Raw genomic sequence first — 70,555 nt, 5'->3', positions numbered from 1 at the left:
AATGACCAGCAGACGTTTACTGTTATATGAAGCAATTCTCTATAGTGTAATTACCTTCTCAGGAAACACCTTAAATATTTAAATTTGTCTTCTGCTTTGCAGGCACTCCAAACAGTCTTAGGTGGCAGATATAATATGTGCAAGGCTCCACAGCCCTGAAGGCAGGGAGACTTGGGTTTGCTCAGGGGTGTTGTCATGGACACTGAGGGTTTCCAGCCAGACTCCACTCCATTTTTGTAAGCACTGTTTCTATTTTTACATTTGCTTTCATAGGAACAGTGAAATTCCCTTTTTGCTCACACTAGTATTTTCTGATGTGACTCTGCTGTAGTTAACATTTGCTCTTTGGGACTTAAAATAGCTATTGCATTATTTTATACCTATACATTCAAAGTATTGATTTATATTAGCGCTTCCAGGCTGATTTAACCAAGTTTTATCTGCAAATTCCAGTCTAGTTTAAATCCTGCAGCTGATTCTAAGGCATATTGCTGGTGATTTCAGAGTGAGTCTTGAGCAGTTTGAATGGGCAGGAATACGTCAAGACACAGCTTTTGTACTCAGTGGTTTTACAGTTCTGCTCTGTGTTAACCTGCCTGCACTTGCACCATGAGACTCTTTTTCCTGAGCCCTTTTCTTGCTCATAATGCTGATGGATCAATAGGGCCATTGTAACTTTCCACCTTATGCAGATGCTTTTATTTAATGCCAGTTAAAATGTCTAAGACAAAGCACAGAGACTGTGTACAAGCCCACTTTTACTGGTTGGGTAGGTACTATGAATTAGTTGGCAGGTTTTAATCCAGTAAAGCCTAGTTAACACTGTCCTTGTGCCCTAAGCTGATTATGATAAATAGGCATGCTGTGTCTTAGCAGATGCCTGAAATCAGATCAACTAAATGCAGTTAGACCAGCCAGGCGAGTTGTTTTCTTTGTTTGTTTTTTTTTTTTCTTCTCTTTCCTATTTCTTTTTTTCCCCGTTTTAACTCCCTCAGTGGTAACATTACCTTGGCTTTGCAGCCAAGGTCTGCTAAGGATGCAGTGATGGCAATTGGCTGCCATCCACCCACTGAGGTCACGGGGATTAGAAGAGCTTCTGGAGGAATGCTGTGAGCTCAAATGAACCCTTGGCAGCTGCTGGCTCCCCACCCTTCACCCTTCACAGCAGGGACTGTGCATCCCTGGCCAGGAGAAGGCCAAGAACAGGGTCATGAGGTGTGTGAAGCTCAGAGGAGGTGGCTGTGGTGAACATAGATTCATTCCTGCCCCTCCATCAACAATAAGCCCTCTGCGAGGCAGGGGACAGTGGGGTGCTTTGCCCTTCTTCTTCTTCCCTGTTTTCAGCTGGAGAGAAGCCTCTCATTTCCTAGAAAGCACCAAGGGTCACACTCTTGAGTTTCATCACCAGCTCTGGACATGTCCATTTGCCACTGCCCCCTGTGCAGGGGACACAGGACACAAATGTTGCCCCCATCAACAGTGAGAATCAGTAAGGTTTGAAAGTCCAGAGCTCAAGGGGGGCCTCTGAATCCAAGAAGGAGCTTTCTGGTTCGGGGCATCCCGTTTCCCCTGGCCTTTACAGCTCATCAGTGGGAGAATTCTCTGCAGCTCCCCAAGTATGACCCAGGACCTATTATCCATGATGCCTACAGGGAAGATTTCCTATCCCAAGGGGGCTCCTGAGTGAGTGTTCCAGCATTTCATGTCTACAGGCTCTGTTGAGCAGTTCAGGGGAATAACGCTCCCATTTAGGATATTGCTGCTGCCTAAGAGGCTTTAGGGATTGTTGAAACTCTTGTCTCTCGGGAAACAGTCTGGATTCATTTGTTGCCAATTAGAGCCATGGGTCTGTGTGGAAGCCTGGGGCGAGTGTTTGAAGCTCCCAGCCTTGCTGCCCACCTCCAGGGCTGTGTGAGGGTGATGCAGGGGCACAGGGAGGAGGGGACCCCTTCCACAAGGAGAAGCTGCCAAAGCCCACCAGCAGCTATGGAGCAATCTGGACAGGCATCAGTAAGCAATGGCATGAACTAGGGCTTTCCCTGCATGCATGGATGAGGGCTGAAACATCATCCCACTTTTTAGATGTTTGCCTTAGAGGTATTAAAACAACATTGAACTAGGAAGCAGGAAATCAACTGAATAGAGGGAGAAAATCTCTTCTGTGGTGCCCTGTCTAAGGGGATCTGCCCCCACGGGCTCTCTCCATCAACACTCCAAAAACAGGACCCTTGAGATGATTTGGGCTTAAATGGGACCAGCTCCTGTCTGAGCTGTGGGCTCCTGGCAGTGCTGCAGTGAGAGGGCAGCCATATCCTCTCTGCATGAAAGAGTGATGAGGACTCACCGAACAGGAGAGGTGGAACAAATTCAGCCTGCTGTGAGTCTCCAGGGAAAACCTCCTCGCTTCTGAAGGGGTTGTAGCCCTGCTCTGGGCTACTACTCAGTGCATTGCTGGCTCTCTTTTCACTGAGAGCAAGGAGGGAACCAGGTGTCTGTGTGCTGCACACTTGGACAGAGACTGCAGAATGCCTCTCAGAGCTAGAGTTCTGTGGAAAGCTGCTTATCTTCAGATGGTGAGTAGGGTTTGGTGGAGAACCACTTCTCCCTGACCCCCACACACCCTGCCCAGGCACTCTGCTATCACATGTGCATGGAGGGGGCAGTATGGGGTGCCCCTACAAAGCCCCAGATGTTGCAGACCAGGGCCATGGCTCTGGGTTTGCATTGTTCCAGTGCAAAGCAAAGGGTGGGGGTTGGTTTCTGGAGCTTTTCACTACCTGAGCCCTGCAGTGTTTGCACAGCACTGACCTCAGTCTGGGTTCAGCTCTCCCACAGTGCCTGAGTGCATTATGAGTTTGTAGACACAACTGCCTGGAAACCAGGTACTCTCAGGAGCTTGTTGACTTTGCTGTGTTGTTCATTCTGAATACCAGGTTTAAAAGGCAACCTGTGGCTTTGTGCTTATTTCCAGCTTCTGTTTACCTACCACATTCTTTCAGCTCTGAGAGCCTGTGTTTCATTCACCTTGATCTGCAAGTCTCCAGGTGACAGACTCGTCCGCTTCCAGAATGCTCCTCTCTCTGCCAAGGTAGCCCTTTCTCTGCAGCCACTCATTTTCCCTATCTCATTTGTTTTCAGAGTCCAGTCTCCAATTCACCTCCCCCACATCCTTTTTGGCTAGTAAGTACTGTTTCACTTGTGGTTTTACTCCCCTGGTTCAATTCTTTACACAATTGGAGCATGCAGAATGCTAGACCACCCAGGAGATGGTTATGCTGCCCTACTGATCTAAGTGCTGCCCCGGTGAGCTGTCAGTGCAATGCAAAGGGGCCCAAAACATCTCATTTTTTCAGGCTGTTTTGTGAAGGAGAGCTCCTTGGAGGAGAGGGATGTGTCTTTTATGGTGTGTTACTCTGCTCTCCCTACTGTGCTTCACTGAGGAGGGTCAACCAGGGAGAGATCTTATAGATCTGGGAAGGTACTGAGGTACCAAAGAGACATCAGATGTGTGCTGAACTTTACAATGCCTGGGTGCTGGTCAGGTGGCAGTGTAATTTTGGTGAGTTAGGAAAAGGCATTTGTCTGAGCTCAAATACTCTGGGCAGTCTGGTCATGGGCCAACAGAAGGTAGGTCCAGTGCTAGATACGTCATGCCAAATACCAGGCTTTGCCTCAGCCAAGGCCCCAGTGCCTGAGGAACAGCCTCTCACCAGGTGGGGCTTCACAGCATCTTGACTGGAACAGCACTTAGAAAGCCTTCACATACAACCTGGCCTAAAACAGTGTCACTTCTTGCCCTTGTGTTTAGATACATCCATTGAGGATCAGTGGGCAGGGGGTAAACCGGCAGAAGAGAGTTGTACATACAACAGAAAAACACAAATCTCAGCAAAGCCTGAAACAGGAAATACTGAAAGAGAATATAAAGTTTATTTGGGTTTTGGGTTCTTTAGTGGTATGTTTTCCCATCTAATTAATTGCCCAAATGAGGGTGAGGTTCTTATCAGACCCATGAAGGAGTCCACCTGGGAAGAGTGGGGGAGAAGATAGAGGGTTGATTAACATATAAAGAGTGATAGTGAGAGGTAAAGATTGCTGTTGACCACAAGCAAATTCAATCAGGCTGTGTCCTTTCCTCTTTGCTTTCATGTTGAGAGGTGTTTGCTTACTGCAGAGTCATTGGGAGCATTACTGAGAAGTGGGGAGGGTGGCATTCACTGGGAATGCTGCATCTGCACCTGTGGTGTGACTGCATCTCTCTTTATTGGAAAGAGGAGTGAAGTTCTGGGAGCTGAGGTGTTGTTAGTGCCTATTAATAAGCACGTATGAGGAATGTTTCTAGGCCCAGAACCACAACAACAAAACTGGTGTTGCATGAGTTTGTTCTCTGTGTGAGTGTCCAGCATATGTCCACAACCAGAGCCCAACCCCCCAGGTAGATTCTCAGCAAGAGCTGTGGTCCCCTAGGCAAGAAGGAGCAAGAATAATTTCTCCTCTGCCTTGAGAGATAGAAAGCCCAGGTATAAATGGTGAAAGATTATAAAAGCTCTTTCCTCTTTATTTTATACTTAGGGTTTTTTTTTTTTTAAAGGCAATCAGGCTGACTATGATCTGTGTAGTACCAAGAGTTACAGCTGTGGGCTAAATGCTCACAATGCTCCCAAACCTGCTGATGTTTGTCTGTGCTGCAGGTGTGCTGGACCTCAGTGGGTCAGGGGCAGAAAATGTAGGTGGTGTGTGGGTGTATAATGAAACCCCTGCACCCTTGTGCTGCTGTCAGGTTGCATCATATTTGCAATCAGACAAACAAATCAAGGGGCTGGGGAGCCCAGCCACTGTGCCTGCTGACTAATCTCCCCTCCCCACGCCTCTGGCTGCTGAGCCCTGCTGTGGGCTTTTGGCACACAGGAGCCATATGGCTTGGTTTGCTAGGAGCTCAAAGCGGTTTGGCTGGCAGGAGCAGCCCTCAAGTTGGGGACTCTCCACTGAACCTTTTTGCCTCTGGTGTTTTGAGCAAGGTGTATTAGCAGCAAGTGGTTCTCTAGAGAGTGTGATGTTACAGAATAAAAGTGTGGGTGGCAGGGGCTGTTATCATGCTGGCAGTAATTCCCAGCTCCGTGACAATGAGCCACTGATATCATCATACATGCTGGGCCAGATCCCACATTCCTCCTTTTGCCTGAGTACCTGATGAAAGCAGTAGGAATTGCTATCCAAGATAATTATTGCAGGATCAGGTGGATGATGACACCCTGCTTTTCTTACCACTTTATCTCTGGCACTGCCTCTCTCTCCGTGTCTCTTTCCACTAGTGATGTTTTCATTCTGTGCTCATAAGTTGTAAGGAGAGCCCACTGGAGAGCTCCAATATGCATATGTTCCCTGGAAATTCCAAGAACTTTTAGGGAAAATACTCTTCTGCTTTGTTTCCAGCAATTAAATTGCATCAGAAGATTCACAAAGCCATGTCGTGTCTTGTTGCTGTTGCCCTGGGCAAGCAATTGCTGGGTGATCTCTAGTGAGGGCAGCTGAGGAAGTGGCTGGGCAGCAGCAGATGGGGAGGGGGTGCAGTAAGATGTCCTGGAGATTCTTTGTCTGCAGACCCCCTTCATCAATGCCTTTGAGATCCCGCTCTTCATAGTTTACATGGCTGAAGAAATCTTATCAGGCAGGATAAACAGATTCAAATGTTTGTATGATTGCTGCTGTCTCTGCTCCTTTGCACTTGTAGAACTTTGCATAGTGCTCTGCATCTCTGCAGGCTGAGCTGCTCTGGCTCTTTCCCAGAGTAGGAAGGCAAAGTGAATTTGTGTCATCTGAGAATCTGAAAGAACCATGGGAAGTATGAGTTATACACACTGTTCAAACTCTAGCATTCCTGCAAGCTGAAGCCTTGGGGAAAATGAAATATTTCCCCTGACCAGGAGAGCATGTCAGCCCTGCTGACAGGCACCCTGAATTAAAGTGAGAAGGGTTGGTGTTTGCAAAAATCCCTACCAAAACAACATGGTCTGGGAGGCTGTAAGTGACACTGAGCTCTACATGAACAATGAAGCCCTCCTAAACTTGCCTGAGTGAAATCAAATGTAGCTGAGATGTCAGTCATGGCCTGCGTAAACTGAAATACGTGCCCTTACAGCTGCTGGCACTGGAGGACCCACAGGCTGCTCTGCTTGGGGATTGGTCATGGACAAGGGATGGAGGGAGGCTGAACTGCAGAGGGGTCTTGGTGCAAGTACAGGGGCACAGATGTGGCAGCCAGACTTTTGGGTGGGCATTCATCAAAGGCTGAGGCTTGGTTGGAAGTACTAGTATGGCAGTAGGAGATTTCTCCTACTTGACAGAGGAGAACTTGCTAAAGGATTTTACTCAGATTTTTAGATGTGGGAAATTAATATAGATTCAGTTAATAGTTTGTGCACTGGTGATCTTTCTGCCCATAGACAGGCAAGAGACTTGTGTGCTCTCACATTTGAGTGCTCTTCACACCAGATGCAAGAGAAAGGAAGAGAAGTTGAGACCATGACCTCCCTGTAAGGACAAGGTAGTCCCTGGTTTGGGTGGAAGCAGAGCTGTATTTCAGAGACTGTTCTGACAACCGTTGGTCTCAAGTGGGCGGTAATCACAAGAGATATAAATGTGCAACTTTCTCCCCATTTTTCTGTGTTGTCTGAGGATCTGAACTGCAATCCTTATGTTTGGACCCCAGGGCTACAGAGGGGCAGGTAGGGGACCATGGGTAATTGTGCTGATGGGGACCTGCAAAGGACCAATCCTCTATCATTCTGACGTGTTGAGGCTGAAGAATTGTTCAAGGATATTGTGTCAGCTGTGTACGAACCTCATCCTTTTAGTTGACAGTGGCCATAGTGAGGTGGAATCCAGATTTTGTGGTGTCTTTAGGGACCCCCATTCCCACTGCGAGGGCTAGGGAGGTCAGCTCCTTCTTAGAAGATTGCTAGGGGCACTGTCCTCCAGCACTGCTTGGTGTAGAGACCAGCATCAGGAGCTGGAGGGATCCCTGATTCCAGCCCCACGCATGATCACACTTGCTGGCTCTGATCCCTCCTCTCTCTGCAGGATGGTGCCCTTTTCCTTATCTATTTCCTTTCTGTAAGTGCTTTGATCTCCGGGTGGATCCAGTGCCAAAGCCAGGTGTTCCCAATGTTTTATTTTTTTTTTAATCGCTTGATGTTACAAGTTAGCAGTTACTTTGATGACATGTTGCAAGTTTGCCTTAAAAGCATTGATTTAGTTAAGGACTGGTGTTGCAAGCCAGCGGGAAGATGCCCTGGTCAGCTTTTAAACCCTCACAGCTGCAAACTAGCAGCTTTCCCGGCAGAGCACACCCACCCCAGGACTTGCTCTCCTGCCTCGGCACTGCGCAGTGATACGGGGGCCAGGCTGAGCTGTTACAAACACCTCATTTGTAGCTGCACTACAGCCAGCTGCTAATAGGTTCCAACCAGTGTGTCTGATCACGGGACAGCCGTGTGATTCCTGCACAGCACAAGCAGCTCATGGCTTTTAAGCTGTGATGAACTATCTAGCAACTCTTGGTCGGAAACCTATAACTCCTACTTGACAAGAGCATTTTTATTTGCTTTGAAGACACCAGAATGGGGAACTCCTCACTCCCTTTGGTAGTTTATTCCAGCGGTTAATAATTCTTGCTGCTAAAAAATGTGAGTCTCATTTCTCACATGAACTTGGTTGACTTTTGCTTTCCACTTCTGTCTTTTGTGCTGGTCTCATCCAGTGTGAGCAATGGAAGTAGGCCAGATGACTGAGAGCATCTCCAGTTCAAATTCTAGTAATCCTGCCAATTTTTCTGGAGGATTGCAATTTATTTTCTTCAGGGAAGTGATGGACAAGATATTCTGCAGTAGTTAGTGAGAAATAACCCTTCTCGCTTTAAAGAATTGACCCCCACACTTTCCTCTCTCTCTGCCTCCAACTCTGTTCTCCAATCTTTTTCTGCAGCTGATTAAGAGGGAATCCCCTGCTGGAAGAAGAAACTGAAATAGGAAAAATCCTTTTTCAGGACTGGGCACTTTGTGGCTAATCAAGCTGGGATTGCATTGTTCAGAGGAACCTTTCAAAAATCAGACCAATAGCAAGAAAATCTTTTTAATATCTGCAGAATAAGCTGGCTGGCAGCTTTATATAGAGATGCAATCCAGTTCTTGTGTTTGGAAGCAGAAGAAAAATTCTTCAATAGGAGTTCAATTACAGTTGTTTTTATAAATCCTTTGCAATGTACATTTCAGCTAAAATAACCTTGCAATTAATCTTGTAGACAAAAACCCGATGTAACCAAAATGTGATATAAAATCTATCTCTACTCCCATATCCCTTCTTGAACCCTAATCTAGAAACAGAAGAAAAAAAATTGGATGTTTTTGCAATGCAGTACTACAAGCCTGAGCTATTAGCATTCAACAGCAAGGAAATATCACCGCAATTGTCGCCTGTTGATGGGCTGCACCTCCCACTGAACTGTGCTCACTGGAGAATTGATGGGATGATACTTAATGTGGCAGCACCGCTCTCATAGTGTCTCCTAATCCCAAATGTCAGAGTCAAAATTCCTGCCAATAACTCTTCTGATTTTTCTTCTTATGTATCTAGCTGACATGGGTGCCTGGGAGGATGGGGAATATTTGCAGTCAAGTATTTAATGAGTGTCCACCACCAGACAGGGTTTATTTGTGGCTGTGTGGCCACTTCCTGCACTGAGCTCAGCATGTCACATCACCTCCAGCCTTCCCAGACAACATCTGCATGTCAGCCAATGTGAGAGGCTTCACTGTGCCTTCTCCTGGGAAGTCCAAAATGATCCAATTTAGGCTGACAGCTACAACACACAAGAATAAATATGTATTGAGATGATCCTGTCCATTGTGACTGGACTGGAGAAATATCTTCTGCTTAAGTGCCGAATTTGCAGACAAAGAATTGAAGCTGAACAAATGGATAGAATTGCCTGCTGTGAAAAATGGTAGGTGCTAAACGATCCTATAACCTGGCCCCAGTTAAATGCTTTGGGGCTGGGTTTGGGTTGGGAATTTTTTTTCTTTTTGGTTGTGGAAGGCTTTCTGCATGTCTGTGTGCCTCTGTCCAGGTACAGCCCTCTGGAGGATGTCAGGATCAACCTGTCCTAGCCATCACCTGGTGTGATACAAAAGTGCTTAATTTCTGGCTGGAGGAAGGCATTTCTCACAACAGTTTCAAGACTCCCTCCACACCAGATGCCTGTGTAGCTCCCTGAGGTCCTCCCTCTCCAGGATGGATTAAGTCATCTGTGGTTGCATGTTCTTGCCAAACTTTAGACAATGACACAATTTTCCCCTTATCTTCTTAATTTCAACCCTTTTTGTCTTTTTTAACCAGAGGTGGTGGCAAAAATGGTGCTTTTCACCTTCTAGGAAGGCAGTCAAAGAGTCTTTCTTCTGTCACTGACTGACATGTGTGACTTGCCCTGGAAGAAATGGTTCTGTGTTTGCCTTTGTACACGAGTTTCTTCCTCCTCCTCCTCTGTGCAGTTCTTCATTCAGAGGGGTGTTCAAATCTTTCCCTTAATTTCTGTCTTGGTTATCTTGGTGCATGACAGGAGGCAGGAGTTTCTGTATTTTTGGAGCGCTGCAACCATTTGTAAAGAACAACACACTGTACGTTGTCCTCTGAAACAGGCAGAGCACTGCCAGCAGCAAAGAGCTGGGAATCATAAGTGGTTTTTCCAAACATCAGGCCCCACTTTTCCTCTTGTGCACTAGGGTGGATATGCAACACAGGAGACTTTTACTTAAATGCCAAGTTCTACACAAAATGAGTATATTCATGTCTGAGGCATCTGAAGTGCTCCTCTTGTTGAATAAGGCTCCAACACCTCCCACTTCCACACTGTCCCAGAGCACTTCCTGCTGAAGGCAGGCAGCTCTAAGCCCTGAGCACTTGTGCCTGCAGCTGACCAGCCCACTGCACCAAAATCCAAAGTCTCTCAGATAGGGAGAATGGGCTTTGGCTGCCTCTGGCCCCTTCCTGGTTTCCAGCTCTTTCACAGGGTAAATTGAGCCTTTGTCCTGCTCAGCATCATGAGGCCAGGCTCCTGCTGGCAGGGACAATGCTCTCTTGTTAAGTAATCAGGCTGTAGGGAGGGGGCTGAGCCGTGCAGCACCTTTCAGCACCAGCCTCTGATGTAAATGGTGCCAAGGTGAGTGTTAATGGAGGGGGAGATGTCCACCTGCTGCTCCTTCTTGGGAGGGATTGCCCCCAGTACCCATCTGCACCATCTCCCTCTTGCAGGTTTCTGACCCCACAGCAAAAGCAGCAGAAGCAGATACATCTACCTCTCACCTGGTGTGGGCTTTTTTTTTTTTTTTTTTAACTTGGGAATTATCTTTAAATAGAGCCACCTACACCACAGTGAAGTGAATGGCCAGCATGAAGCAGGCAAGCAAATTCATCACTCTGGGCTTAAAGCTGAAGCACAGAAAGGGCGAAGAAGGGCCAAAGTGTGAGCTAGTCAAGCTGAGGCCTCTGGAAATGTCAGGAGAATCTGTGTCTATAAGAGAGAAATTCCACAGGCTTGTCTCAAACCGATTGTAGGTCTGTGCTTGACAGGGAGGACTCATCACATCTCTGCTCATGATCCCTGCAAGGAGCTCTGTACTGCTCCAGGACACCCTGAGGAGAGGGCTAGGGCCACAGTGGGAGAGGGGAGCAGATACTTAACCATGCCTTTAGGAATGACACTGGGGTATTGGCAAAATGTACAAATAGATCTTATGTGCTCTCCCTGCTGCAGTGAGGGTGATTTCTCCGCTCTTTAAAGACATCAGGAGAAGATGCACAGGTGGTCCCGTCATGCTAACTTTGTGACAAAGTAGAGTCACCATACAGGAAAACCATGCTGAGCTGAGATTTAGGCCTGTCTCAGCCTGTCAGTCCCCTTCTATGGACTCTTTGCTGCCACATCACCAGAAGAGACCAGGCAGAGGTTAACCCTAAGACGCTCCATTGTTTACACATCTCTCTGTTTCTGGAGCTTTGTGCTTGGAGGTGTCACATCATGTGTGTGCTTGTTGGTGGGACACCTGTATGGGATGATGGTATTTGAATGCACAGAGGGTGCTGCTCTGATCCATGTGGAAGAGTTGTGGAAAAGAGTCCCTGTCACCATAGATTCATAACTCTATGTGATGCCAGGCACGGCTCCAGGAGCAGACTTGCAATATCACAAATGTGCTTTATTTCTGGAAAAGCTTTAGTCGTTCCTTATGGGTAGGCACTTCCAGGGTTGTTAGGATTAAAAAAAAGGAGCAGCAGCTTGAGCAGCCTGTTTTCTGTAGTCTTGAGTAGTATGACAGGAATGCCACATCTGCACAGTGAACAATTTCTCTAGGACTGACCTCCCTAGCTGGAATGGTTTCTGAGGGAAAACCTGGGTTTGTGAATCTTTAATCCTTGGGTTCAGGTGCCCAAGGTATTTCCAAATCATCCCAAATAGATATTTTTTTCCCCTTCCTGGTAGATAAAAGATGCATTGTAAACAACTGAAATTCTCAGTGATTCAGCTGGTGAAAGATGTGTCAGATGTCCCTATTCCTAAAGCAGCACTGCTGAGGTCTTGGTGGTGGAAGGTCTCAGTAACCAGCCTTCCCAACTGGGACGCTGCCCCTTAATCCACACTCCTGATACAGCACTACTTCCCAGAGCGCCGTCTCTTACCGGACTCCTGAGAGATCCCACGGATGCAGGAAAGGAAACATTCATGTCTGTGCCATGTTCCTGGAGGAGGAGGTTGGTGGGAAGAGAGATGAGCAACTGCCATGGAGGCTCACTTTGCCACCCACTCCTAAACTGGACTTCCAGTATCACTGCAAGCAATGCTGGACAAATGTTCTGGCAAGTGACAAATTGTTTCCCAGCTTAGCCCTGTTCTCTTCCCACCTTCTTTTTCCCTGTGAGTCAACTTCTGCCTACACAGATGCTTCCAGAGCAGCCCAAATGCCCTCTTCATTGTGCACTGATGGGATGGTGAGTTTGCACTGAGGCACATTTTCTACCCCTGGATTTCTAGATTTTCCTGCATGTGGGCAGTTAGTAGCAAGATGCTGAGTGACTGAAGTCCCTGTTTGCAGTTCATGTATAATAAAGGCTGCCAAAACTTGTAGCCCCAAAGGCGTGTGTCATGGGACCTCCAGCACACAGGCAGCAAACAGCTGTAGTGCTATGAAATGTGATGGCTTTGTGCTCATCTTCAGCCAGATGTTACACTCCTCACCCCAGAGCTGGAGTGAGGGGTGGTGATGGATGGTCCAGCCCCTCCAGCACGGCAACCACTGGCTCTGCTGGGACCTTTCTGCTGATATCTTGGCAAAGCAGAGCAAAGCTGAATCTTCTGTGTGCAAAAGGGATGGAGCAAGTGGCAGTTTATAGGGGGAGCACTTTGCTGGCGCCCTGAAGGACTGGCTGTTACTTTGTTTATCAGGATTGTGGGATGGGACCCTCTGCTAGCTGTAGGGAATAAGGCAGCCCTAGAAATCCCTTACTGTGATTATCTCTGTCAGAAGGGTCATTTCCCAGGAGAAACTTCTGAAGGGTGATGGGAAGGGTTTGACTTTGAAGGTTTTTTTCCTCTTGAATAAACAAGAGACTCTTAATAAACCTGGAAATCCCCCATTTAAATTTGATACACTGGCCTCTTCCAAACTCCCAAGCTTCGGGGAGGAAGCAATAGGAAGTGAGATTAAATGGGCTCGAAGCTGAGGGATCAGAGGACTGAGGACCCAAGCTCTCTTTGCTGGGGTGCAGTTTGCACACTGATGGGCAAAGCAGGTTCTGGTGCAAGAGTTCCTGTGCAAGAAGCCGTTTGCCATAGCTGCAGAGGAAATCAGCTGTGTCACCCCACAGGCTCTTTTCTGTCAGTAGGAAATTGTGGTGAAGGCTCATTATAAACAGTAGCATTGTATTGGCAAGGGTTTCCAATACAAAGTTGAGTTAAAAGAAACCATGGTGCTGCGGTGGTACAACTGTGTGTTTGATAATACCAATACAAATTATTGCTTATGCCCTGCTGGTCTCAGATCTTGTTCTTCCTACAGGACAGAAGTGAGCAAAAGCATGGCAGGTATCATCCATTATTTTTAACTCTTCTCTTTTTAAATGAACACCTTTGTTGCTGGCATTCATTTCCATTTTACCTTACCTTAAATATGATACCCTCTTACTCTGCCTGTGAAATACAGGGGTGGAATGTAGTCCTACTTGTACAAAACAGTTTGGTGTAAAGAAAACTATAATGGGCCCAAAGCGATGGGGAGGTTTGTTTTATACAGATGCTCAAGTGAGCTATGCCATCAAAAGGATACAAAGTTGAAGCCACATCCTGCCAGCCTGGCTAATCCATAAAAGAGCTTTCAGTGTTTTCCCTTGGAGTAACAGCTTTAAATTTTAATAAGCTGTAGTGTACTTTCACCGGATGTAATAAGCTGATACAAAGTTTAAATGGGGTTAAGTAAGTAGAAACCTAAGAGAAAGGAACATAAAAAACATAAATTATTTCCTCTCTTTACAAGTTTATTTCACTGGGTTTATTTTGGGAAAGTTATTTCATTCAAATTATTTGTTTTGTTTGCTGGATGATTCAGTGTCAGGGGAGGGAGACAATACTTGAAGTAACCACAGAGCAACTTGAGCAGAGAGGACACTCAGTAAAAAGAAATAAAATTATTAAGTCATTAATTCAGGTTACTTTGCCATTTAATTTTAGGACAGTTACCAAATCACAGGCAGGTGTGCCTGAACGTGATCCACATAATCCTGTAAAACAGGGATTTGTAGGAAGACTCCTTGAAAGGTCATCCAGCCCACCTGTACCCTAAGACAGGATCAATTCTTTGTAAGCTTTTCTGGACAGAGTTTAGTTGAGCCTGTCCCTGGAGCCCTCAGCCATGGAGAACCACAGCTGCAGGGAGCGACCCCAGCACAGGCACTCGGCTTTCCTGCTTCCCCCAGCAGCTCTGCTGGCTTCCCTGTAAGCCCATTACCCGTGTTAGTGCTGGGAGAGGCAAGCTCTGCTTTATCTGCTTCCCCTCCACAGTTCTGGGTGGCCCCAGCCTCCCCCAGCCCACTGGCTCCAGCTGCTTCCCCTTTCCCCTCAGCTGCCTTCTAGACGCCCTGAGCAGACCCAAACAGTGCTCAGAAACACCATCTGGGGTGATGGCCAGAGGGCAGACCAAAGCCAAGGTCTACTTTTTGTCTGTTTTCTGTTTGCAAAGGTGGGATAAAGAGCTTTTTGGGCATGGGATGTGCAATGCCATGCTTGTGCTGATGTGGTTTGTAGTCTGCACCATGACCCACCGGTTGCCCTGTGCTGACTGTGTCATGCCTGGGGACCCCTGAAAACAAGCAGGGGCTGTGAGGTGGGAATGTTCCTTGCTACTGGCAGTGCTATAGATAACAGAGAAATATGGGGGTTTACTGAATGTGTTTGTTTGCTTGTATCTGTGTAGCCTACTGAAATGGCTCCAAAACATTCTCAGCTAAAAGCATGAGCTGTTCCATTTTGAGCTTAAAAAGTCATTTCTGTACCCAGGAGCTGTACTCATTCTCGGTGGAGTGGGCATAGTAACACACAATGTGCAGTGGATTATACTTATGTGATTATAGCCTCTAGGCAACAACCTGGTGCTTAAGGAATGAGTCAGTCAGAAAGACCAAGGCAGAGGGAATCAGATTCAGCAGTGATAAGATTTGCTTCTAAAAGATCTGGACTGAAGTATACAACATTCCTTCAAGATATGCTTGTCCCAATAGCCAATCAAACAGCATATGTGGGAATATTTTATGTCACTTGGTGTCTCACAACAGTCTGAAGAAGCAATAACCACACACAAGGACTTGCAGTATGACAGGTTAGTTGGGTACAGAAAGGCAGGAATAGCTAGGAGATGTGAATGAAAGCTCAGCCAGGCTGGTGATAGCTGTGTTAGTGCAAGGAGATCTGCCAATGCAGAATAGGAGCAGGTTCCTGGGAAATACATCCAGAAAAAGGGAAGAGACAGGATGAGAAGGCAAGAAATGCATGTGGGGAAGCAATGGCAGGAAGAGAAAAGAACAAATGAGAACTGGCAAGTTGATAAAAGAACAAAAGGGCTTTGTCTCATATTAAAGGCAGCTAAATACAGAAATAATTTTCCCATGTAAGCAATTACTGCAGCTACCCCAGGGATAGTATGTGGTTGAAAATGGAAAGACAGGTTCTTTACATTCATAACTGGGTCTGGCAAGTGCTCCATCAATATGGCTCACGATGCTGTGGGCATATCAGGCAAGCAGGGAAATTGAAACTTGATTGTGCAGATAGATGGATTCTGCATTTCAAAAATTATCTTCCATCTGTATGCAGGGTTAAGCCACCAGCTGGTCAAACAGAAAGAACAGAGGCTTCTAAAAGGTGGCAGGAGCTTTGGTTGATTCCTCTTTCACTCCTGACTGTAGCTGTTGACAGCAGCTTACAGCAGTCAGTGCAGTCACAGTCACACAGGCATGAGTCAGGTAAAAATCAGACTAAGACTGAGATTCCCTTTGAGCCTGATTTTCAGAATGCTGAGTGCAGGGAGCTCCTGGCTGTGTCTGATAGTACTTTTCACCCCATAGAATCAGCTTTTGGCAACACGTGTTCTGTTGAGACTGAGAGAAATTCATAACATGATGGATTATCATGATCTGATCTTAGATCCTAGACTTCATCTCATGATGACCAAGTCATGACTCCAATGATATCTTAGTCTGACAATCTCCTATTGCCACTGCTCAGCTGATCTTAGCCCTGGGTATAAATTTAAGTGTCTTGTGGCTCTCCATTTACTGACACAAACCTATCTCATTGCTTTTCCTGTGTTTTGACATCAGCCACTCTGAAGTTAGAAACTGATGATATGGAAAACTTGATAACATTAAAGAAATGCCATCTTCTCTGCTGCCTTGTGCTATGCTTTGTTCATCTGAGGAATTTCTTGCATTTCACAACCAACGGGAAGATGTGGGCTCAGGATTGTTCCCCAGCAGGGATATGATGCAGCTCAAGCCCCAGACTAGTACTCCATGGCATTCAGGTTACTCTCTATAACACCTCCCTGACCTATCTCCTGTATGATCTTTGGTCTGCCTTCTCCACAGTCTCCTTTCCAGGAGCTCACTGGCTTTCTCTCACCTTTGGTTTTGCTGAGGTTTGGTCTTAATTCTTTGGAGTTACAAGCACATTTGTAACATCCAGGACAAGGCATCCCATGTCTCAGCTGAGGTAAGCCAAGCCCTAGAAACTTGGCTGAGCCTGTCTCTTTTGCTTCCTAAGAAATGGTGTTCATTTATTCATGTAAGCCTCCTTTTAAAGCTCGTTTTGAGTTTTATTATCTCCAAAAGGCAGTTTTTTACTCTTGGGCAATACCTGCTGGACGCTATTCCCTGGGGTGGAGGTCCAGCCGCACCCTTGGGGAGATGGGGTGGCTACTCCCCAGCTGCAGCGAGAAAGTTTCCCTTCGCAGCACTGAGAGCAGGCAGAAACAAAGAGCCCAGAGAAGGTGGGGAGGGGAGAAGGGAAGAATGAGCTAGGTTAGGGGAAAAACAGCCTGGAAGAAAAGGAAAGGACCAGGTGGTCTGAAAGTCCCAATGAAAGCCCAAGACAAAGGCCGAAAGAGTCTGGGAGATTATCGGGGGAAGCGGGAGGAGGAGCAGAGAGATGCAGCAGAACCTAAGTGGGAATGATGGAAAATGCTGCAGGGAAGAGGGGAGTTTCCTATCTAAAGCAGAGAGTGGTCTAATCTACTCAACCACTTCCATTGACAGGAATCGAGGCCCTTTCTTTCTTCTGTCTGGGAGCACCCGACAAATGAAGGAGTTGCTCTAGCAGGAAAGAGTATCCATGACCATCCCACAGCCCTGACAGCATCAGCCCCGATTGCTCATCTGTTTCCAAGTACAACTGAGACATTTTGCTGGTGGGCAGAGAAGTCAGGGACACTGCATCCAGCACCCTGCAGCGAAGGAAGCATTAGTACTGCTGTTGTTAGCCTTGTTATTTTCTCCTAATAAAAAGGTGGTCATGACTCACTCCATTAAGAAACAAAAGCAGAGCTGTAATCTACCGAAAGGCAGTTGTTTGGATGCTCAGCATTAGGCATGTAAAAGGAGGAAGGTCAGCTGCAGGTCAGGTCTGGTGATATACACCCTGCCACCAGCACGGGCCAAACTTCAGGTACTCCCCAGAGAACTGATTTTCTGGGCTGGGGTAATTTGCCACGGCTTCAGCGGTATCGCTTCAGGCAGGAGTGGGGAGGGAGGAAAAGCTCTCTTTCTCACCCCTCCACATTTCAGTTGGGTTTCCTGAGAGGAAATGATACTGTGACTGCGCTGGCCCCCTCCTTCCTCTCGGGAGGGAGGAGCATGCCAGCATCTGCTCACAGCACCTCTTCCCTTCCCTATGCCCTATTGGGACCAGTTTGCCAGATGAGCTGGGGCCTGAGTCCCAAGGGAAGCATGCTGCTTCTCAGAGAGGAAGCGGTGGCCCCTGAAGCTGGGGGCTGAGAGGCAGAAAATGCAGGTTCAGGTGGTGTGGAGATTTCTTGTGTGAGCTAGGGACTAGGTCACAGCACCCCTGCCTATACCAGATTTCCCTTCTAGTCCGTGTGAAGGTGATCCAGTTCTGACGGGAACCATTCTGGCACGTGGGTCTCACCCAGCCATGTGGCTTTGACAATGCCCAGCTGCCTCCCAGGGTGGGTGCAGAGATAGGGAAGGAGCCAGACTGCTGTGATGGCAGTGGCCAGGTGAAGACACCCACGCTGAGATGTGCTGCGAACATCTGCCCCTACCCACAAGCTACTTCTATTTTTATTACATCTCGTACCCTGGCTGACTCGGGGGGGAGGAAACAGGTTAGAAGGAGCCAGATGGGACGACTGTACGAGGATTGAAAGAGGAAGAGGAGGAGGAGTTGCTTCAAAAACCAGTAGTTGCCATTCTTTCAATCAGCCTGAACGTTTTCTTTGCAGTCTCTTTCATACTTCTCTGTTTCAGCTGCAGGCAGTTTGAGGCAGGGATGGCACTTCCTGCCTGCTCTTGAGGTGAGCATTCTTTCAGGGCACCATCAGAATAAATGACACCCTGCTCTTAGATAGATCCACTGTCATCTGCCTGGGCTGTAATGAGCTTGACTGGAGTTCATCCTTTTGTTTAACTTCTAGGAATTTCCACTCATCATTTTGGTGTCTTTACAAAACTATCTACAATGAAACGGCAAGTGCCAAATTTCCTAATTCCTGTGTCTCTTAGTGTCGTGACCTGTGGACCCAGGCACAGTCAGTGGTCTGTGGTGTAAGTCTTGCAAGTCCTTGAGACACAATCTTGCAGCCACAGGGAAAGGGACCCTCCTGTCAAACAGCCATACCAGTAATTTTCGTGTTACTGGTGGCCCTCTAATCTTTGTTCCTATTGCTTCAGTGCATTCCCTAATTTTGCAGAAATGACACACCTTGCTTTGTCTCAGTCTGTTACTCTTTGTTCCTTAGACTGTAAACCTTGGGCTAAGTAAGGGCATCCTCGGGATTGTTCCCCAGGCAGTGCTCGCTGATCACTCGGTTGCCAAAGCTGCCTTAATGAAAACCATGGCCTAAGCAGGGGACCCAACTCTTTCCAAGGGCATCTAGGAGAGGGCAGCTTCCAAGCCACGAGGAGCAGAGCTCTCGCAGGCAGGCCTGTTTGGGCTCGGGCTTTTCTGGGGGTGAGGATACACAGTGATGGGGGAATAAAGGGAACTGAAACTCCATTTGCAACCTGGTGAGAGAAGCCTGCCCCAGTGCCTGCCTGCCTTCCCCGCCCCTCCCCCCCCCCCCTCCCCCCCCCGGCACGCTTCCCTACTCTCCTGACGTGCTGGGGAGGGGGCGGGGGTGATGTCGGGATGAGCCTTAGCCGATGAGTGGAGAATTTTTGCAGCGTTTTTCAGCTTCCTTTGCCTCGGATGCTGACCTACCGCCGCTAGGGAGGGAGGGGATCCCCGCCGGGGGGCGGTGCGCGGGGCGGGGGATGTCCATATTTGGGAGGCGGGCGCGTCACTCCCCTTATATGGGCAGTGTCGTCACGGCCCAGCCTCCCATTCATATAAATGCCCGGCGGCGGCGGCTGGGATTCCCTGCCCGGGCTCGGTGCGGCCCCGCAGTGCCTCCGTCCCGTCCCGTCCCGTCCCGTCCCGTCCCGTCGCCGCCGGCTCCTCTCTAGTGCCGGGCACCCTCCTGCCGCTTTCTTCGCTCCTGCCCCGGCCGCGGCGGGGCGCGACCCTCGGCCGGCATGAAAGTCACGTCCCTCGACTGCCGCCAGCTGCGGAAGCTGCTGCGGAAGGAGCCTTCCCGCTGCCTGGTGCTCGACTGCCGGCCCTACCTGTCCTACATGGCCTCCTGCCTCCGCGGCTCGCTCAACGTCAACCTCAACTCGGTGGTGATGCGGCGGGCCCGCGGCGGGGCCGTGCCGCTGCACTTCGTGGTGCCTGACGCGGCCGCCCGAGCGCGGCTGCTGCTGGGCGGCGAGGGAGCGGCGGGGGCCGCCCGCCTGGCGGCCGTGGTGGTGCTGGACCAGGACACGGGCCACTGGCAGAAGCTGAAGAAGGACAGCACAGCCCAGATCGTCCTCAACGCCCTGCTCTCCAGCCTGCCGGAGGCCGGGGCCAGGGTCTGCTTCCTGAAAGGTGAGAAGGATGGCGGGGAGCCGAGGGACAGGGGCTGGGGGAGAGCGGCGCGATCGACCCTCGATGCTTCCTTGGTTGCCCCGAGGTGTTCTCGTTCCCCCTCCTTCGCCCTGCAGTGAACCTGATTATTGGTGGAGGGCAGGGAGGTAACACCCGGATTTTGTTTCTTTTCCACCTACTGGAAATAAATCCCGGATAGGCTCTGCGGGCTGAGCCGAAATGCCTTTCCGCTCACCCCCGCCACGCGTTTAAGAGGCTGAGGGGAAAGCTGAGAATATCAGTAAAGAACAGCAAAAGTTGCAGATTATTAAAGGGGGAGAGCTATCGGCGCTGCGTGGGAAACAAAATCAGCCCTGCGCATATGAGGAGAGACGAGGGCACCGCTACTCGCTCTCCGCCCGGTGATATAGGGACTCTCGTGTTGGGCGCCCGAAACTCAAGAGTCCGATGCCCACCCCTCCACCGAGTGCAGAGAGGTTTCTCTCCGTCGGGCACATCGATACTGGCAGGGAAAAACTAGAGCCGAAACTCTGGGACTCTTCAGGGGACAGAAATACCTTCCCCAATCACGTGTATTACAGCCTTCCGACTGCGGTTCTTTGTTTTCCTGCCGGGTAACCCGGGCTAATAAAACGATAAAGAGCATAGCAAGCATAGCAGCCCGCCCTTTGCCTGTCCTCTCGCCTCTGCCTCCCCCCAACTCCTGGCAGCGCCTTTGTCCTTCTGCCCTCTCGGTGTTCTCAGCGCAGCCCCCACCCGCCCCGGGAGCGGGGCCGTGCCCGGGCGGAGCCGCTCCCGCACGAAGGGGCTCCCGCAGCGGCACCGCGCCGAGACGGGACTTTCCCAAAACCCCCTTGCCATACCATGAGGCCATGAAAGGGAGGGGAAAACAAGGCCATGTTTCTTGAATAAAGCCTTCCTCTGTGTTTTAACGGGCCAGAGTTATATCGCTTTTAATAAGCCTTTTATCACTGTTTTTTGTCCTGACGTACCCAGTTTTTGCCTTCTCTAATGACTTCCCGCTGGGGTAGAGGCATCTTCAGCCGGTGTAGTGCCTGGTACCGAGGTTGGGGTATGCTGCCCGACTGTTTGCCACCACTGTGGTTCTGTCCAGTCACTGTCAGTCTTTGCTGGATCTGACAGTCACCACAAAAGCATAAGTTCTGCTACTGGAGGGTAGAAATACTGTCACTGTGTCATTCAAGTCCTTAGGGACCACTCTAAACCAGAGATGAAGTATCTTCAGGGTCACGATGGGAAGTCTGTGGTAAACTAGGGGCCGAATTAAGCTCTGCTGACTCTCAAACTGCTTGTTTGGCCACACGTTCATCCTTTCCTCCTCGTATACCAGCTCCACACTTTGATATGGTGACTGTGGCAGTGGGCAGTTTACCTGGGATGAGGGGTTCGTGTAGGCTCTGCTTTGTACATCTTGTGAGTTGTGAAGTGTCTTATCTTGAAAGCCTGTCGATTTGAGGCTAAATACATTTCCTCTCAGTGTGTGAGAAAGTTTCCTGCTTTTCCTGCTGCAGTTTCCTTTTGCTTTGCTGGAAGTGCTCGGGGCTGCAGACACATGACTCAGTGGGCAGCACTGCTGATTCACTGGGGCCACAGACCCCCAGGAAGCTGTTGTGGCCTATGGGAAGATCCTTGGCACATTGGGGATGTAAATCACTCTGGAACACTGGGTTCTGATCAAGAGAAAGACTCCTTTGGAGAACTCTGCTACCAGCTTTGCAAATAATAGGCTGTAAAACCACCAGGAAAAATCCTTCTTGAGGTTTCCCTTTGTATTCCTGTTCTCTCTAGGCAGGGAGAGCTGGGAGGAGGTTTGGCTACTTAACTGCTAAGGGGGTCTTGCGGCAGTAAGATATAAGGAGGTCATCAAGACCACCAGGTCCTCAAGATCCTGAGGATCCCGTCCTAGAGTGAGCAGCTGGAACCAAGTTCACTGTATGCCAGGCTCTTTCCCTCTGTCTCTTTCCAGCTTGCAGGGTCACATCTTTCAACTGTGTAGGTACAGTTTCACTCTGGGTGAGCTCAGCCCCAGCACAGTGAGAGTAGTTGTGTGTCAGGGAAAAAGAAAGATAAAATAATGGATCCTCCCTCTGCACTGATAACGATTCTATTACTTATTGATTAAGATAGAAGTGCTGCTCAGCTCTCCATGATGAGCAACGGAGTATTTGCAGAAATGACCTCAGGGAAGGTAGGTTGAATGGGGAGGGGGAAGAGAGGAGATTGCTGGAGGATGGGATGAGCAGATGACTCACTGTAAGAATGGCCTGCAAATATCCTGATCCCCAAGGCTTGTAATTAACCATTCAGCAGCTGCATGTGTTAGCTGGCCCAAGAGACACGAGACAGGCATGCCTGTTCGGCTCGAGCAGATTTCTGTGTTCATTCAAGAGTAAAAACAACAACAAAGGGCATAAATGGGGATCATGGCTATTTATATAAACTGGATATAGTTTTCCTATGCGATGGCAGTGACTGGGGGGTTGGGGGAAGATAAGGTCAGCTATGCAAAACAAGAGGATTTAAAAAGTTCATTCCATGAAGGGCAGTTGGAGATCAGAGAACTCTGTAGAGCATCTTGTGTTTGTTGTTATTTCACACTGTGAGTTGCTAGGGATATAATTTTTTCAACCCAGTTGTTGCAGATATCATTTTATCAAACACCTCCCACCACCGCCACGGACTCCACAGTCACTTGGCCACTTTGACCACTGCCTCATGCTGTGAACTCTGGGATAAGCTGGCAGAATGTGGCTGGGGTAGGGGGAAAGGTGCAGGTGCTGAGTACTTTTACCATAAAGTCAGTCTCCTGCCCTCTGTCATGGAAAACAAACTTTCATCACATTCAGTGGGATTTGGATCACGCTGGCCGCTCGGACCTCACGGCAGGAATGAGTAGGCGACAGCAGCATGTCATGAATTTGAGCTCACATCTGCTCAAACATTGCAAACAGATGAGACACTGGCACTGTGGGGCTGAACTGTCAGAGTGACTGTACCACCCAGCCCTGGCAGAGAGGCTGGTGGGGGTCCTGTGGCTCCTCTGTCTTGCACCCCGGCACCCACACTGACACAGCTTATCAGGGTGAAACAGTTGCAGGTGAATGAATCACAACAGGAGGCTTTGCCTTCCAAGCCTTGTTTACTTGAGTGCCACACTGAAGGATTATTGAATGTAGCTGTTCATGAGCCGTTCATTTCTGCTCTGAAAAAGCCCAGGTGGCAGACATGTGGCACGCCACTGACGTTTCCAGACTGCTTCTGCTACCTGACTTACCCAGGTTCATTTTGGAGATGATGTGCTTCCAGGCAGAATATTCCCAGCCTGGAAACAGGGAACGATATAGCTGACGACAAACTTTGAGTAACAATGTAATAATAGGATTAATTCCTTTTCATTAGCAGTGCGCTGAATGAAGTGAGCGCAGTACTTAACCGTGCGGAATAGCTCATGTGGGGCTATTCAGTTGTCAAATGCTGTCACAGGATTTCATTAAGTTTTATAGCTGTTATTTAATAGATCGGTTTCAGTGGGACCATTTTCATTACTTTACTGTCTCGTACATTGTGGTGATTAATGAGACAGATGCAAGCATCCCCCTCTTGTGTTTGTCCATTTAAAAATGCAAATAGAATATTTTGTGTGCTGTCACAATGTATATATTAATGATAGGTTTAGACAAGATGACTCCTGAGTACAGAAATCTCTGCCTCAAATGCTGGAATTAGTGCTCATGTATAAAACTGGGGGGAGGGAATTTAGTCCCCGCTGTACAGGAGTTAATGGTTGCTAGACTTAACAGGATTACATTTGCTAACAGCTTTAGTCTGGATTCACCAGATTTCAGGAAGTTAATAATTGTCAGTGGTATCAGGTTTTTCCTTGGGTGCCCAAAGTCTCTTATGCAAACCTGTTTTCCCACAGGAGCACTGTCCCTCATGACCCTCCCCTGGAGCTCATTGATGGGCATTGCTATCCCACTGCATTGCAAGCACTGGAGCTTCATTTGTCCTTCACTTGAATTAAGCCTTGGGAGGGTAAATATTCATATCTTCCTCTTTTTGTTATTTCCCCAGGGGGATACGAAACCTTTAACTCTCAATATCCTGAGTGCTGCGTGAATGGAAAACTCATTTCCCCAGAGAGGATTGAGGCAGAGAGAAACCTCGCCAGCCACTGTGAGAAGCAGAGTGCCAACCACAAACCTGCTTATGACCAGGTGTGTGTCATGGCTATGGTGGGTGACCCTCCCATTGGGACTTCTCCCTGCTGCCACCAGGCTCTGTTGGAGGCTGGCAGGGTGTCAGTGGCCCTGGTGCTTCCGTGAGCTGTCAATAAATTGTCACAGTCCAGGGTGACAGCCTGTGTGCTGAATTAGTTGCCCTTGTGTGCTGCTGTTCAATATCACCTCTGCCTGGCTTCAAAATTAGGCAAGAGAAGGGGGTGAAACACTGTATCTAGCCCCAAAACTGTATTTATGAACTCTCTTATAACACAGCATGAGCCATCAGCAGCTCACACCTCCACAGGAGACTGAGAATGGGCAGGGGAGAGGCTGCCAGGACGGTCACCTTTCCAGCAGAAAAAGGAGCGCATTTTGCCCATGACTCCTGTGAGATCTCAGGAGGAATCCGAGGCTGGCAAGGGGCCAGTGCCTCTGAGGAGCCAGACCCCCAATGGACTGGGGAAGTGGGGTTTCCACAGAGGAAGTCATCATGTGCCCACCCAGCCCGGGGATTATGTGTGCTCCGAGATGTCACCCTGCGGTCAGGACGCTTCCGCCAAGGCGTGCATTTCCTGCTGCTCAGGGGAGTCCCCTTGTGATGCCTCTCTGCTCTTCTGGGAGTACCTCCCACACCAGGCATCCTCCTGCCACCGTGGCTGGCTGCCAGCTCTCCCCCATGCATGGGAACCCACCATGTGGGCGGTTCAGGGGGAGTAGAAAGGCAATTTCTTGCAGCGGGGGGGGGGGGTGGCAGCATCTCCTGTGCATCATGGAAAGTTACCTGCCAGCTCAGAAAGCTGTGTCAGATGGTGGCTTTTCTGTCACCATCTTGTCATCTGGCCTTTGCTTGGGCTGGGGAAGGAGGAACTGAGATGATGTCTTGGGGTGGGTGACGCAGCAGGTGCTGTGCTCCAGAGAGGTGTGGGGTGAAGGGCAATGGGACCCTATGTCCATTTTTTCGCTTTGTTTCACATCTGGAGATGTGACCAGAGGGGCTAAACCCTGGCTGAGCCAAAGCAGCCTCTTCCTCTGCCCTAATCTTCCTCCCTGCCTTGCCCCTATTTCAGTAAAGCCTCAGTGGGAATGGGCACTACATACAAAAAGACTTTGTGCACTGCAAGGGGCAGCACTCTAAAGAAAACCACAAACATCCTGCACACCAGTGGGTTGAGTCTGACTTTTCACCTTGCAGCTGTGGACAAGAAAATTAAAACATTTTTCATGTGTGGGCTTTGCCATGGGACTGATTCATTGGCCAGCAGCACTGGGGTGCAAAAAAGCCAGAGAGGGAGGGAGCAGGCACCCCTATGGGCTCCCTTGGTTACTCTTGGGTCTCAGGACTTTTGAAAAAAATTACATGTTTCTGCTCTTTCTCTTCCAGGGTGGTCCAGTCGAAATCCTGCCTTTTCTCTACCTTGGTAGTGCCTATCATGCTTCCAAGTGCGAGTTTCTTGCCAACCTGCACATCACAGCTCTGCTAAATGTCTCCAGGAAAAGCTCAGAGTCCTTCAAAGACCAGTATTGCTACAAGTGGATCCCAGTGGAGGACAGTCACACAGCAGACATCAGCTCTCACTTCCAGGAAGCCATAGACTTCATTGGTAGGTACAAATGAACAAATTTTCAGATCTTCATGAGTTTTAAAACGCCTTTAAAATGTAAAATCAATTAAAATTAATTAATTTTAAAATAAAATACACATTGAAGCCTACTGAATTTTGTGAAGGAAAAAAACGCAGTTCTTGGACTTGCATGCCAGGCTCAGTAACAACCTGGTGAAGCAGTCATCTTATTGCCTTACTGTGATATCCCAGTGGTGGGGTCCTAGAAATCCATTGTCTGCCCTTATCACAGAGGTCTTTCCATTCCTTCTGTTGATCACACTGGTATCTCACCCTTTAATCAAATACCCCAATGCAAAATAATGAGGAGGCCTTTAGAAAAGTTTGTGCTATTCCATTTCAAATCTTCCTGTGTTCGGCTGAGTGGGTGAGTGAACATGAGCTGTGCCAGGGACCACAGGAGAGAGGATTCTCCCTGAGAAGTACAAGATGGTTTGGTGACGTGGAGATCATGTTGAAATTTGTGCTGCTGCTCTCCAGGAATATTCAAGAGAGAAAGAGAATAAAACACAGTTACAGACTCACTGGGCTCATTGCTCAGCTGAGTTTGAATCCTTCAAGAGTGCAGGCAGAGTTACAAAAACCTGACCTGAGAGTGCTCTCTGAGTCCTTCCCAGTAAGGGACATCTCACACCTTTCAGGGAAATGGTAATTTATGGCACCTTTCTGTCCTATCCTCAACCCCTTCTGATAGATGCCGGGTCACTTGGAAGTTTCCCAGATTTTGAGGATGACTTTAATTTTCACTTTCTTTTAAAACTGTGTGTGTGGTGTAGATGCTGGGGATGACTCAAATCCATGTCTTCCTTGTTTTGTGCAGTAGCTAAATATAACTGGTCCTGGTGGCAGTCCCATGGCAGACAACTGGAAGCAGGCAAAATGATAACTTCCTCAGCTCTGTGTGTTTCCCTGAGCGCTGCATTCGCAGTCATCCATAAATTGGAGCTTGAACATTTTGCTCAAGGCAATAGAGCAGAGAAAAGTCTATTTTCTGAACAGTGTTTTTGTGTGGAAAGGGCTTATTTTAAGCACATTCTCTTTAATCTAATAACAATCATTGTGTTGTGTGAGTAACCACAGTGGCTCCTGTTGTGCAAAATGGGTGCTTTGCATAAGCCATTTATATCCTGACTTAAGTCCAAGCATCCTTTAACCAGGCTGTAATTAGCAACTGCCTACCAGTGCTTGTGGTGAGGCCCCAGGGACTGAGCTCAGTCTCTCCACCCAAGGGAACCTCGTGGTACTGCTGCTTGCTGCCAACTGGCCAAGCAGGGAGTTAGGATTCTGAAGAAAAGTACTGTTTTTCTAGCAGAGATGATGACAGCCCTTGCAGTTTTTGAGTGACCAGGTGGTAGGAGGGTTGGCCAGGCTGAGCTTTACACAACATTTTGAGCTGTAGGCAGAGAAACGCAGGTACAGCATTTCCTGCACCGCCATGTTCTTCAATGTCAGTTGTTCCAAAAGAGAAATAGGCAAAAGGAAGGAGACAGGGATGGACTTGCCTAAAAAATGCAAAAAGAAGCAAGTCAAGATCCACAGATTCTGAAACCAAGCTCGGGTCAGTCACAAGCTGGCTTTTATCCTGCTTGTCTTTTAATCTCCATGTCACCCTTAGTACCCAGCAGAAGAGCGAGCCTCTCCCTGCTGTCAGACAAGCCAGCTGTGCCCCCCAGCACTGCGTGTGTCACAGCGTCCTCTCCATCCCCAACAACAGCTGATATCTGCAATGGCTTTTCCCCCCAGATTACATCAGAAGAACAGGCGGCAAGGTCCTGGTGCACTGCGAGGCGGGGATCTCGCGCTCCCCCACCATCTGCATGGCCTATCTCATGAAGACAAGGAAGCTGCGCCTGGACGAAGCCTTCGATTACATCAAGCAGCGCCGGAGCCTGATCTCACCAAACTTTGGTTTCATGGGCCAGTTGCTACAATATGAGTCAGAGATCTTGTCTTCCACCCCCAGCCCCCCCGTCACCTCCTGCAAAAGAGAAGCTGCATCTTTCTTTGCAGAGGAACTGACGTTAGGTAAAAACTTTGAGGGCTCATGCTTTGCCTTTCCTACCTCAGTGTTGAGTTCTGTGCCCATCCACTCCCCTGTCCACCAGCTGAAGCTCAGCCCAATGACGGCATCTTCGTCCTGCTGAACACCATGGGGAGCCCGGAGCTGGCGTGGCCCTGATCCAAACTGTGATCCCCAACAAGAACATTTCATGAATGTGCAATAGAGATACTTCATCCACTTACTCTGAGATGGAGTGGTAGTCATGGGTCATACTTCTCATATGCTGTGACTGTAAGATGCAAGTGGTCTAAGCATGGCGAGTTTTCTGAACTTTTATTGCCCTTTTTTAAAAAAATTATGAAGTGCTTTTTTAGGGTTTTAACCACACAATGTGCACCCACTACTGTATTTCCAGATTCCTGGGGAAAAATGAGAAATCCATTTAGTATGTTCTCAATTTCCATTTCCTTCCAATCTTATGTTTGAAAAGACACTTATTTAAAGTTTCAAGCAATAAACAGCAGCAGCAGGGAAGCAAGCAAAACTAAAAGCACTACCTTTGCAATCACAAAGGTGGTGGGAGTGAATATTTGTTCAAACCATTCTCTGGCTTTCCTCCTCCCCTCTCCTGTGTTATGTTTCAGGTAGCAAAAGGCTGGAGTGGGGAGAGGGAGTGCCTTTCCCAGGACACTGTTGCACAACCAGGTCAAAATCCCTTCTCCTGCTCCAGCCGCTGAAGTGTCAGGTATTGTCCACAGTGTAACTAGATACCAACCCTGACCAGCGGGTCCATTCAGGTGTGGCATTTCCTGTACTTCTGTATTTGCCTTTGTACTGGATGTGCTTTTAAGTAAAGCAGGGGCTTAACATCTATCAGCTACCCTGCTGAGCTATTAACCTCCCATCTGTTATTTTAGAACAGCCCTAGAATACTTGAATGTCTCCGAAGTCCTCATCACACGCATCCCATCAGATAACACTGTAAAATACTGTAAATGCTGGACTTCACACCAAAAAAACCTGACAAGCTTTCAGCTCCAGGACAATTTTTTTCTCCATCCCTTCCCAAGTGTTCCCATTTGTGTATCCTGTGTGGTCAAGTGGTCTTTTTCAGTGTTATGTGACTTGCTTAGAGTGTGTGGTCACCTCTAGTCAGCCTTTGTCCAGAAAAAATGATTTCTGTCTTGCTCTCATTGGCTTTTGTGTCCACTGGGAGTTCAGAATGAGTGTCTCTGTCCGTTGACCTTTTTATCACTTTTTAATATGTAATATGTATGGGAAATGGCAATAATTTCCAAGAGATCTTGTGAATGTGAAAGAAAATCTGCAATGGTTTTTATGGTGTGTAAAAAATAATAAAGGAAAAAAAAATGCCAGGAAAATAAAACTGCTTGTTGTACTTGGAGTGATCTGTGAAAGTGCTTTGGGAGAGCTTGGTGGCAGAAGGGATCACCTGAGAAAAACACTGTGGTGTAAAAGTGGTGTAAGAAGGTAGGGGAGATGGGAAAGTATCACTGTGCTGTGTGCTGAAAAGCCACCAAGGTGCATCACTACAGAGGGGAGAAGGTGAGGGGGAGGATTGTTTTAAACAGAATGACATGAGTCACGGTGGCGTCACTTCCCAGCAGCCAGGCAGGCACTTCTGTTTTGATTCATGCATGTTTTATATAAGATTTAGCATCTTGCTGAAGATGAAAATCTGAACTAGGCACGGCCCCCGCTTTCTTCCAACCCATGACAAGGGATGCTGCATGTCCTGGTCCTTAGAGTGAATCTTGTTGTGACTCACAGCACCTCTGGGTGCCAGGAGCAAGGGCATGTGGGTAATGCTCGTCTTACCACGTTTTTAATAAAAGAAAAAGACTAAGTTAGAAGTACCAGCATGTCTGATGCACTTCATACCCCTTTTCATCTTGAATTTTCTATACCTTTTCTGGCTCAACATTGCAGCACATTTATGATCTGGAATTCCAAAGTATCAAGATGAAAAATGTACAGCAAATATCTGGGTTACACAGCATGTATGCACATACGCATCTGTTTGTAACTTCTTACCCCCAGGGAAGCAAATCTGACAGATGAGAAGGTCTTATTGGAGATCTGTCTTGGATTTCTTTCCCAGTGTCAGAGGGATGTGCCAGCAGCCCTGCCTGGGCTCTGAACGTGGGAGGAAGTCTGTTCAGGGAAACCTGAACATGGGAGCCAGCAGCCAGGGACGGAAGGCAGATGATCTAGTAAGAGCAGAACAATTAATTTTCTGAAAGACCTGATTGGTCCCCTTAGAGAACTCTGGAAAGGGCTTTCTGCTTCTCAGCCCACACAAGCACCCAAGCAGAAAGGCTGTTGAGCTTAGTGAGAGTGGCCATGTCTGCAGTACTGAGACCTACGACCTGGACAGAAACAGAGCAGCCAACAGTTCTCATTAAAACTGCACTAAACCCTTCTGGGTGGACAACCAGCTGTTTCTTAAGGGTGAGAAAGCTGAAACCCTCTGTGGAGTCAGTGATGGAATATTTGCAGAGCACAAGGCAGTGGGCTGAAGGGGCTAACAGAGGGACAGATGACCTTGACAGGTTTGACCAAGGCAGCTGGAAAAGATCACAGATCAGGTGGAGGAGCCAGGTAGAGAGGGAAGGGAGCTCTTATCCTAGGCTTTAAGCGCAGTGTGTTGGTGGATAGTGTTAGCTGGGCTGGGATTCAGCAAGGATAGAAGGCCATGGCCCTATGGGAGCCTGAAGAGGAGTTATTGTCTTGCCTGGACACAGGAAACCAACATTTATGCTCCTGCTCAGGCCATGGATCCCCTCTTCTTGTTTAGCTTCAATCCACCTCTCCTTCTGGCAGAAGGAAGTCCCAGCATCCAAGTCAGAGTGGGATGAAAATGCTGCTTCCCAGGGGGTTGTGTTCCCATGCTCATGCAGGTGCCTGCTCTGCTACTTCAGTGCTAGTGTGAGACCTCTGCCTCCAGCTCAGTCCCTTGGCCAGTTTAGCAGACCCCACCTCTCTGAGGGGACATCACAGCAATCTGACTACACGGCTTTGGGCTGAAAGTATGTGCCCTCCTCCCTTCCTGGCCATGCTGCTTCCACGAGACAGAAGGAGCTGAGGATCTGAGCACCAACATATGAAGGTGACTGTGTCAAATTGGGATAGCAAGAAAAAGGGAAAGGGAATGGGCATGCCTACCTGGGAATAGGCAATGTGTTTGAATTCACATGTGCAGGGCAGGGCCCCTGGTTCTCTGCTTCCAGACAGCAGCACCCAATAGGTACCTTCATCCTTAGGGAAAGGAACAGTTCCACCCGTGCTTTATGGTTTGTGCACTGAGGAAATCCACCAGATTTGGTAGGATGGAAGATTTAGGAGGCTTTTATAGCCCAAATGAGCTTGGGTTTGAGTGGCTCATTGCTAAGGTTGGAAGTTCAGATCTGGCAGGTGTGTAGGGAATGTCAGAGCTGAAGGGTGGAAGGCTGGACTTGCTGGTTCAATGTGCCTGTGTCCATCTGCCAGCTAAGCTTCACAGAGGAATGAGGACCTCAAAAACAAAATTCTGAGGGAAAGTAGAGACCCTTGTAGCTATAAGAGCAAGGGGAGGGCTGTTATCAGGATGCTTTCAGACTTCAGAAGAGGCAAATGAGGGAAAGATGGCAGTACTGGTATATTGTGAGACAAAGCTTTAATTAAAGTTTATCCCTTATGATACCATAATCCACAGAAGATGAGAGGAAGTGTAACAGAAAAGGGGATTTTGCAAGTTCTGTTGCCTGTGGAAGTACTAGTTCAGAGCCATGCTGGGATGTGACATCTCTCCGTTCACACTCCTGATGATGTGCCCTTCTGTCCTGGACAGCTTGGAGCCTCTTGGGCCTGTTTCAGATTCTGGGGTACTGAACAGGGCTTGTGCCATGTAGCTTTTGGCTCCTTGCTTTTAGGCTTGCAAGGAGCAGTTATGGTGCAAGCATGAGAGCAGTTGCTCAGGCTCTGGCTCTGCTTTGCACATGCTGCCTTTCCTTTCTGTCTCCAAGAGAAACAAGCATTCAAGAAACTGCCACCAAAAAAAAAAAACTCTATACATCATTGCAAATCAGATTGTGAAGAAATCTAGTGTGGAGTTGCACAAGTGGGAGTTGTCCTTATGTATCCCTAAGTGTCTTTTTAGTCCATAGGTTTGCTGGTGTGATTTGCAGTCTTCTCCGGTTTCAAAGCACAGGCTTCCTCCAGCTTCTTCTTTCTGCCTAAAGAGCTTTCCAATAGGTAGAAATTGCATCCTTACCAGTAAAACCCAGGTAAAACTGGCTTGCTCCATGGTGAGTTGGTCCTGAGGTGCCCATCCCCAGCGCAAGGTAGGCAGCTCTCCTTAGCTTCTTGCCTTCTGGTGGGAGCTTCATTTTCAGGAGACAAAGTATGAATGAGGAAGGTATTCTGCAGGCGTTGTCATTTGTATGCTAAAAACAACACTTGCCTTGCAGGGAAGTCAAAGTCTAAATGTGCCTGTAACATGGAAAAAAAAAAGTGTGAGGCCCCAGGTATAGTGAATTTGACCCTCCATCTCCACTTTTCACAGCTTCATGTTAATTGGAGAGTAGACACACTGCCAGCTCACTCTCTGGGGAGAAAAAGGCAGGAACCAATTTGCAGAGCCACATAAATATGGAAGTAGGATTTTTTTTTACGTGGGAGGTGTTACCAGTACCACACATTACGGTTTCTTGGCTTTATCACATCGTAGGCTTTTACTGAGACATGAGTAAGTTTGCTAAATAAGGAATATGAAAATAGCTTGTGAAATAGGTTGAGTCATCAGAGAAAATCAAATGGAGTTCTGACACCAGTGCCTCAGTTGTAAAGTCCTACTTTATTTTACCACTGCATTAGAAACTTTGGGGTCATTTCAATCTTTTAATTTCAGCTTCAAAATTCAAGGTACTCTGACATCTAAGTAAAGCTTACCAAATCTGTTAATGTTTTCCATCAGCAATGGTGATGCATCCCTATGTGTCCTGCCTGTGAACACTTGCAGGGAATGTAAAGGTTACGAAGACAAATGGCTTCTGCAGTAACAGCTGAAATGCTCAGCACTTCTTCCATCCTTGTCTATCTATTGAGGAGTATGGGCCCTATATATCCCTTTCACATACTAGCCTGTCCCATCAAAGTCACTGGCTGTTATTTGCAGCTTCTGGAAATCCCAGCAGGACACCAAACAAACCCGTAGAGGCAGTAACTCAAGATCAGGAGTGGCCATGGTAGATAGAAAGGGGGAAAGAACCTTAAAAGGTCTAAGGGACAGCATTGCCTGAGGACTCCTCTATTTCTGTCAGGGATTGTTCTCATATCCCAGAATATGGCCCGTGAGGGGAGATCATGGGCGGAAAGCATCTCTAGGACTCAAGCTTGCATGAGATCCATGGGACCCATAAGACACACTGTGCATGAAGAGAAGTGGGAAAGACCTTTAGTATAAATCCTGCCTCAACCTTAGCCCATGCTTGGTGCAGTCATGACTAGGACTTCAGAACAGACAACATGCAAAGGTTTCTGATCTGCTGGGACTGTGAGAGGCTGGGATATGAAAGCCAAACTGATAAAGGCCTCAATTCAAACTTCAAACCCCCTTGGTATAACCATTTTCCCAGATGTGGTTTCCTGATCTAATCATGTTAGTAAAGTTAAACATTTGATTAAGTGTTAATTGGACCAGGTTTATGTCTCCTAAGTGAAATGACAATGTAATTTTTATGGGCTCTCTTTTTTTTTTCTTTTTTTTTTTTGGCGGGGGGGGGGGAGGGTGAGGGGGTTGTCTGTGTGTGAATAGTGGTTTATTTCTATCACACTGATACTCCATTTCTGAGATTCCTTTGTAAAGCAGACAGTGGGTGAGTCATCTCTCATTATTAAATTGCCCATACATTGAGAGCTGCCTCCAGGCCCTGAACCAAAGCCTATTGCCTTGCTGGGGAAAAGGGCCCCCGAACACAATGGGATTCGGACCAGGCCCTGGATGAACCTTTCCATTAAATCTTTATTTTAAGGAACCCTTTGTTCTAATTGGAAGTAAAACTTGCTTCTGCATTGAAATGACATTTGAAGTCTACAGGACTCAACTAGAACAACGGGTATATCCTCTCTTGCTCTAATGCCTCCAATCATGTTAAGTCAAGTTAACTGGAAAATCAATTGACACGAATTCCAGCATGACCATTAACTTCCATCTGGCTGGGCCCAAGCGGCTGGCCAGGGTGAAGCAGATTCCTAACAGGGATGGAGCAGAACTGTGCTCATCTCCTAGATGTGCTTTCAGCCTGAGGTCTCTCCAGCAATGCCCACATTGCCCCAGTAATTACTGTGGCTAACAGAGAGCCTGGGGGTCAGGCAGTCTGGGATCAATTGTGGGCTCTGCCTGTGGATTTCCAGGGCAAGTGATGCAGCTGCTCCTGCTGGCACAGCCACATTTGTCAAAAGCAAAAAGGAAGTGAGTGAGACCTGGACTGACCAAGCTGACCAGATGGGTCCCTTGAGTACATTGAAAAAGACTATAGCAGCAAAACTGTGTTTTCCACAGGACAGCTCACTTCTGCAGAGGATATTTCTGCTCTGTTGGTAAAACAGAGCATTGCTGCTGTGGCTTTGCTCATGGGAAAAGCATTTTGGTACTAGAGCAAACCTGAATTTCTTTCTGATTGTTTCTCATAGGCTTATCTGTATGTCTCTGCATGCTGTCTTGCATCAGGGATAATGATATCAATCCCCTGAGAAAGGCATAAAACTCCTTTTATATGTTTGCAATGCATATTAGACCCATGACAAAGACTATCCTAAGCACAAAATCTTGTTATCATGATGTATTTATTGTACTGTGCTTATGAGTCCATATGCTCCTTATTAGAAGAGATAGATTGTTGTGAGGTTTTGGGGGTTTTTTTGTGTGTTTTTTTGTTCTTTTCCCCCAGGATATAATGTATTATTTAGTTAGAAACAAAACCAATTGTGGAGCACTTCCAGACAGCCACACAGCCACTCTGCCAGGCGATGGGAGCCCTGGGTGGGTGGCAAGAAATCTGTGTGCTACTGAGTGCTAAAGCATTGACATGGTTCAGTTTACTAAATCCAGCTGTGAAGAGCAGCTGGTTTTCTGGCAGTCAGCGTGACAGACGCAGGCGGATATGCTCGAGAGAATTGATCAGGGACCACCAATGGAGAGAAGGGGAGGGTAAGTTGTTCCTTGAGTGTTGAAGTGGCTCCTGGCAGTTCTGATAACTATGCTCAGCTGAGAGGAGTTTTTCTGGACTTGTCTGTGTGATCTGGTGGGGATATGCTTCAGCCGTGAAGAAGGTGGAAGCAGAAGATTTCTGCATAGCCAGCTACTGCCATTCTCAGTGCTGTGGCTTGTGGGTTCCCAGTGAAAGGTTGTCAGGACACATGGGAAATGTCTGCAGACAGCAGGGGAGGCTGCCAAGAGGCATCTTGGTTTTTCATTTCCTTCTTCATCCTCCCTCTGTGAGGGAGCTGGGAGTGAAAAAGAGGTAGCCAGCACAGCAGGCCAGGCTAGGAGAGATGTAGAATAAACAGCAAGACACTTCCTTGGAGGGCAGGGAAAGATAATAAAGATGCCTGTTACCCGAACAGTGAAAATTGCACCGGTGAAGCCTGCCAGCTTGGGTGTGATAGGACAATGTCCTGCTGTCCCTGGGCTCTGCCTGGGGAGAGCCTGAGAAATGCTGAGTGCTAATGGGGAGTGAGGCCCAAGATAGTCCCTGGAGCAGTGGTTTTAGCTTCCACGACAAAACTGGAAGTTATCTTTGCTTTCCTTTGATCTTCAAAGCACGGGGGGGGGGGAAGGAGGGAAAGGGGGCGGTGGGGGGAATGTTACACTTAGGAGAGGCCACCCGGTGTCAGGTGAAGTTGTTGCAGCTTGTTAAAGTGAGTCAGATGCCATAAGGTCAGCAACTCACCTGCCTTCATGTGAAATGCCTTGCAGAAAGAAGGCTGCCTTTTCGTGGGGCTTATTTTGGTTCTCTCGTTAAAAAAAAAAAAAATCACATTTGTGTGTGGCTCCCGAGGCTGTAGATGGATGGCTTAAAGAGGGATTATTCAATGTGCTTCTGATCAGTTTAGGTAGGTATTACTTTGTTGAGTGGATGTGGTCAGCCTAAATAACTATTTTTCTTCTAATCTAATTAAAAATTTACTGCAGCCACCTCCTTCCAGAGTACTAATCAGGAGCAGAAACAAGGGCAAACGGGTTTTTTTTCAGAATTTCAGGATGCTCTGTGGAAATCAGATAGTCTGGCATCTTTGTGAAACATTATTTTGTTTGTACTGGCCTCAAAGACTGAAAAAGCTGCCCCAAAATGAGGCAGTCTGGGTCACAGACCTATATAGGCTTTTTCTGCCTCTGTCCTACTGTCTGGCTCATCACATTTGCTGAGTGCAGACATTCAGAGATCCCTCTGCATCCGTCCGCCAATTTCTCCAAGGCGTCTCCATGGCCCTTAGTCAGTTTGTGTCCTGCCACTGCTGGGAACAGATTGCAAAATATCTCTTTGGTCAATTATGCCATCAAACCAGCAACACCTCCGGGGGCAAGGCAGGCACTGCTGCTTCCCCTTGGTTCCTCACTCCCTCTTGTGTTAGAGCAAGAATCAGTCTTCCTGCAGACACACCCTCAGAGCAAGCAGTCCTGCAGATGGGAGACATGTGTGGCTCTCCTGCTGTAGGGATTTCGTTTACTGCTCGCTCGAACATTGGGAGATTTTTTTTGTAAAATTGACGTCTTTTAATTCACCTCCCGATTTCCTAATCTTGCACTGTTGTCTGAGCTGGTGATCTTTCACCTGGAGCTTGGGGATTAAACAGATCTTCAGATTTCTACCTTTGTTTATGGTTTATTTTGATGAGAACCAGTTGATCCTGTCCTCTGTGGGCTGTCCCTGAGCCCTACTGATGGATGGGCAGGTGCTGGCTTCTGGAATGTCACACGGCCCCTGAAAGAAGCCACCCCCTTGCCCTGATGCCTGTGAGCTAGTGCCAGCTCAGGCTCTCTTCAGAGCAGCCCCTACTGAAGCCAAGGGATGCTGTGGGCTGCCACCCTCACTGCTAGGGCAACTACTGGGTGCAACAGACCTGTGGGATCCAGCGTCCTGATTTGCTTCTCCTTTGTGTTTGGTCCATCCAAGAACATGTCTGGAATTGCACTATGGGTGCTCTCCGGCACAGCTGACCCCATAAACATCTCAGTGCAGGTCCTTTCCCTTCTCCGGAATTTAAAATACTAAAAACAGAGAGCAATTATTTCTTTGACAAAATTTCCAAACACAACAAAGGTTTTTGTTGCATCGCAGCGAAGGAAAGCATGGCTGGTGTCCCCTCTCGGGCAGGATGTGACCCGGGTCTCCCCAGGACCGGAGCCGGCCCGGCCCCGTACACACAGCGCCTTCCTTCATTGATGAAACCGGGAAAGCGAGGGGAATTCATTCAACCACAACTACATTTTATTCACAGAGAGGCTCGTCTGAAAGATGATGAGCAAAACAACTGTATTCCTTAGTAAACCTGTGGCAGATTAATTCATAATGGCCTATGCTCTTTTCAAAAAGGAGCCTTCCTCTGTTGTACATTTTATGGTGATGTTTTCTCCGCAACTCTCTTGACAAACATGTTAGCTTTCTTAAAATGTTGTTGGATTAAAGGGTTTATGGATGAATACTTAACAGTCAACAAAAATTATTTAACTTTACACATTCAAAGGATCATAGTGATCAAGAGAAACTTTTTTTTTTAATTTTTAAAAAGAAGCTGTCTGACTGTTTTGAGTTGTTTAAAGTGACTAAAAACTGAGTCAGAAAAGGAGAAGCAAAAAAAAAAAAAGAAAAAAAAGTAAGAAACTCTCTGCTGCTTTTCATCCATATTTCTAATATAGATGCATCCCACCCAATTCCCCTGTACAGTGCACCACCCTGGCACCCCTAAGGGCACACTGTGGTAGAGGCAGGGAGCAGGAGACAAAAAAGATCAAAAAAAAGGGTTTGTAGGTGGTGGAAACAGGTACCCACCCTGGAACAGAGATGTCACTGGCAAACGCTGTGTAGCGACATCTGAACCTGTGATTACATCCACTTCTAATCAAACTGAGATTCTTTTAGAGCTCTTGTAGGCTTAGGGCTCCCCCTTCTAAGTTTTGTTGCAGGCAGTTGCTCAAAATTACAGACATTTATGCAGGTTCTGGGGAGGGGTCAGACTGTGCATTGCAAGGCATGGCTCACTACAGGGTTTGAGAGCAACAGAGCTCAGTAAATTGTTCAAGACAAAAATTAATTGTTGGAAAATAAGCCCATGTGTGGTTTGCTTGCATTTTTCACCATAAGCGCTCCTTGTCCCTCAAAAGTTTGGTGGATTTTCCGCACTGAGTGGATGCATGTCCCAGGGTATGTCAAGAAAGCACTGGTTTCTCTCACTTTGGCTCCTAGAATCTCCAATGAGTTCAAAGGTGAGAGAAAGATGCATTGCAACCCTGATGCCTTAGGATTCAGACTTGGGTGGTCTAGGAGGAGAGGTATTCTTGGCTGTCCCACAGTTACCCTGCTTGACCATGGGCAAGGTACTTTCTCAGCACCTTTGTTTCACAGCCTGGAAGTAGAACATCAGAATATCTGTTTGTGAATTCAAAGTGCCCTTGGGCACTGGTTTCTCCAGGGTCTAATCAAAGTGTCAACCTAAATCTGAGTTCCCCGGTTTGATCCTGAGATGCTGCTGCAACACCAGCACTAAGAACTGGAGAAGTTCTGCCTCCCCTAATGATTTCTAGAGATGGAGCACAAGGGATTGATGCTGCAGTGAACCTACTGATTTGCACAGGCATTTGAAAAAGGCAGTAAATACCTCAGTGATTGCAGCCATTCATGAATGAAAGTACACGTGTTGGCTGACAACTGAAAGTGGCAATAGAAGAGGTTAATAACACTTAAAGTGCTTTGTCCTTCCCCGTAATAGGTTAAACATTTTTTTTTTCTGAGAGAAATTCTACTATTTAGGAAGAGAGAAAAAAATTCTACAGAACTGAAATCCCATCTATATGTTCCCATTAAGTTTTGTGAAAGAAATGCTAGATGTATTTTCATGCTGATGAAGCCTAGATGAATTAAAGCAGTGTTCCCACTTCCTCATTTCTGATGCTAATGTCTAATTCTAGGATATTTATACAAAAACACTGCTTATAAAGCAGGGCCATGGAAAAAATATCTCTGCAGCAACTAGTGAAGCAAGGTGAACTTGCGTACCAAGCACTCATTATACGTTTGCAGGTTCTGAATATAGAGCACTATTTTACAAGCTGCCAGCTTTCTGCACTCCTACAGCCACAGCAGCTTGACAGAATAAAAATGACATGCATCACACTTGGGTTGGAGGCATATTTTCAGCAAGTACTACAAAACTGAAAGAATAACAGAAAATACAATACCTACCCCACCACTCCACTCCCTCAAGTACAATCTCTAAAAGCTATGTGGCAAAACCTGTGTGCAGGGGCCTTATTTGAGTATTTGAGACACTCTTTGAATCAGACAATCATTTGCCACTTAATCCTTAATGAATACAGTTGCTATTTTTGCAAGCACGTCACACTAGTGAGAGTGTTTGATGATGGAATATCAGTAGGATGTGATTTTATTCCTATGAATAAGTATAATGTGGTGTCTGTGCCCATATGTATGCACACGAGCCCTCTCCAAACTGCTGGAGTGTGCTGTATATCCAAAGCCCTTGAGAGAGAATGAACACCCGGGGACAAAAGAGATCTCAGGTCCTTTTTGTGTTTGTTCATAATAGAGTGATGCACTTCTTGGTGCACCTCAACAACAGGAAACTGTTTAGAGCACCAGATGTGGGTTGTTTGGCTTGAGACAGGGTTTTCAAGAAGACTTGGTGCATTTAGGCACAACAATGTCATCACAGCAGTCAAGAGAAAAGGAAAATTTTTCCTCAGCTGGTTTCTTTGAACCCCCTTCTTTAGGGCAGGAAGATTAATTCCTTGCTCTGGGAGTCTATGATTAAGTGAAAATAAGCTTCTGAACTACAAAGGAAATCTCTAAAATGTGACTCAAGGCATCCTGTACCTCTAAAAGCAGAAGACAAAGAGGAATGAACTTTAGAACCTGCCAATTTAAGAACATTTCTGTGCCTATTACTGCCCTGATAAACAGGGATGGTCCGTCCACATCCACCTGTGACTTTAGCAGGAGAAAATTGTTAGTGAGAAGATATTCTGGCTCTTTGTTGGGACAAAACCCTCACGTGTCTCTGCAGAGGCTGGACTGCACTGCTTGTTGTGGAGTGCCAACAGTTTCAAATGCGTGTGCAAAATTTATTTCTGTTTTCTCCCATCTGAGTGCTTTAAGATGGTTTTGAGAATTCCAATTTTATTTAGAACATGTAAGTCTGTGTAATCTAGGTTGTGTAAATGCATACAATTGATTTACATAAAAATGTTAACACAAAAATAGATGTCAATAATTCTTTTAACCAGGTACAAGATTGCTTAACTGTGTTGTAAGGAAAAGTGGGGAATCTAACTTTTGTTTTTTTTCTTAAATCCTCTTCTCCATCCTGCCAGGAGTCTCCTCGGACGGGCCAGTCATCTGGGACCTGAACTACCAGCATTTCTAACTTCACCCCAGAAAAAGAGGAGTAAATTTAGTATCACAAACTAATCCCAGAAAGATACTGTGAGATTTATTTGGGAATTTAAAATTCCCTGAAATCCTAAGATGAAAGGGATTTTGAAATTGCAAATAGAGAAAATATTTTTTCCCCTCAGTCCCATTGAACTCAGCTATTTAAAAGCCAAATAAGACAGGCAGGAAATTTTCACTTTGAATTTGTTTGTGGAGCAACCATTAAATGCTTTCATTTTTTAAGCCCTATGTATTCTGAAGAAACAATGGACCATTTCTTTATAGGTGCTGGTAAAATCTGTTACAATAGCTTCTTGAAGGGCTGTTAGTAAAACCATGTAATTACATGGCACTTAAGAATGTCTGTGACTGGGGAGATTTTCCCATTAGGGAAGAGAAGTAATTCATCCATCTATTATTCTAGGAAAGGTAGAAACTAGACCTTTCTGTTTAAATCTAATTTTTATTAGTGTTAAGAGGCTCAGTGGAAGAATTTTCTTTCATGTCTAGAAGTGCTGGCTACAGCTGCAGTTTTGAAGGAGCACTGTCAAATTAAAAACTGCATTTTCTTTGAGATGTCGTACCCCGACTGTTATCACAATAACACCTGAAATGGCTATAAGTGGAAGAGATCAGGTGAAAAATAATATTTATCTCCCACCGTTTTGCTTATTTTTGTGTGTTTGACAGTTCCTCCGGCGAGCTGGATGTGGCTCTGCAAGGTAAAGGAACGGGTACGAACTCCAGCCAAGCTGTTTTCCTGACAGTTTCTCACCGTCTCTGTTTGCGCAGGTCATCCTGGGCACCTCTTTGGCTTTGCCCAGACGTTTTCCCTGTGGATACGGAGCTCGGCTCCCCGCCCTACACAACCAGGAGAAGGTGGCTGATGGAGCGGCTGCGCTGAGGCAAGGAGCGCGTCAACGCAAGCCCTAAGGCTGCTGGTGCCTATTTTTTATTACCATTTTTATTTTAAAAATTATTTTTAGATCCTCGAACGGAAGCCGGGACTTCAGACCGAGCCTTTACTTGACCTCCCGCGCAGGCAGCCCCTCAGGGCAGCCCCGACAGCGCCCCCTAGAGGCGCGCGCCGCCGCTCGCTCCCTCGCCTCAACTTGCCTTTGGCGCCCAATCCGCCCCTCGACGGGAGAAACCACTTCTCCCAACTCCTCGGGGGGATGCCGGCGCCTGGCAGGCAGAGTGGTCTCCCTTCGCCTCTACACGCCGCGCTCCCAAAGACCACCGAGGCACTTTAGAACAAGTTCGGAGAAAGGAAATTCCCGCTGTTCCACATGGTGCCTCTTCTTCGGCCGACAGGAACGCGTTCTCTGCTCCGCAGTTCTCCCTCCAAGTGGCGCTGAATGGTTCACGCCGGGACGGGACGGGGAGGGTCCGCCGCCATTTTGTTTGCGTGAGGGGTGAGCGGGCCGTGTGCGGAAAGCAGGGGGTGGCTGAGGGGGCGGGAAGCCGCGGAGGAGACCCGCGGTTAAGCCGAGCGCTCGGACCGGAAAGAGACGGCGAGGGCGGGCTCAACGACAGCGTGGCGGGCCTACCCCGTCCTCGACAAACATGTACATCAAGCAGGTGAGCCGGCGGGATTCGCGCCGCCCGCAGTGTGCGGTGCGGCCTGGGCCTGGCCGAGGGGGCTGGCCCAGCCCGCCCCGCCCCGGGGCTGGGGGCTCTGCAGCTTCACGTCTGCCCGGCCTGCAGCAGGGGGCCCGCGGGCTTGTGGCGGGCTCGGAGGCCTTTGCTTCGATCCTTTTCTGTCCCGGGGGGCGGATCGAGGTCCAGGCTGAGGGAGGCACCCCCAGCCCGGCCACGGATCGGGTCCTACCTCCTGTTGGGCTGGTGGCGCTTTCTCTCCTTCTCTGCTCCCCTTTCATTCATTGCAGGTGTGAAGTGGCGCTGGGGGCTCTCTTTCATGGATCCGAGACTTATTCGCGGGGCCCCTTTGTACGCCAGCCCCGGTGTCCTGGCTGCGGAAGGCTCGTACCCAAATAAAGGGCTCTGCTCAGCTGTCAGAGGCATCTTTCAGCTGTTCAAGTTGGGGGGGTCTCGGCTTTGGGGTGCTGTCTCAGGCCCCTGGACATGAACCATTTCAGCTGTTACGCTTCACGCTTGGCAAACGATCTATGGCTGGTGCTCAGTTAATAGATCCTGGTATACCTTTTTCAAACAGTTTTTGAAGTCATGATATTATTTCTGCTGTTTCCATACAGCTGCTTTAGCAGCAAATTGTTATTACTGCTTTCATGTTGCTGCATATGTGTGTTCATACAAAGCCTACCAGGATTCTCGTTTCCTGGTGGACTCAAAACTGACCTGTTTTTGACACCCAAGGGGTGTATGTCTTAAGAAGAATACCTTATTGGCTTTGAAAGTGCATGTTCTACATAAATATCAGTTTTTCATCTGTTTGGTTGTCTGGGCTTTCAAACGCCTTTTTATCGTGCTTTTGGAAATCACTCGTAATCATCATCGGTGGGCTCATTGCTTTAAAGACACTGAATAAGAGTATTTGTTCTCCAGATGTGAATTGCTCAAAAGCAATCAATAGTGGAGATCTATAAGTCTTTGGAATAAGTCCAAATTAGAACAGGGGAAACGTTTCATTTTGAGGAAAACAACAAGAAGGAAATTTGGGTGGTCAGTAACCAATACTGTTACAGGAGCTATAGAGGAAAGTGTAACAATGTGTGGATGTGAGAATAAAATAAAAGAGAATTAAATTGATTCCATCAGTATCCTCTGTTTTGTTGCCTTCCAGAAGTTATTCCTGGAGTTTGAGTGTTAAAAATGTTTAAGTCTTAATCTGAGTCGATACAAGGTGATGAAGAAGTTGTGAGGTTTCAGAATATGTAGGATGGATGAAGCGATTAAATCATCCAGAGGAAAGCTTTGGGGAGAAGATGGTGCTCAGAGTCTGCCTGTATTACGCTCTCGTAGTGTCCCGAGTGTGTGGGTGGTAAAAGTTTGTGCTTCTATAGCAATATTCAGGAAATAATAATCAGTTGGTTTTATAATTTTGTAGAGACTTTCAGGTTCTTATGAGAATGAAGTACATGAATTATTCCAATTCAGATGTTCTTAATATATTATGTGAAAAAAAAAATAGTAGAGACCAACTTTTTTGCCCATTTTTTAATTTCCCCCCTTCCCCTTGAAATCTAATGAGTTTGGAAGCAGCACTTTCTCAAAATTTTAGGGTTTTAAAAATATTTTTAATTAAATATGTTATATCAACGTGAATGAACACAGTTGCTGTGGCCTAGGGTGAGTGATTAAGATTAAAATACTCTGTTCCCCCTTTTCCTTTGAAAGCTGCTGGCACTGGGCTTGCTGCAAGTCTCCATCTGGGAGATGAGGCAGACTGTTTTTTTAAGGGTTGGGTGTTTGTGTTCACAGCCACAGTGCCTGGGTCATCTTCAGTCCATACACTGTCTTAAACTTGCTTTCTGTAGTGTAGTCTGTTAAATTCTGAACTCCTTGATTGCTTCCAGTACAGTTGATCTGAATACAGTGCAGGTGGTTAAAGAAAACTGTGTCTGGCCTAAGGAGAGGGAGCACTGACAGTTGCAGTTCAGAGGAGGTTTAGCTAGGCAGAGTATTGAAGGAAGCTGTATTGGAATGTTATTCCTTTTCCAGAATAGCTTCTGCTTCGGTCTGGTGTTTGATGGCCAAGGACTAGTAATTTGCTGCCTACCTGTATTCTTAGTTTCAGATTCCAGTAATGAAATAATTTTGCAAAGAGAATTTGACAAGAAAGCGTTAGTGCCTGGGAAGAGTAGGATTGTCTTGAGTACTGACTAAAAGTTAGTTAAGCCTTAAAGTTATATTTCATTTTAATTTTTATAAATTCCAATGTTTGATTTGCTGTCTGACGGGACATTTCCATTCAATATTAGTGAGATGCTTTTAATCCATTTGTACAAACAGGTGGTAAGAGGCGTTTTCCACAGCAATACTTAGTATTGCCTGTCAGGTAATGGGAGAAAGACTGAAGCTCCAACTTGACATGAATAAATACGGGCATTTTCTTCTCCCAGTCTTTTGTCCATTACTTTTCATGGGCAGAATTTTTTTCCCCACTGTTTATTTAATGCTACCAGAATATGACAGAATATGAATGTAGTTCTGAAGATAGTTGTTTCTTGAGGTGCTGGGGTATGCTCTTAATAGAGGCTTTTGTAGTAGTGAGGAGGGGCTTGCTTAAGTGTTTGAAGTACTGTTTTTAGGCTTTGTGCTGAAGTTTTGTATGTGCTTCTTGAATAAAAAGTATTGTGCTCATTTTCCGGAGTATGGACTGCTTTAATACTTGAAGGTGTTAGAAGAGAATGACCTGTTCAGAGAAGTAGAAAATGGTGATGGGACCATAGACCTTACAAACAAAAAAATCTAAGTAATTTCATATGTTAAGCTTCAGCAGTAATAATATTGTGAAGTTTCTTGCAAGCTGTCTTTGTGTCTTCTTAAGAAGTAATTTTTAGTGTATTGTAGCTGTCATAGTGAAACACTGCCTCTCTTTTAGCTGTTTCTGTTGGGGAAGAGCTGGGCAAAGAGCACAGCTATTAAATGGTCGCTGTAGACCTGTTTCAAGTGTTCTTGCTGAAAAATCTGTGAATATCAAACCTTCAGGTGGCTGCTGCCTTTCTGGTGGTACTGAGCAGAGCAAAGCTGCTGTGCTTTCAGTGCAGCTTTGATGTATGGAGCCTGTTTGGTTGCTTGGTGCTGGAAGTTGGTTCACTTTTGTTGCTATACAAAGCTGAAGTTTTAGGATATTGTAACTGTGCCTTGTGTATTGCTAGGCCTGGCAAACCTCAAAATGCTGTTGAAATTAAAAAGTTGAAGCTTGATGTGCTGCTTCCAGATGACTGTTTGCTGTGTAACTCGAAGTTGTGTACATTTTTATTTGTCTTGTTAGGCTGTGAATTGGAGCCAAGACAAGCTTGCTTTTTTTGTTCCCTTTAGATTTTACAGTAAAATGAGACTATTGCATGTGAAATAGGCAGTCTAGTACAGTTTTTGCAGCCTACAATTAAACTACTTGGAGAATTTGCTACTAAAATTCTCATGCTGTAAGTAGATTGCGTTACGAAAAATAAATATAAGACCTTGTTATACTGAATTTTCTTTCCTATATATGATACTTTAGGCAAATATATGTTTTTGTCTAGTTTGTTACAAAAAACCTCTTGGAACTGTCTTGCTTGCCATGCTTTGGCCTGCACAAGTACTGGCATCTCTTGCTAAGGGAGAAATCTGTCCCTAAATCGATGCTTACTTAAGTGGGGGGCAAGTTTGATGTAAGTTCCTGATCTTGAGCTGGAAAGTTGAGTGCATGCAGGAAGTGCGGGCAAATTAAATTGTAATTGATATAATTATTCTGGCAAACCTTATAGTAGAAAAACTTCAAGAACAGAGAGAACTTTGTTAAAGTAACTCTCTCTTCTCACCAGGTGATCATTCAGGGCTTTCGAAGCTACAGGGACCAAACCATTGTGGACCCATTCAGCTCCAAACACAATGTCATTGGTAAGTTCTGATACTTGCCTTTTATCACTAGTTAAAATTGCATTTTTATTTCAGATGACATTCATGTTAGTCTCCTTTATAGTTTTTAATATTCTGATTATATTTGATGATTGTATTTTCTGTTTTGGAAACTTCTGTACAGCTGTCTGTAATGTACCACAGGGTGTGATCCACTTACAGCAAGCCACTATTAACATTCAGTTTTGTTGGGACAAGAGCTGAGTCTTCAGAAGCTGAGTGATGTTCATAAACTCCTTCCTAGGTGCACATCTCTGTATCAGCCAGACCTCCTTTAAAGGTTGTCCTTGCAGGAACAGCAGCAGAGAATTTGTATGGGATTCTTATTTCTTTTTTCCGTGCAAGTGTCATCACTTTTATAAGTAAGCACACCGGAAATCCTAAACTCCTGCAGGGAAAGAAGGTCATCTTTTTCCCTGTTTTAAAGGAATACATTTCTGGACTGTAGAGTGTCAAAAAGTATAAGTTTTAAAGTGCAGTTTCATTAACAATTCCCATTTTAATAGCATGTTGTTTTCCACCATTCTCACACCTCTTCTGTTTCTGCCTGTGGATGCCTGGCCCTGCCTTTTTGCTTTGCATTGATTTTAGTGATTGTGCAGCAACTTTAGAGACTGCTGACCCAACAGCAAACAGTCAATTTTGGACATAAAATCTTAGTAGCCAGGATTTAACTCTGGCACTAGGGAAAAAAACAGGCATATGACATGGATAGATGTCTTGCTTAGTGAAGTTATTTCTGCAGGAGCTATAACTTTATCTGTTTTTAAAATACACTAAAAATTTTTTTCACTGAGAGTTTTTTGCTTTTTTTAAAGACTTCATGGTAATCCTGAGTAGTTTTTGGAATTAGGTAAATTTGGATGCTGTATAGGCAGGCAGGGACAAAAAGCCTGGGGTATTCATTGCTGCTGGAAGACAAGTGAGTTTGAAACTAGTACAGTAGGTACTGATCTTAAAGAGAAGACACTGGGCCTTGCTTAAACACTGCAGTATAAATAATGAGTTAATACTGGGATAGTGCTGTGTTCTTACAGCTTTATTTTTCTATATAGAAGTAGTACTTATCCCAGTCTTTTATGATTAACAAATGGAGTCTTAAGTTAATGTGTTGCTTGTAGTTCATACAGTCAGCCTGAGTGTGTAGGCAAGTGGCTTCCTCCGGATAAATGTTCTGGAGCCAGGAGCATTTTACTTAGGTTTACTGTTCTTATCCATCAGAATAGCAGTATAAGAAGCAAAAAGATGGCAATAAGTGACTAAGTGATCCATCTACCAAGTTCACCTCATTCCTTTGAGATTTCATTTGGCTGTGTTATATTTGGGTTCTGCTCTTTAATATTTTTATGTAGTGTTTAAGGTACATTGCGCTGTTGAACTATGTCAGCTGTAACTTATGTCGTATTTTGTGTTTTAATTTTCAGTGGGAAGAAATGGATCTGGAAAAAGCAACTTCTTTTATGGTAAGCATGGATTTCTTGTTAGCCGGGGGCTGCTGAAGATACCAGGTTTCTTTGCTTTCTTTTTCCTAGAACTTGATTTAACAAATAATCCTCCTCAATAAGGAGTGGCAGATAGGAAATTACTTGACAGTATTGAAAGGCAGATCTCAATGCACTTGTTTAATTCTTAGTCTGGATTTTCCCCTAGAATTCAGCTTCTCTTACTAAGGGCTTTCTAAGATTTTCAGCTGGCAAAAGTATTTACAGGAGGAAGCTGATTCTAAAAGTTGCCCTCCATGAAAGATGATTACTATATTTGCAGTTGTTTTAAACATCCTTAGTGGTTAAATTCTACTAAACAGCAGTTTGGCACAGCTTAGACATTCTTTTAATATAAGGTTATGAGGGGGATTTTGTGGGGTGGGAGCATTAATAGAGGAGCAAAGATGCTAATTAAAGGTGTTAGTAGGCTTTGTGACAGTTGTGTTAATAAGTTGTCTAATGCTAAGTATTTTAGTAATATTTTTAGCCTAGCCTGTTTGTGTATATGTGGAAGGAAGCTCATGAATCCCTAGTTGTTCAGCATTGTTAATGATTTTGCAGTGAACCAGTAATGTGGCAACGACTTCTTCAGATAAGTCCTGCTGTACGGCAGGTTGAGTGATAAAGATCCAGTAGATTAAGGTTTTTAATGAAAAATATTGTAAGACTTTAGCAACAGCGTAATTGTATTATGCAACAGTAAACTAGTGTGTTTTGAGTTAATGAAATGTTGCATAGCTCCCTGAAGGAAATAATAAATTTTCTGTTTCCTGTTTTATTACAGCAATTCAGTTTGTCCTCAGTGATGAGTTTAGTCATCTTCGCCCAGAGCAGAGACTGGCTTTGTTGCATGTAAGTGAAGATGTATACCAACAAAACTAAAGAAGAAGCTAATGCATTTGAGTGGTAGAACAAAAATGTTAAATTGCTGGCCTGTGGGTATTTTAAGCCAATTATTTTGAAAAGAACTTTCTTTGTTCCTATTGGCAAAAGGGAATCTATTACACAGTAGTACATTATGTTGATGATGTACACCAGTGAGTAGCCAGGATAATGAGAAATAAAAACGAGTGGTGGATCTTATATAGATGCTCTTGCATCTCAAGTCCTTGAAAGGAAAGGGGGAAGTGGGGTTGTCTGGGAAAGGAGGAAAAGAATGAGTTCAAAATTTTCTCCAAAGTGGCAGCTGTCTAACCAAAACATCTCCTTTCTTAGGAAGGTACCGGTCCTCGTGTTATTTCAGCTTTTGTGGAGATTATATTTGACAATTCCGACAACAGGCTACCGGTAAGTTCAGTGAACTGCTTTGGACATAGATTATCATTTCAGACTCAAGTGATCTCAGCCTTATGGAAGGCTTCAGCATGGAACCTGCTTTTGAGTAATTTCTGGTGAAAAGTACCATAAACTTTCTGGGTTAGTTACAGCTGCTTGTAGTTGGTATGTGTATTTACTGGGTTTTGTTTTCTTAAGATTGATAAAGAGGAAGTCTCGCTTCGCAGAGTCATTGGCGCCAAGAAGGACCAATATTTCTTAGACAAGAAAATGGTGACGTAGGTACTTCTTTTCCTTATCTGAATGAGAACAGTAAAATTTATGTAAAATGCTATAGGCAAGCCCAACACTTGCATCCCTAGCATGAAGTAATTTATTTCACTTGTGTAATATTGAGTGCCAGTAGTTTGACAGCTGGAACACCAGTCCTTATTGAAGTAGACAGGCTTTGAATTTGCAGTTTAATCCATCCATTGATGTGGTGTTTAACTGCTTGCATAGTATTTCTTTCAGGGTTTTTTTTGAAATAGAAGAGTTACCACACTCTCAGTGGTTTTATATCCTTCCTTGCTTGTATTTCCCTCCTCTCTGCTTTGAGGTGCTTATTTCTAAATCACTTTCCAACTCTACAGTATTTTATGTATTTTCCATTTTTATTCTCTCATTTCATTTTAGAATTAGCCATTTTCAAATAAAGCTTGTTCAAACAGACCATGATGAACATGCACACAGTGATTATAATATGTGGTGTATAGTTGTGATGCTTTATTGCATTTTTACAGCTCTCTCTTTTACATTAAGTTTTTAATGGACTCGTAATAACATTTCAGGAAAAATGATGTCATGAATCTTCTTGAAAGTGCTGGATTTTCTCGCAGTAATCCCTACTATATTGTCAAACAAGGAAAGGTAAGATTATTTTTCACAAAGTAGAATGAATCTCTGTCAAGCATATCATGTTTCCTGGATGACAAACTTAGTTCAATTATTTCAGAAGTAAACCAAAACCTAAATCTACCTCAGTTTGAAATAGTTCTTGAATGTAGATGCTGCTTTGGCAGTTATTATTGTTTTAGTAGTTTATGTTGATGTTAAGAAAGGAAAAAATCATGTCTGTAAATGTTGGTATAATAGCAGAGGGTTTTAATAACGGTGATCTTTACAATCATATTTTTTCCCATATATTTAAATACAAAGTAAACTTGATTCCTGTGACTATTTCAGTGTAAATTCAAAGGTTTCTGGACCTATACATGAGGTAGCAAAGTAATGGTAGAGAATTTTAAGAGGTTGAAAATACTGTCAATGGAGAATGAATGGAAAATGCAGAAGTACCAAAAGTGAACACACTTCAGGAAAAGGGCTCATGGCCTAGGCTGTCTTAAGGGGTTTGAAGACCCAAGCAGCTTTCTAGAGCTTTCAGGGGGCACTCACATCTGCAGACAAAGCACAGACTACTTGTAATGGCTCACAGGATGGATCATCAAGGAGACTGGGAACTGTCACCTCCAAAGATTACTGGAAGGCAACCTTGGAGAGGAATGCAGGAGGAGAAAACTTGAGAAGCATTTGATGTTGGGAATGCTAACCCATAGTACAGTCTGCCAGATGTTTATCAGAATAAATTTTCATGTACAGTTGAATGTGTGTATTTAAAGGAAACATCTTGAGCTGGGAAGTCACTCATAGTGGGGATTGGTGCATGCTACTTAACAGCTGAAATACACGTACTGGTTTTAATATAAGACAAATTAGAAACAGTTGCCTTAGAAAAGCATGCAGCCACTGAAATTCTATTGAAAGGAAGTGAGTTTTCTGTTGGGTGTAATTGTAGGACTAATTTGATGTCATATTAATGAATGTTTCACGATGTGAATTACTCTAAGAGTTTTATAACCCCTGCATTTTAGTGTGGTTTTATGGAGGCATTTAAACTATTTGATTTAGCACCAAGACGTAAAAGCCTAAGCTTGAGTTTCTCTAAACATAATTTTGAGTGGTTTATGATTTCTTCAGTATACATGGTATTTATACATATATAATCCTGAGTTTTAGCAACAAATGGTAACATTTGGAAAGCAACAAGTTTCATTACAAGCAGAATACTTGCTGTCCTGAAGTGAATGTCTCAAAAGGAAAGCAGTGTGATGTATGCTATGTATCTGAGTCTTCCTGCCAAAACCTCAGGCAAGCAGGCAGAACAAAAGAGTGCAGTCTTTGCTCTGTTGTGGTTAGGCATATATCCAGAGCAGGTTATTAAAATCATAGATCTTGAATTTTTAGATCAACCAGATGGCCACAGCTCCTGACTCTCAAAGATTGAAGTTACTAAGAGAAGTAGCTGGTACCAGAGTGTATGATGAACGTAAAGAGGAGAGTATTTCACTAATGAAAGAAACAGGTAAAACTTTAAGAAATTATTACTTTATACCACAGTAATTCAATTAACTCTAAAACTTCAGGCTTTTTCAGTAAAGCTATATAGATGTTATTTGTGGTATGTTAAACAATGCAGAGCTTGTCATATTTCTTCCTTGAATTTCCTTCCACTATCTCAGAAGGTTTAGTAAGTTACTTTCTGTGTGCTTTTAGTAATAAAACCTTTTAGCTAAGCTAATACGGATAAATTTACTGTTCAAAACACATGACTGATGTCAGCTGGTAGTGATCCAGAAATCAGGATACCTACTGCTGTGCAAGCACTAAAGTTCATGTTGTACAGTCTGTGTATCTGTGTGAGCCAAGAGTACATGGTTGTGTTGCCTTACATAACAAGTATCAACAGCTCTGCTGTTGGGATTTTTTTTTTTTGGAGAACTTCTGGACATGGGGTGTCTTTGCATTTCATGTATGTTGACAAATTGTGAATAACTGGAGTAGATTCAGTAGCTGTAGAGATGGGGAATTATATTACAGTGTTTAACTGAATCTCAATCTTGTCATGTTTTCTAAAGAGGGCAAGCGAGAGAAGATCAATGAGTTGTTGAAATACATTGAAGAGCGACTGCATACTCTAGAAGAGGAGAAAGAGGAGCTGGCACAGTACCAGAAATGGGATAAAATGAGGAGAGCATTAGAATACACCATTTATAATCAGGAACTTAATGAAACACGAGCTAAGCTTGATGAGGTAAAATATCTTGGCTAGTACAAAATGTAATGAGCTGTTGGTTTGTTTTTGCTACCATCTCCTTGTGATCCTTGATGGAATCCTGACAGTGTTAAGGGACCTTTCCTGTCCAGCCATCCAGGAGCCACTCTGGCAGCCTGAACTGCACCACCTGAGCTAGGACTGAAACACCTTCCCAGCCCAGGTGCTTTGCCCAGCTCCCTGCACCACACTCACAGTCAGACCAGGTTTCCCATAGCAGAGTCTTAGATGTCTGGATCCTTGAAATAATTTAATCTTGGTGCAATAAATAAATAACAAAGGAACAGCTCAATATGGTGCCTCCCAGGAGGAATCCCCAGGAAAGGAAACTGGCTTTTTATCCCATCACAATAGAAGCATGGGTTTCCTGCTGTGTTTCTGAGTGACACAGGTTTCTGTGCCCTTTATTATGCAAAGCAACATTCTCTTGCCTGTGGCTTCTACCACCCAGAGCTTAATCTACAGTTGCACACTGAAGTACCTGCACTGTATGAATTCCTCAGCATCACTGTTCTTCACTAAATAAATTATTTTCTTTCTGGAACCACTACTAAAGCAGAATCTGGCTACTCAAGCTATTGGTGTTATTTCCATACAGCTTTCTGCTAAACGAGAAACAAGTGGAGAAAAATCGAGGCAGCTGAGAGATGCACAGCAAGATGCTAGAGATAAAATGGAGGTAAAAATACTTTTAAAATGACTCTCCAGAGAGCCCTTTTGCTTTGTGGTTTTGGGGAATTTTTAGAGGAGGTGGGGAGATTAATATTTAATCTATATTAAATTCTGTTGCATGCTTTCATTCTGTTGGGAAACTTGGAGTTTTTCACACATTTAGTGTATTGTGATCTACAGAATAATGATCTTGTGAGCTTTGAAATAGTGAAATGTTCATTCAGTCTTTAAGATACTGCATACTTAAATTTGCATAGGAAATAGAACGGCAAGTTCGAGAACTGAAGACAAAGATTTCGGCAATGAAAGAAGAGAAAGAGCAACTTAGTGCTGAAAGACAGGAGCAGATTAAACAGAGGACTAAATTAGAGCTGAAGGCTAAAGATCTACAGGATGAATTAGCTGGCAACAGTGAGCAAAGGGTATGTAACACCAGTGAAGTCTTAAAAATGTCACTGGCACAAGGAAATGTTCATGTACACTGAAGTTTCGGTTTTAGACTGGAGCCTGTCACCATTTTGTAAGGTTTGTTAGATTAGTTTAAATGCTAACTTTAAATACTGCTTTGTTTGATTTTCAGAAAAGACTGCTAAAAGAGAGGCAAAAACTTCTTGAGAAAATCGAGGAGAAGCAGAAAGAATTGGCAGAAACAGAGCCAAAATTTAACAGCGTAAAAGAAAAAGAAGAGAGGGGAATTGCTAGGTCTGTGGCATTCTATGAAAATTTTCTCAGTGCTATCCATCTGCAGTTAACAAAAGCTTGTACTTTTGACAGTGGGGTAACTACAGGCACTTGGAGATGGTCTGTAAAAAGTTTGCTTTATTGTTGGGGTGGGAACAGTACTTGGCAAAATGATTTTTCTAAGCTTAACCACTTCTTGTGGATGATTTTGTTGTTTATAATGTGATCCTTTTCTTTTTGTTACTGATTTGGTGCTTGAGTTTTAGAGCCTGGTTTGATACTTCTTGAAAATTTCAATAATAATTCCTAATGCTTGCTCTTAATAAAGTCAAGATTTCTTTCTAATACAGCATGTCTTTCCCTTCTCAAAACAGACTTGCACAGGCTACACAAGAAAGAACAGATCTTTATGCAAAGCAAGGTCGAGGGAGCCAGTTTACTTCCAAAGAGGAGAGGGATAAGTGGATAAAGAAAGAACTGAAGTCTTTAGATCAAGCCATCAATGACAAGAAGCGGCAGATTGCAGCTATACACAAGGATTTAGAGGATACAGAGGCAAACAAGGAGAAAAACCTGGAACAGTACAGTGTAAGTTTTCAGTTTATTCTCAGCCTTTTTGAGAGAAAGGTTAAATAGACAGTCAGACTTCAGTGGCTGTTTATAAGGAAGATGTGACTTTCTGGTTGGATGTGATGTCTGAAGTACTGCTTATTGAAAACATCTGCAGATAAGCTTTAAACTCCTTGAGCGTTGCACTATCTTCACTCTGTTTGTTGGCTTTGCCTTCTGGTACTTTCCCCAATGTGTTTGGCATGAGTTATCAGGAAGAGGCTTCTATCTGCCTTGCTCTTGTCTACCTTGAACATAACCATGTCATAGAAAACAATTTGTTACGTTCTTACAGAAGTCTGTGTTGGTTGTTTTCACTTCTGTCATTTTTCCCAAGCAACAGGGTCTTTTTGACTATGAAGCAGGTGCTGCATCCTTGTACCATGGTTGCAGCAGGTCAGAAGTTACATCCTGAGACATATTAGAAGATTAATCTGTTACCTGCATAACTTAGTTTTTAATTACCATTCAGAAACAGCTCTTACAGTGCAAATACAGCAAAATAATCCAAAGATAGCATTCCTGCTAGGAGCTTCAGCTGTAAAAACACTGCCTTTATATTGAGAGAACATAGAGTGCCAATGCTGGTGGTCTTCTTGGTCTCTGTGTAATATACCTACTGAAACTGAGGGTCAGTCTGACCGTGTGGGAGTGTAGTTGTACAAAGATGATAGTGTTCTGCTAAAATATTGCTTGATTGGGACCCATACTAGCAAAGCTGTGATTCTCTGACTTGGTGAATGAAGAAAATAGCATTTACATCTGGCTGACTGCAGTTGTACTGTATGTTGTTGTGCTCAGTGGTAGTTCTGTAGAATCGAAGGGGTTCAGTTTGCTGTGGATTTTGATTCCTTTCTGTAAGCATGTCTTGGTTTTCTTTTCCTCCTCAAGGAGAGTTGATTTATGTTTAGGTTATGAGTTGTATAGCTTTTTGTTGTTCAAACAGAAGGCATCTTGAGTGAATGTGATTGAGAGCTTGCAGAGTTAGTTTGGGACAAGCTGGCTGTGTTTTTAGAACACAGTTACTCCTTGTACACATATAAATATGTAAACACTATGGAGTGCTAGCCCTGAACTGCTTTGAAAATGGCAAGTGTTAAGTGAGCAAAGGGGGGATGTCTGCATTGGCTTAAACAGCACACTGTTGACAGCAGCTGTCCTGAAAGTCTAGTACTGCTGGAGAGCAGGCTAAGGCTTTTGACTAATAGCAGGTTGACATGGTACACAAGATTAGTTGTACTTATCACAAATGTCATTTCAAAGCATGATTGCACAGAAGTTATATGTATGTCAGTTACTGTTTTGATTCCAGTTCTTACTGTGACTTACAGGGATCCATTTCACTTTAATGCCCAGAGGCACAGTTGAACTCAGTGCCTGCCTTGCCATCTGTGTGGCACCTACACCTTGTTACTGCTTCTTTACAAAGCTGTCTTTATTCTTAATGCTTTTGCAGTTTGTTGTAAGCTTTTTAAAATGTAGGAATTTTCTGAATTTTTAGTTGCTTACTATTGAATAAAATATTTTTTTTTTAATACAGAGAGCTGTAGTTTCATACTGTTCTTTTCTTTGTGTTAGAAACTGGACCAAGATCTTAATGAAGTGAAGGCTCGTGTTGAAGAATTGGACAGAAAATACTATGAAGTGAAAAATAAAAAGGATGAGCTACAGAGTGAAAGAAAGTTAGTAATTAATTGAAATATGTCTCAATCTCACTTAATGTGAAGGACCCCAACTGTGTAGTTGTTTACATGGCATGTAGGTATGTTTTTTTAAATATGGCCATGTATGAACTTCTGCACTTTGCCTTCCCATTAGATTAGCAGTCTTTAAGAAAATAATAATAATAAAACCTTAAGATTGCATTCACATTTACAAAATTTTATTGGTTTTGTTCTGTAGTTACCTATGGAGAGAAGAGAATGCAGAACAACAAGCCCTTGCTGCAAAGAGGGAGGATCTAGAAAAGAAACAGCAGCTTCTCAGAGCAGCAACAGGAAAGGTAAGAGCCACACTCTTTCCTTGTGGAATCTCATTCTTAAAGGACAAGTCGGTTTTATATGAAAGATATGATCGTTATTTTTTAACTTACAGTCTTTCTGTTATAATTAAGATGGACAAATTATATTCTGGGCTGAATTTTTCAAATGTTTATAGCTCTAGAACTACACGAAAATGAGTTTTGTAAGCTCACTGTAGTTGATGAGAGGAGACTAGGCAGAAATGGAATATTTAAAAAATTTCCTCTGATACCTTTTTTGATTAAAAAAAAGCCCCAAACAAACCTGAAAAAAGTGATGGACTCTTATTTTGATATCTTCTGTTAAGAGCTGTAGGTTAGTTAACAGGACTTTGGCAGAAAAGCAGGCTGCACCTGTCACAAAGTTAAAGCTAGAATGAGTATTATGCCTACACATTTTAACTGCAATACAGTAATTATTTATATTTTAACAGGCCATTTTGAACGGTATAGACAGCATAAACAAAGTTTTGGAGCACTTCCGTCGAAAAGGCATAAACCAGCATGTTCTGAATGGCTATCATGGAATTGTCATGAATAACTTTGAATGTGAGCCAGCATTCTACACTTGTGTTGAAGTCACTGCAGGGAACAGGTAATTTTGTGCTATATAGTGCAGTATCACCATTTAGTTGTTGTTGCAAGCTGCTACTGAAATTTTATTCTTTTGAAGTCTTGCCTCTTTTTGGTCAAAGTGCATTCTATATAGCATGATCAAACTGCTATTCCTTTGTGGTGGAACTGAGAAGAATTCTGCCTATTTAAGTATTAATTCTAGCTGCTCCTGACTTTGTCTAAAATATCCCTAAAACAAAACCAAAGAGAAAAAAAAGAGTTCTAGAGTAAGAAAGGCTGATGTTTCAATAACAGTAAGAATTATTTCACTTTCACTAGAAAATCTCAGGGTCGAGAATGGTCTCTAAACTGTCAAAAACTGCTGTTTAGAAGTTATGTGAGATATTGAGTGTTAATGAGTCTGTGTAAAATGTTTTCTAGAAGTAAATGCCTGTTGGGTGATCCACCACTTGCTGCAACATCTAACACTTCAAATTAATTGAAATTGTCTTTTTGTGTGATCAGTCCCTGTTCCAACTCATGAGTAGTCATAAAAGTTACTGTTCTAATGAAGTAAAGATAGTGGCATAGGAGCAGGAAAGAGGACAGAGGGGACATGATCTTGCAAAGTGTTACATACAAATACTGATGCTACTATGATTAGAAATGCAGTCTCTCCTGAATCTTGTGTCAGTGTGAACAGGGCTGTCTCTTCCCAGCACTTCACAGTTCCCTCTGAATTCTGTTGTGCCCCGTAGTTTGGAAAAAGCTGTAACAAGCAAGCTGTAGTTCAACTTGCAAAGGAAAAATGACTTATTTCAGTCCCTGTGGTGCCAGTCCTCATAGTGCACAAGGAGACAGGTGGATGTGGGTCTCTTTGTGTAGTGTATAGAGGCAGCAGAGACAAGCTCTGGAGGCCCATGCAGAGAGGGGGTGCTGCATGTTGTGTGATGGAAATGCATGACTGAGGTGTGGACACAGTGGCACTGTACAGACATTGAGCTCTCCTAGCTGGATGGTGGAATGTAAAGTTGTTGGCTAATCCCATTTTAACCAAAGTGAAAAGAGTATCCACTTGCTTTTTCTAAGGCATGGAATTGGAAATGCAATGCAGCTTTATAGTGATGTGTTATTTAATGGTATCTGCATGAATACTGTCTATATACAAATATGTTTGTCCTTTTAGCATGGTAAAGTTTTGCCTACTTGTTTGGCTTGTTAAACAGGTTGTTTTATCACATTGTGGATTCTGATGAGGTCAGTACAAAGATCCTAATGGAGTTTAACAAAATGAACCTTCCTGGAGAAGTTACTTTCCTTCCTCTGAACAAGCTGGATGTTAGAGATACTGCTTATCCTGAGACTAATGTGAGTTAGGATTACTTTTGAACCTACCTCTGCTTCATAACTACAAAGCCTCATTTTTTTGAGCTGTGTACATTGCTTGTTGCCCACCACTTGCTTTTCTGTTTGTTTGTGGTTAAATACTGCTTCCAATGTATACTTCTGAACATAAAAAAACTGTTACAGAAAAACACTTTCCTACAAGCTATCTGCTCTTTATTAATGGCACTTTACAAGTAAAAAGACAGTAGTAAGTATGTTTTGTTGTGACCTGATACTCAAGGTATACTTATTTTTTTTAGTTGCTGAGCTGTAATTCTGTCATTCCAGGATGCTATTCCTATGATCAGTAAACTGAGGTACAATCCAAGATTTGATAAAGCTTTCAAGCATGTTTTTGGGAAGACTTTAATTTGTCGTAGCATGGAAGTGTCTACCCAGCTGGCCAGAGCTTTCACAATGGATTGTATCACTCTGGAAGGTAAATATTGCAATTTTATAAATTATTTATTGTAAAAATAGGATTTCTGGTAACATGGGGCTCATAATGATGGTCTGTTTAGTGTTGTTGAAATAAAATTATTAAAAATTAGTGTACTTGACCAAGATGTATGTACAAGGTTGCACTTAGTTAAGTACAGCGCTTAAAAATACAGGATTTCTTGACAAGGTATGGAATTTTCTTGTGATCTAAATGTTAGCAATGTATCTCCATCCTGAGAATTACAAAGCAGATTAGGTTTGCATTCATCCAGGTTTTTTATCCAATTTAACAGGCATTTGTTTTCCTGGAGTGTTTATGGTGTTTTCTCCAAGATCAAACCAGTGTTTAGGGTGTGAATGAATGGCCTTAATTCCTTATAAAGGCAATGTGAATTCTTCTGTGCAACAGATACATGTTTAAATCTTATGTTCTCTGAAATAATCTATGCCTCTTGTTAATTTCCTGTTTTAAAGAGGGCAGATTTCCTGCAGGCTTATTATTGTCTTTTTCTGTTTTTAAGTCTGTCTTAAAAAAAATTCCTAAGGGTGTCTGAGGAGGAAATTATTGATCTTTCAGCATCAGCATACTCTACAAGCCACAGATGCTGCTAATTACTTTATCTCTTCATTTCCTCATAGAAGACTTGAGATTTTTTTTCAAACTGGTAGTGTTAGGCATTTGCATTTTCCCCTTAATACAAGTATTTTTTTCCTTCAAGCTGCATGGTTTTGGAAGTTAATTAAAAATAAGCAAAAATAAGTCAGTGCTTAAAAGAGATCATAGCAGTCTGTGATGGTCTTGAGAAAGGGAATAGCACTTATATTGAATACGGAAATAAACATTTCCCTAATCATTGTAAGTGTACGTGATTGCTAAGACATTCAGAGCTTTTGTAGCTTAGTTAAAATTTCTGGGTCACCTGCTAAGTTGTACTGTAGCAACTGTGCTGGACTTTATGGCAAGCATGTAGTGTGCAGTTCATATCTCATTCTGTTCTGCTCTTAGGTGATCAAGTCAGCCATCGAGGTGCTTTGACTGGAGGTTACTATGACACCAGGAAGTCTAGGCTTGAATTGCAAAAAGATGTTAGAAAAGCAGAAGAAGAACTTGGTGAGCTTGAAGCAAAGCTCAATGAAAACTTACGTAGAAACATTGAAAATATCCTTTTGTTGTTAATGGGGAAGGTTGTGTGATGATAAAGCTTTTGTTTTGTGATTACTACTGTAATAGATGGAAAGCAGGAAACTTACTTGTTACTTATCTGTGGCATTTGTTTTGACTGTTTTGTGTGCAGCCTGGTTCAATGTGTTACTGTATTTGATACTGATCTTTAAACCTTAGAGGTGAGGTTAAACTCTAGATTATGAGGCTTTCTATTCCTCTTAGAGTCTGTAGTAACTGCCATAGCCAGATATTCTTGTTAATCTTCACTGCTTCTTCTGACTCAGGCTATATTTTTAGTACTGGTGTCCTGAATTGATGTGTTACATAGTCCACTTATGCTGTGGAGGGGAGGTGGGAGAGCACTGTGTTGTAATAAGCTCTGAGTTGCTTGACAGTTTGGTCTTTCCAGTCTCTCTGCACAGTGTCCTTTTGAGATCCAGTATCTACAGTTTAGGGGTAAGGGAGGTTTATGTTTTTCTTATACATCACCCAGGTCATTCTGTCCTTCAAACTGAACTCCTTTGCTTTTGAATTGCATCAGTGCATTAGAGACATCTGTTCTCTATTTTGTGAGATCTGAGCTTTCCTTGCATGTTCAAATGTATCCCTGTGTTCTTCTGAATGTAATATTGTAAAATAAGCAAAGAAAGCTTCATTTTGCTTAATTCCTGGTACTCATAAGTCACTTGATAAGTTGATAAAATGCTTAGGTTATTTTTGTTGATGATTCTTGATTTTTTCCTCTACAAGTGGTTGTTATGGTTTGGTAGATTTTTTATTTGTTTCCTATTTTGATGAAAGATGAATATGTCAAATAGAAAAAATTGAAGGTGCTAGTAGGAATAAAATGGTTTTTAAAACAAGGACAGAATTTTCCTTAGCCCACAGTATGGATTAACAATGAGATTGACCAGCTAATGAACCAAATGCAGCAAATTGAAACACAGCAGAGAAAGTTCAAGGCCTCTCGAGACAGTATTTTGTCAGAGATGAAAATGCTGAAGGAGAAAAGGCAGCAGTCTGAAAAGACATTCATGCCTAAGGTTGGTATGGGGATATTCAAAGCTGTTACTTGGCTTATTTTAATTGTTTCATTAATGTTGCTGGTAAACCTGCATTCCTTTCTAGTTAACATCATAGTATGAAATACAAGAGGTAACTGGAGATACGTCACAAAAATATGTTGATATGAACAGGTGAAATTCATATAAATCTGGAAATTGCTTTGAGGAGTGATTCTGTCTAATATCTGTCCCACAGCAACGTAGCTTGCAGAGTCTGGAGGCAAGTTTACATGCTATGGAGTCAACTAGAGAATCATTAAAAGCAGAACTGGGGACAGATTTGTTGTCTCAGCTTAGTCTTGAAGATCAGAAACGTGTGGATGCTCTTAACGATGAAATTCGACAACTACAGCAAGTAAGGAAATGAAAATAACTTGCCATTAAATGTGGTACCTTTCTTAGCAATAAAGGTTTGTCCTTTTGTATGAAAAGTCAGTTATGAATATAGTGTCACTAAATTTGTGCTTCATCAGTAGTAGGTAGGTGTGTTTAAAGTTCTCTCATTTGCAAAGGATATTTGCAAGTTTTTCTCAAACACTAGATGAATTTTGCCTGTTGATTGTGTGAGAATTAAGGCTATTTGTGTCGGAATCATCATAATTTTCTTGCTCTTGCTATTGACATTCCAACACTAAACACAAATAGATGTTGCCTGAAGGGAGGATGCACAGTATGAGAAAGGAAAACAATTACTTTAAGTGCATGGTGGGTGAGACAAAACTAAGCTTTTGATTGACACACCTGTTGATGGAAAAATACTACTACTTAAATATACTCTCTAAAGCATTTCTGGCTTTAAGAATTTGGTTCAGATACAAATAAAGGTTAATATACTCACTGATCTGTTGACTTTTACACTTTACACGTTTTCTTCTGTCAGTTAAAATTAGAGGAACAGTCCAGAGAATTGTGGTATTTTAATACACAGAATTATGCGAGGAGGGTTTTTTGTTGTTGTAATAATATTTTTTATAAGGGAAAAATAGTCCTAATCGGGTAAGGCAATTAATATACTTCTCTACATTTTTCAGGAAAATAGACAGCTTTTGAATGAGAGGATCAAATTGGAAGGCATTATCACAAGAGTTGAGACATATCTCAATGAGAATCTGAGAAAACGCTTAGACCAAGTGGAACAAGTAAGGATTTTCTTTTAAATGTACTTTTGGTGTCTGGGTTTGGTTTACTTCTAGGGCTAACACATATTAAATCATAAATACTCATTCATTACATTGCATTATCTGTGGTGGGGTTTGCTTCCCTCTGTATAAATTGAGTTCAGTGTTCATTTGAATTTCAGCACAGCAGGTTTTTGACAAAAACTGCTGTGAATACACAGCCTGTGTATCAGTTGGACTATCATAATGACAGATTTGTTTGAAAATCTAACTATTCTCTAGAACTTCACAAAAATATTGAATAGTATATGTATGTAATAGTTATATGATGTTACATGTAGAGTAGCAGGACACAGCTTGTTTGTCTGGCTTTTGTTCCCATTCATGCTGTGTCTTGGTGGTATTTATTTACCCCACAGGAACTGAATGAGCTTCGGGAAACAGAAGGTGGCACAGTTCTTACTGCTACAACATCAGAACTTGAGGCTATCAACAAACGAGTGAAGGATACACTGGCACGGTCAGATGGTTGGTAACATCATGTTTTGGGAAAAAAACTCTACAGGGTTTTGAAAGTTCACACATACCATATTTGATTTAGAAATAGACCATAATGTAATTAACTTGTGTTGATGCTGATGGTCTTCTGACTGGTGAGGCAACTGTCCTACAAGGAACATCTTGTATAATTGCTCCTGAATTTTGTCTAGCCCATTTAAAACTCAGCTACTGTCAAATAGGCTATCACATCTGTTGGGCTTGAAACTTCCTTTGCTTCTCTTTTTAGACTTGAACAATATGACTGTAGTGCATTTGTTTTTTAAGCTGTATACTCATGGGGAAGAAAAGAGAGGGATTTTCAGGCTTTGGCCTGAAATTCAACCTTCTGTTCCTTAATAGATCTTATTTAGTCTTTTTGCTTCATAAATACTTTATTGGATAATTGCTGATCTTATGCAGGCGTGTAAAACTTACGGCTTTGGGTTATATACTTTTGCTCAATATTGCAGATCTGGATAACTCTATTGACAAAACAGAAGCAGGAATTAAAGAACTTCAGAAAAGCATGGAACGCTGGAAGAACATGGAGAAGGAGCATATGGATGCCATTAACCATGATACAAAAGAACTTGAAAAAATGACAAACAGGCAAGGCATGCTTCTCAAGAAGAAAGAGGAGTGCATGAAGAAAATACGAGAGTTGGGTTCACTTCCACAGGAGGCTTTTGAAAAGTATCAGACTTTAAGTTTAAAGCAGGTAAATAGTGTGATTGGTTTTCTGTTTTATGACCTAAAACATTAGTGTCCCCTGCATCTTGGGTGTCAGATGTGGCCAGAATTGCAAGTCACTTTGTGTTAATGTTTTCCATTTACAGTTATTCCGCAAGCTGGAGCAGTGCAATACTGAACTGAAGAAATATAGTCATGTTAATAAAAAAGCTTTAGATCAGTTTGTGAATTTCTCAGAGCAGAAGGAAAAACTGATAAAAAGACAAGAGGAGCTGGACAGGGGCTACAAATCCATCATGGAGCTGATGAATGTCCTTGAGCTCAGGAAATATGAGGCTATTCAGCTGACTTTCAAACAGGTAACAAAATGGGAACAATTGTAGACGCTGGTTCTGAAATCAATCAGTCGAGTTGTCCCATGGTGTAGCAGCAATATAAGAAGAAGAGAATTCTAAATAATTCTATACTAATAGAAGGCAGTGTCATGTAACTTGAGGCTTGTGGGTTTTTTAAATACTGAAAAATAAATAAGGTTACCATTTTCAATATGTGCTCATCTCCAATACAGCTCCACCTTTGCTTATAACTTCTTAAATGGTTGCTGTCAAATTAATTCCTATGTACAGTCCTCTCTGGGAACTGTGGCAAAAAACTGAACCAAATCCATTCTCCAGATTTAGTGCAAGTACTTTATTAATCTTAACAAAGAATCTTAACTACAAAAATTCTCATACTACAAACACAGGTTTTTTGGCTCTTGTTTTAAGCCAAGCTTTGCAAAGCATACGTTTCTCACTTCTGCTTAAGAACATGGATCTCCTCTTTGAAGCAGATACTTTTTGTCTTGATTCAAAAACACTTGTCTGCATTTGATTTCTCTCTGTAAAAATGAGTAGGTTTATTGACTGTTTCTTTTCCAGGTGTCAAAAAATTTCAGTGAAGTATTCCAAAAGTTAGTACCTGGTGGCAAGGCCACATTAGTGATGAAGAAAGGAGATGTGGAGGGCAGTCAGTCCCAGGATGAAGGTGAAGGCAGCACTGAGAGCGAAAGAGGATCTGGATCTCAGAGCAGTGTTCCATCTGTAGATCAGTTCACTGGAGTTGGCATAAGGGTAAAGAGAAATACTTGTTTTTTAGTCCTTTGAATGTTTAGGTTGTCTTTTAACTATATTCTTAAAAGGCAGTGTTTAGTTAATCCTGTTTGTTTAATAGTTAATTAATTGTTTAATTAATAGTTAATTAATTTGTTTAATAGTTAAATTAATTAATGCTGTGGTTTAGTGTTTTGAAATCATCTTGCTGTTGTATTGTTTTCTTAGGTATCGTTCACAGGGAAGCAGGGTGAAATGAGAGAAATGCAGCAACTTTCAGGTGGACAGAAATCTTTAGTGGCCCTGGCCCTAATATTTGCCATCCAGAAATGTGATCCAGCTCCTTTTTATTTGTTTGATGAAATCGACCAAGCCCTAGATGCCCAGCATAGAAAAGCTGTGTCAGGTACATGTCTTCCTTTTATAATCTTCACTGTGGTTGAAGTTAATAGTTTGTCTTCTCATCCCTGATGTTTAAGAATAAAGTTTTTAATCATAAAAGCACATTTTTAAGAAGCCCAGTGTGTGTTTGGGGAAGTTTTCATGAACTTGGTTTTATGTATAAGCTCTCTGTTCTGTTACTGCATCTAAAGGGTCTCCTTACCGCACTTCAGTGTGTTGAAAAATAGTCCTGTTAAAACTTAATGGAAAAGTGCTTGTGCTGTTTTTCATCACAGTTTAATGCCATACTAGGTTTTCTGAGTGGCTGGACTTGTCACAGTTCATATTGGAAGTAATGAGAATATTTGTTTGTATTATGTGGAAAATAAAACTGGTATAGATATATTCTTGATTTGTGGGGGTTTTGCTTCATTAACCAAAACCTCGTTTTGAGTAAGGCAAAGAGTTTACTATTCTTGTCTGTCTTGCTTTATTGAAAATACTATATTAGTAAAGAATTTTTGTGTTCTTTTTTAGATATGATTATGGAACTAGCTGAACATGCTCAGTTTATTACAACAACTTTTAGGCCAGAATTGCTTGAGTCGGCTGACAAGTTCTATGGTGTAAAATTCAGAAACAAGGTAAGTAGTATGAGAGGCTTCTTGGTAAACACCATAATTAAGCTAAGTTGTGCATTTGAGACTTAGCAAGAGCTTAGAGTGAATTGCACTCACTTCAGTTGATAAATTTCTAGCTATGTCACAGTCTTCTGTAAAGAGTCCTCTTGCTTTTGAAAGATAATTTAAATACCTGCAGATATCCCATGTCACATTCTTTAAAGGGAATTATAAATCGAACATAGACCTGTTGCTGAGTCCTGGAGCCTTCAGAAATGTCTGTCGTCTTCTGCAGGAGGTACTATAATGACTGAATGCTTCTTTTTTCCACCAGGTCAGTCATATTGATGTGATCACAGCAGAAATGGCCAAAGACTTTGTAGAAGATGACACCACGCATGGTTAAAGGAGCTTGTAATTACTGCTTTTTTGGAAGATGTGTATAGTGCTGTTTATGCCAGGGACCTGTACATTTAAAATATGAAGTATTTAGTCCTTGTTTAAAATAGTTTTTGAACACACATTTTAACCGAGACCACAGAAGGCTTAGTTTCAAATGAGCTTGAGTATCCATTTTGTCTCTGTTGCTGTATTTTATAAGATAATTGTTAATGTTACCTTTATACAATACCTGTAGTTTGGAAATTTTATTCTCTTCCTTCAAATCTTTTGTAAAGTGTTTGTTGCTGTTTTAAAGCTTTTCAGAAAGTGCTAGCTATTTCTTCTTAAGTATAGTTTTATCATTTATATTGCCTCACATGTTTTTTTTTTTTAATGGCTTCAATTAAAATGGTTGGTTTTAAGGCTGTAACTTGTATATATTAAGTTTTTGGGTTATATTGTGTTTCTGAAGAGGACTCCACTGAGATGGAGTAAACACTTTGGTCATATTGGAGTGGCATATTTCAGCAATTCTCCTAGTCCCCTCTTCTTTTTCCCATGTTCTGCACATTGCCAGTGACAGAAAAAAACTATGTCCCCAAATCTATGCTTGTCCAAATCCACAGTGTTCTGGTTATTAGACTGAAAAAGGTAATTATCAGAGAATCCTGAGAAGTCTGAAAAGACCCTAAAATTATGTCAAAACAAATCACAGCCCCTTGTTTTTCCTGCACATTGTACTGTGTAATAACTCCTCCATGACATCCCTTCATCCTGAAAGACCAGCAAAACTTGAGCCAAATAACAGTCCCCAGTCAAAAAATGAAATATTTTCTTGATGTCTAGGGCTTTGGCAAAAAGATATTGAATAGTTTGATGTGTTCTTCTGGAACACTTAAGGATTTACCACAAATCATTAGTTTCATAAGTAGCAAAGCCGTTGTAAAAAGAGAATGCACTGGTGTTAAAATAGTGTACATTTATAAAAACATAATAACCTTAAAGGATACCTTACACGACTTTCAGTAGTACAGTGAGAAACAGTGAATTTGTATGTTGCATTTATTCTGTGCAGGGTATGTTCAACAAAGCAGAAGAATAAAACTCTCTCATAGGTTTTAATCTGCACACACCCTTGCTCCCCACTGAGAACTTCAGGAAGTGCAGGAAAGGAGAGCATGAACTCATGGCTGGGCTGAGGGGTGCTTATCCTTGCATCATTGTGATCAAGGCAGGATAAGAGAAGAGTTCTGAAGCTGATATGGAGCAACTTCCTCAGGTAGTGATAGACGTGGGAAATTACTACCTGCACTAAGTCTTAAGTCAGGAGGAGGAGGATGTGACATAAATGTTTCTATAGTTCCAGGGACTCACTTGCTGCAGAGAAGACTTCTCTCAGTTAAGAGAGAAGAACAGAATGTGAAACAAAAGTGTCCCAAATGCCCCCAAAATTTCTAACATGGAAATACACTATATTTGAGAACCCTGGAGAATTTGAAATGTGTCCTCTTCATACAGAGCTCTGAATATGCACTTAGGGTGGCTGCTGCGGGCCAGTGTGTTCCTGAATTACTCACAGGTGAAGCCAGTGAGTTCAGAGAAGGACCCAAAGAATGCGGCCACAAGTTAACACCTCAGGTTGCTCTCGATTTGTTGCTTTTGGTGCAGTGTGTGTAAGGACACACTTGAGATGTCTGTAATCCATGACCACCACATACACAACTTGCTGTGGTACTAACAGGCTCTGCTCTCAGCTAACTCATTAGGCCTGCTAGTGCTAGGATATCATCATGATAGTTGTTAGTTTGAATTTTGGAAGAGAGAAGTAGTTCACAGGCCATGAAGCTAATTACTCTGCTTTTTAAGAAGTGTCATACTAAATCCATCTAAGACTGATCATGAATTTTATCACATAATGTCATTAAAGTGGAAGAAGATTAGAGCAAAGGGTTTTGTTTTGGTAACTTTTTTTCTACAATGCTCAGCATAGTGAAGCCTAAATACAGCAGAACAACTTCAGATATGTTAGGAAATCTCTGGGTTGAGTGTAGCATTAAGTTGGATTAATCAGAGTAGGAAAATGGGTAACCAACAATGGGGTGGAAACAACTGACCACTGTGGTGGTAACAGTGCAGAGGAAGAGTAGGCAGGCCTTTAGCTATGGTTCAGTTTCTCATCTGCTAAAGAATAAGGTTTAGAACTACTTGCACAAAATTTGGGAGATTCATCAAGATTTTCATAATCTCTCTTCAAGGTAAGTTTAGAGGGAGGTGGTGAATTTTTTGTTTTAATTATTGCTAAACTTCATTTTGTCCTTGAAAAGGCATTTTTAGAGAGGCTACTTTCTAAGTTGACACTTGCCCTGTGAGCATACTCCTTCCCATATATTCCTCTTCAATGCTTTGCTGCCTCTCTGATGTGTGGCTGGTGTGAAAAACCATAAGGGCAGTTGTTTCATCTGGTGTACTGAGTGTGTTTCAGTAACTTTGGTATACATGGGACTGGAATGGGAAAGGTTGAAATAACAGCACCTCCTTGAGATGTCAAAGTACAGCCTCTAAAGTGCTGTGAATGCCCTGCATTGAGCTTAGGTTGGTAAGTTAGAAGCTATGGTTAAAGAGGGCCTCAAACAGAGATGAAGTCAGGCAGATTATGTAGCAAAATCCATACCAGCCCACTGTACTGAAAAATTATTTGCATGGGAGAGATCTGCATGAAAGCAGGAAATGTTGAACCTCATTTGTTGCTGATTTTTTTAAAGTCCCTATACGGAGGTGAAAGTATTGTGAAAAAAATGCTAGTACTTATAACCTAAAGGAGGTTTTTCTGCCTAGTCTGTTGTTAAGGTCAGGAGTTTTCCTTGCTGTTTGCTTCAGATTGCTACAGAATGCAGTAATGGGAGGGAGTAGTGTTTCCACGGTGGAGGGTCTTGGGTTCTCTTTGTGATGGTTCATATCTACTCCATTCCATCAGAATTTGCAAGTTGCCTTTTCAGTCTGTCTGTGCTTTAAATTCTTTGTAGAGTCTTAAAAATAATCTTTGTTGAGAGTTACTGGGTCCTTGAGTTTCTTCAGTGTCCTGTTTTTAATACCTGTAATTTTTAAGGCAGAATTCAGTGAAACTACACACTTGCTTGAAATGTAGAACATCCCAGAAATTGTAGATATCCAGAGTGCCACTGGTTTCACCAATATAGGTGTTCAGTTGTTCTTCTCCTTAATTATCAATATGCCAAACTTAACACCTGAGTCACTGATCACTTCTAATATCTTAGGATAGTTTTCATCTCTAGCAAACATTCTTCAAGTACTTTGTAAGATTAACACCTTTGAGGTTCATATTTTTAAGCTTATCTAAATGTTACCATATGTAGTTTGTAACTTTGAGCAGGAGATGGAGCCAAACTGGACTAAATGCAAAATGGAAGTTCGCTTTATTGTTAAAGTTGAGGATTAAATCAAAGCTTTTCTGTGAGGTTTTTTGGAGTTTCATAAACTCTTGCAGTTGTTATAAGGATCCTGAAAAAATTGAGAAATACTAGTTATAGATAGTTTGACATAGATGTGAATGTAAGTAAATGGAAGTAATTCACAGTCTTTGCTTAAAAAAATTATAAAAGCCTTTAAGATTTTAATAATTTGCTAAAATGTTCCTATTGGGTAGAACTTTGCCAATCTAGAAAAAATGTATAAATTTATGTAGAAATAAACATTGTTCAAATAAAGTAAAAATTGGAAAAAAAATTATCACAAAGGTACATGATTCTGGTTCCTCTATGAGAAATTACTAATAATTCTTTCTAGTGAATGAGATCCTCATTCTCTTTGTGCAGATGAACTTGTGGATGTGGGAGGTGATGATTCCCAAGGCAGTGATGATCAGAGAGGGTGGGCTGCTCCTGTTAAAGTTCTGTCAAACTGGATGTAATGAAGTGAGTTAACCTGACTGTTGAAGTCAGTAACTGCTGGGATCTTCTCAGCTGCTCCTATTTGAGTGTATTTTTCCATAGGCACACAAGAGCACTGCCAAAGAACAGCTGCTCTTTGCTTGGAGCACCAGGTTCTGATGGATAACAGTTCTTCATCTGGGGGGAAATAGCTGCTGATTTTGCAAGCTGAGAGTCTTCAGACATGGATCCTTATTTTCAGCATCTGCTTTCTTTCTTTCTTTCTTCCTTGGACACAATGGATGCTTTTACAGTGTCCCTAATAGCCAATAAAAGCATTCCCAGTAACAAAATTAAAATCTTTTCATATGTGTGCTAAAGTTCACTTCACCAGTGATAGCATTTTAACTTCCAGGAGGGTTATGGAGGAGGCATTTTGTTTTTACAGAAAAGCAAATATGTAGCCACTTCCTTCTACTGCAATTATAAATGTATCTGGGGACTATTTTAGTTGGAAGTATTTCTCACCTCAGTCCTGGCATCCATCTTCTCCCTCTTACAGTCAGCTGAAGTGTAGAGGGAAGCCAGTTAAGGCTGAGATCCTTATTTGTAGTTACTCTGTTTTTCTCCTTTAGTGTCACTTTTACTCCTCTCAATCTCTTTAGTTCCCCATCTTTTGGCTGTGGCCACAAGAGGACACTTCTTGGGTTTGGTCACCTTGCTTGCCTTGAGTTCTGCTTTTTGATTTTGGTTTTCTGCCTATATATTTTGTCTCAGACAAATGTTTCTTATATAATGCAGCAATAGTGATGGACAAAAATCATTGTTCAGTTATTCCTGACATTATTTTTATGTATTTATTAAGTACCTCGAACTTCTGTTTGCTAATGCAGATAAGAGCTTGTAATGTCTTACTGTAGTCATGGCATGCATTTGGGATGGCTTAATTCCTCTGTGGGGAAATGTAATGATGAGAAATGACATGCAGGTTCTCAGGTTCTGATGCCTGACAGTTCCCACCATTCTAGAAATGAAATTTACATTGGGTGGGATGAGCATTTAGACCTCACTTCTGCAGCTATGCCTATTAAATGTTTGTTGGGTTACGGGATGTCAATGATATAGAATCTGCGTGTACTGGGCTTTAAATAGGAGACATTCCAGACAGAGCATGTGTTTGAGTCAGAAGTACATCTAATTACTGTTGATATCATTAAAGGCTGTAGGCAGATGATGCTGGAGCTTTGAGCACAATGAAGATCAGCCTCTGTTCTGCCTCTGTTCTTTCACAGGTTTTTCTGCTTACATTTTGAAGGATAAAAATGCATCCGTGACCTTCAATGTTAAGATCACTCAAACAGCATCTGGCCAGCTGGATGCAGGCCCTCATAGTGCAGAGGAAAACACCCCCTTGCTTAAACTGGGGGAAGTCAGCTTGTGAATGAATTTCTGGCCAGTTTTAGAATTCACACTTGTAAATACTGAGTAGCTGGGATCTCTCAAGTACAGCTGTAGTT

The 70,555-nt window shown here is 43.5% G+C and overlaps 2 protein-coding genes across 2 annotated transcripts; both read left to right on the top strand.

The window, feature by feature from the left end:
* Positions 1-19,338: 19,338 nt before the first annotated feature.
* Positions 19,339-28,971, top strand: DUSP5 (dual specificity phosphatase 5). The gene is made up of 4 exons (XM_062496260.1): positions 19,339-19,741; positions 23,837-23,979; positions 25,367-25,586; positions 27,351-28,971. Exons 1-4 carry the CDS (start codon positions 19,348-19,350, stop codon positions 27,749-27,751), a joined length of 1,158 nt encoding a protein of 385 aa, XP_062352244.1. The 5' UTR covers positions 19,339-19,347; the 3' UTR covers positions 27,752-28,971.
* Positions 28,972-41,840: 12,869 nt separating this feature from the next.
* SMC3 (structural maintenance of chromosomes 3) lies at positions 41,841-65,576 on the top strand. Its single transcript, XM_062496979.1, has 29 exons — positions 41,841-41,861; positions 45,734-45,809; positions 47,252-47,290; positions 48,096-48,163; positions 48,527-48,598; positions 48,785-48,864; positions 49,417-49,495; positions 50,870-50,987; positions 51,541-51,716; positions 52,336-52,416; positions 52,667-52,831; positions 52,990-53,111; positions 53,465-53,678; positions 55,278-55,381; positions 55,602-55,701; positions 56,154-56,314; positions 57,501-57,642; positions 57,949-58,099; positions 59,108-59,260; positions 60,158-60,309; positions 60,527-60,685; positions 61,362-61,469; positions 61,868-61,976; positions 62,459-62,706; positions 62,825-63,037; positions 63,599-63,790; positions 63,998-64,175; positions 64,688-64,794; positions 65,105-65,576. The coding sequence occupies exons 1-29, from the start codon at positions 41,847-41,849 to the stop codon at positions 65,174-65,176; spliced, it is 3,654 nt and encodes a 1,217-aa protein (XP_062352963.1). The 5' UTR covers positions 41,841-41,846; the 3' UTR covers positions 65,177-65,576.
* Positions 65,577-70,555: the final 4,979 nt, after the last annotated feature.

This window comes from Cinclus cinclus, chromosome 7 (genome assembly GCF_963662255.1).
Source record: "Cinclus cinclus chromosome 7, bCinCin1.1, whole genome shotgun sequence".
Taxonomy (NCBI): Eukaryota; Metazoa; Chordata; class Aves; order Passeriformes; family Cinclidae; genus Cinclus; species Cinclus cinclus.
Note: the sequence above shows the minus strand (reverse complement) of the source record. Positions and strands in the feature narration are given on the sequence as shown.

What these genes read in the sequence shown, in the direction of transcription:
- SMC3 (XM_062496979.1), top strand. An exon ending in TTAGACAAGAAAATGGTGAC is followed by an intron (nt 48,865 to 49,416) that starts GTAGGTACTTCT and finishes ATAACATTTCAG; the next exon opens with GAAAAATGATGTCATGAATC. An exon ending in GAAGTCACTGCAGGGAACAG is followed by an intron (nt 56,315 to 57,500) that starts GTAATTTTGTGC and finishes CTTGTTAAACAG; the next exon opens with GTTGTTTTATCACATTGTGG.
- DUSP5 (XM_062496260.1), top strand. Translation starts at nt 19,348, where the DNA reads ATGAAAGTCACGTCCCTCGACTGCCGCCAGCTGCGGAAGCTGCTGCGG. An exon ending in ACAAACCTGCTTATGACCAG is followed by an intron (nt 23,980 to 25,366) that starts GTGTGTGTCATG and finishes TTTCTCTTCCAG; the next exon opens with GGTGGTCCAGTCGAAATCCT. An exon ending in GGAAGCCATAGACTTCATTG is followed by an intron (nt 25,587 to 27,350) that starts GTAGGTACAAAT and finishes TTTTCCCCCCAG; the next exon opens with ATTACATCAGAAGAACAGGC.